This window comes from Onychomys torridus, chromosome 17 (genome assembly GCF_903995425.1).
Source record: "Onychomys torridus chromosome 17, mOncTor1.1, whole genome shotgun sequence".
Classification (NCBI taxonomy): Eukaryota; Metazoa; Chordata; class Mammalia; order Rodentia; family Cricetidae; genus Onychomys; species Onychomys torridus.
This window is the reverse complement of record NC_050459.1, coordinates 61,140,502-61,212,590: the sequence shown is the minus strand read 5'-3', so window position 1 is coordinate 61,212,590 and position 72,089 is coordinate 61,140,502. Positions and strand designations below refer to the sequence as shown.

The window sequence follows — 72,089 nt, the reverse complement described above, 5'->3', positions numbered from 1 at the left end:
CTTTAGGTATATGCCCAAGAATAGTATAGCTGGGTCTTGAGATGGATAGATTACCAATTTTCTGAGGAACTGCCATATTGATTTCCACAGTGGCTGTACAAGTGTGCACTCCCATAAGCAATGGAAGAGTGTTGCCCTTGCTCCATATCCTCACCAGTATGAGCTATCACTTATGTGATTGATGTTAGGCATTCTGAAAAGTGTAAGATGGAATCTCAGAGTAATTTTGATTTCCATTTTCGTGGTGGCTCAGAATGTTGAACATTAAGTGTTTCTCAACCATTTGAGAGTCCTCTGTTGAGAATTCTCTGTTTTTATCTGTAACCCATTTTTAACTGGATAATTTGTTTTTTAAATTTAATTTCTTGAATTCTTTATATATTCTGTATATTAAACCTCTATTGGATATGGAGTTGGTAAAAATATTTTCTCATTTCTTTAACTACCATTTTGTCCTACTGAAGATATCCTTTGCCTTATAGGAGGTTTTCTGTTTCATAAAGTCCTATTTATTAACTGTTGATCTTAGTGCCTGCACTATTGGTGTTCTGTTCAGAAAGTTGTCTTCTGTGCCAGTGCATTCAAGACCATTTCCTATGTTTTCTTCTATCAATTTCAGTTTTTCTGGCTTTATGTTTAGGTCATTGATCCACTTCAACTTGAGTTTGGTGCAGGGTCATAAATATGGATCTATTTGAATTCTTCTACCTGCAGACATCCAATTTAACCAGTACCATTCATTGAAGATGTGTTATTTTCTGTTTTTTTCTTTTTCTTTCTTTTTTTTGGAGACAGGGTTTCCTTGTGTAGTTTTGGTGCCTATCCTGGATCTTTCCCTGTAGACCAGGCTGGCCTTGAACTCACAAAGATCTGCCTGACTCTGCCTCCTGAGAGCTGGGATTAAAGCCATGCACCACCCCTACCCAGCAAGATGCATTAATTTTTTTCCATCTTGTAGATAACTTTATTTATTTTGCTGCATTAGTGTTCTTAGCAGACCAGAACCAATGGCACAAATAAATGGATTATAACACACACATACACACACACACACATACAGACAAACACACACACACATACACACACACAAACACACACACACACACACACACATATATATATATATATAATTTATGAGAGTGGCTTGTATGATTCAGACATAAAGTCTAGGTCTCTAAAATCAGTAGTAGAAATTGTGTTGGTTAATCTTGATTAGACTTCACAACAACAAAGAGACACACATCTGTCCAGATGTGTGAAGACAGTTCCTGGAAAGATTTCCTGAGGGGAAAAGTCCCTCTCCTAGAGCTGGTGACACCTTTACACACCAGTCAAGATAAAAAGAGATACAAGGGAAGTGGTGCTTCATGCTTGTTTGCATTTCATTGCTTTCCTGATAACTACTTTCTATCACACCATTTCACCTTTGCCGCCATCAAAATGTAGCTTTGTGGCCTTCCTATGCTAATGGAAGTTGTCACCAACCGGTATTTCTGAGTTTTCAATGAAGATACTTTTGCCTTTGTCTTCAGTTCCCACCATTTCAATTTCTGTTCCCATGTTACATATCCTCTGTTATTTCAAATTTTATTTTTTTATACAGATATTTGTGTTTTAATTTTACATATCAGCCATGTGTTCCCCCTGTCCTCCCCCTCCCACCCCAGCCCCTCCCCCCATTCCCATCTCCTCCAGGGCCAAGACTCCCCTGGGGATTCAGCTCAACCTGGTAGATTCAGTACAGGCAGATCCAGTCCCCTCCTTCCAGGATGAGCAAAGTGTCCCTGTATAAGCCCCAGGTTCCAAACAGCCAGCTCATGCACTAAGGACAGGTCCTGGTCCCACTGCCTGGGTGTCTCCCAAACTGTTCAAGCTATTCAGTTATCTCATTTATCCAGAAGGCCTGATCCAGTTGGGGACTCCGCTTTTGGTTCATGATTCATGTGTTTCCATTAGTTTGGCTATTTGTCCCTGTGCCTTTTCCAATCTTGGTCTCAACAATTCTCGCTCATACAATCCCTTCTCTTTCTCGCCAATTGGACTCCTGGAGCTCCATCTGGGGCCTGGCCAAGGATGTCTGTATCCACTTCCATCAGTTATTGGATGAGAGTTCTAGCATGACAGTTAGGGTGTCCAATCACCAGAGTAGGTCAGTTTGGGCTTTCTCTCGACCATTGCCAGCAGTCTACAGTGGATGTATCATTGTGGATTTCTGGGGACCTCTCTAGCACTTTGCTTCTTCCTGTTCTCATGTGGTCTTCATTTATCATGGCCTATTATTCCTTGTTCTCCCTTTCTGTTCTTGATCCAGCTGGGATCTCCTGCTGTCCTAAGCTCTCTTTCCCCCGAACCTTGCCCTTCATTGCCCCCACTCACGTCCAGGTTGTTCATGTAGATCTCATCCATTTCTCTGTCATTGGGCAATCCCTGTGTCTTTCTTAGGGTCCTGTTTTCTAGGTAGCCTCCCTGGAGTTGTGAGTAGCAGTCTAGTCATCTTTGTAGTCTGTGTCTTTTTATAGGTGAATTAAGCCCATTGATATTAAGGGATATTAATGACCAGTGATTGTTCATTCCTGTTATTATTTTTATTTTTTGGTGGTAGTGTGTGTGTACTTCTCTTCTTTGGGGTTTACTGCTGTGGTGTTATCTATTGCCTGTGTTTTCATGGGTGTATCTGACTTCCTTAGGTTGGAATTTTCCTTCTAGTGCTTTCTGTAGGGCTGGGTTTGTGGATAAGTATTGTTTAAATCTGGTTTTGTCATGGAAGATCTTGTTCACTCCATCTATGATGATTGAAAGTTTTGCTGGGTATATTAGTCTAGGCTGGCATCCATGGTCTCTTAGTGTCTGCATTATATCTGTCTAGATCCGTCTGGCTTTCAAAGTCTCCATTGAGAAATCGGGTGTTATTCTGATGGGTTTTCCTTTATAAGTCACTTGGCCTTTTTCCTTTGCTGCTCTTAATATTCTTTCTTTATTCTGTACATTTAGTTGTTTATTATGTGGCGAGGGGACTTTTTTGGGGGGTCTAGTCTATTTGGTGTTCTATAGGCTTCTTGTATCTTCATAGGTATTTCCTTCTTTAAGTTGTGAAAGTTTTCTTTTTTTCTGTGAAGCTGCGTTACTTTGTCTAAACACCCGTGGTCTAATAAAGAGCTAAACAGCTAATAGCAAGGCAGGAGAAAGGATGGGTAGGGCTGGTGTGGGAGCCCATTTTCAGATTTCTAGTGGCTTTACCCAGCAGGTTTGCTTAGAGAGGATAATTGAACCACAGGCCTGAGTGCAGGTGTCTGAGATGGTCTGCACTTGGCTGTGCTGGGGAGGGGGAGGAGTCTTTTGCTTCACCCCTTGGCATTCCTATAAATACCCTAAGGCAGGGACAGTTAGGGGCCATTGGAATAGGTTCCAGGCCCTCTTGGGGCTACCCTGTATCTTCTATCTGTTTATCTCAGCATTCTAAATCCTTCTACCTAATATTTCCTACTGCTCTCACTCAAGAGCACACTGGGGAAATGTGGGGTGGTGGGTAGCCCCCACAGGCTGGCAGACAGAGAGAATAAATGGATAATCCTAGGAAAGAAGCTGGATGGTGGTGGTGGGGTGGCGGCGGCTGTGGCATACGCCTTTAATCCCAGCAGTTGGAAGGCAGAGCCAGATGGATCTCTGTGAGTTTGAGGCCAGCCTGGGCTACCAAGTGAGTTCCAGGAAAGGCGCAAAGCTACACAGAGAGACCCTGTCTCGACAAACCAAAAAAAAAAAAAAACCAAACCAAACCAAAACAAAACAAAACAAAACAAAAAACCCAAAGAGCAAGAGAACAAGGCCAGGAGGATGCTAGGGACCAACTACCCAGCCACACAGCCAGCCATAGAATAAGGGTGAAAATAAGAATACAGAAGAAAAGGAAAAAGCCCAGAGGCAAAAGGTAGATAAGATAATTCAAAGTTAAGAAAAAGTGGCAAGCAACAATCCATGCTAAGGCAGGGCATTTATAATTAAGAATAAGCCTCTGTATATGATTTATTTGGGAGCTGGGTGGTGGGTCCCCCAAGAAAGCAAAAACACCAACCACATCCATAGGTGTGTTGCTTTACTTCCAGGTCTTCAATTCTATTCCCTTGATCAATGTGTCTATTTTTTTTTTTAAAGATTTGTTTATTTATTATATATAGTATTCTGTCTGCATGTGTCCCTGCCTGCCAGAAGAGGGCACCAGATCTCATTACAGATGGTTGTGAGCCACCATGTGGGTGCTGGGAATTGAACTCAGGACCTCTGGAAGAGCAGCCAGGGCTCTTAACCTCTGAGCCATCTCTCCAGCCCCCAATGTGTCTATTTTAATGGAGTAAAAACCTGCATGATATTAGCATAAAACAGCTTCTTTTAGTTCTTTCCCAGGATTTTTTTTTTCCATATCAGATTGACTTTTGTTCTTTCAAGGTCTGCTAAGAATTGTGGTAGAATTTTGATTGGGATTGTGTTGAATGTATAGATTGCTTTTGGTAAGGTGATCATTTTTATTATGTTAATTCTACAGGTCCATGAGCCTGAAAGAACTTTACATCTTCTGGTATCTTCAATTTCTTTCTTCAAACACTTGAAATTTTGTCATAGAAATCTTTCATTTGATTTTTTTCAAGTTACTCTAACATATTTTATATTGTGTGGGGCTAATGTAAAAGTTTTTTCCCCTTTTTTTCTTAGTCCATTTATCATTTGTATATAGGTGGTCTCCTGATTTTTTTTTTTTTTTTGAGTTAATCTTGTATCCAGCCACTTTGCTGAAAGTGTTTATTAGCTGTAGATGTTTGAAGGTAGAATTTTTAGGGTCAATTATATAAACTATCATATCACATTCAAATGATGATATTTCAACTTCTTTCCCTATTTGTATTCCCTTAATCTCCTTCAGTTGTCTTATTGCTCTAGCTGAACCTTCAGGTACTGTATTGAATAGGTATGGATGGAGTGATTTCACTCTTGTTCCTAATTTCAGTGGAACTGGTTTGAGTTTCTCTCTATTTAACTTGGTGTTGAGTATAGGCTTTCTGCAAATTGCACTTATTATGTCTAGTATGTCCCTTTTATCCCTAATCTCTACAATACTTTTATCATGAAAGGTTGAATGTTGTCAAAAGCTTTTTCAGCATCTAATGAGATGGTCCTTTTTTTTCCCTTTCAGTTGATTTATATGGTGGATTACACTTACTAACATTCAGTGTTAGTTGAACCATCCCAGTATCTCTGTGATGAAGTCTGCTTCATCCTGGTGGATGATCTTTTTGATGAGTTCTTGAATTCTGCTTACAAGTATTTTAAAAATATTTTTCACATCTGTCTTCATAAGGAAAATTGGCCTGTAATTCTCTTTCTTTGTTGACTCTTTATGTGCCTTGGGTATCAGGGTGACTGTGCCCTCATAAAATGAATTGGGTAATATAGTTTTTTTTTTTAACTCTTAACTCTTTTGGGGGCCTACCTCCCAGCTCCCAAATAAATCACATGGCATCTTATTCTTTCTTATGAATGCTGAGTCTTAGCTTGGCTTGTTTCTTGCCACTTTTTCTTAGATTAAATCATCCTGTCTTTTTTTGTCTCTGGGCTTTTACCTTTCTTTACGTCTTACTCCATGGTCTGCTGTGTAGATGCATGGCAGCCCCTAGCGTCCTCCTTTCCTATTTTCACTCCCCATTTTGTTCATCTCTCTTTTTCTCCTATTTATTCTCTCTGCCAGTCAGCCTGCCTATTTCTCTCTCCTGCCTACCTATTGTCCATTCAGCTCTTTATTAGACCACTCAGGTGTTTTAGACGGGCAAAATCATACAGCTTCACCGTGTTAAACAAATGCAACATAAAGGAATGCACCACATCTTTGCACCATCAAACAAATGTTCCACAGCATAAACAAATGTAACACATCTTAAACTAATATCCCACAACAGGGTAATGTTTGTTTTGTTTCTATATTGTGGAACACTTTGAGGAATATTGGTGTTAACTATTCATTGAAGGTCTGGTCAAATTTTGAGCTCAAATCTTCTGGTCTTGGGTTTTTTTTTATTTTTTGTTTGAAAGACTTGTAATTACTTCTCTTTCACTAGGGGTTATAAGTCTATTTAAATTTTTTATCTGACCTTGATTTAGCTATGGAGAAAATTATCCATTTCTTTTAGAATTTTCAATTTGGTGGAGTATAGATTTTTAAAATATGTTTTTTTATCATTCTCTGGATTTCCTCATTATCTCTTGTTATATCCCCCTTTTCATTTTTGATTTTATTAATTTGGATATTCTTTCTGTGTCTTTTAGTTGGTTTGGATAAGGGTTTGTTTATTTTGTTTATTTTCCCCAAGAACCAACTCTTCCCTTCATTGATTCTTTGTATTCTCTTTCTTTCTATTTTATTGTTTTAAGCCCTCAATTCTTTAATTTCTTTCTGTCTACTTTTTGGGGTATGCTAGTTTCTTTTTGTTCTAGACTTTTCAGGTGTGCTATTAAGTTGCTAGTATGAGATCTCTCAATTTTTTCATGTAGTCTTTTTTATGCTATGTACTTTCTTCTTAGTACCACTTTCATTCCTCATTGTGCCTCATAAATTTGAATTGTTGTGTATTCACCTACATGAATTTTAGAATGTCTTTAATTTCTTATTTCTGTCTTGATCCATTTTTCTTTATGTAGAGAGTTGTTCAGTTTCCATGAGTTTGTATGCTTTTTGTTTTTTCTGTTGTTGATATGTTGGGGGGCATTTCAATTTTCTTATATCTACTAAATCTTTCATTGTCTCCAAGTATTTGCTCAATTTTGGAGAAAGTTTCATGTGGTTCTGAGAAGAGCATATATACTTTTGTGTTCGGGTTGCATGCTCTGTGGATATCAGTTAGGTTCATTTGATTTACAACATTGGTTAGCTCCAACATGTCTGTTTGTTTTTTGCTTTTTAAAAATTTTGTTTTGTTTTGTTTTTCATTTTTTTGAGGACCTGTTCATCAGTGAGAGTGAGATAATAATGTCTGCCACTATCAGTGTGTGAGGGTGAGTGTGTGATTTAAGCTGCAAAAGTGTTTCTTTTATAAAGGCTGGTGACCTTGTGTTTGGGACACAGATGTTAAGAATTGAAATGTTATCTTGGTAGATTTTTCATTTGATGAAAATATAGTATCCATCCCCATCTCTTTGAATTAATTTTTTGTTTGAAGTCTATTTGGTTAGATATTAAAATGGCTATACTATCTTATTAAGAAATTTTCTACTCACTCTACATACCAGGTGTGTTTCTTGTATAAAGTAGAAGGATAGATCCTGTTTTTGTATCCATCCTGTTAATCTGTGTCTTTTTATTGGTTAATTGAGGACCCTGATACTGAGAGATGTAGGGGGAAGTTTCTCAGTTGTACCCAGCCCCATGATCCAGAAAAATCTCTCCCACTGGGGGTTCCACAGCCACTTATAAAATAATTATACAGAAGCTTATATTAATTACAAACTTTATGGCCTATGGCTCCAACTTATATTAGCTAGTTCTTTCAACTTAAATTAACCCATTTCTGTTAATTTGTGTGTTGCCACGTGGCCATGGCATTACTGGTCTGCTAGCATCTTGTTGCTCCTTTGGTGGCAGGCTGGCATCTCTCCTCACTCCACCCTTCTTTGTAGGTGAATTTCTAAATGGCTTTATTAAATAAAAAACATGGAGCCAGATATAAAAGCCTTAGAGATCAGGGAAATAGTGAGAGCCATCAGCCAACCTTACCTCATTGGCTCTGTAGTTCCCAAAAGTGAGTTACTTCCTATTTACCCTTGCCTTTATTGCCTTGCTGTTCTGCCCTCTCATTGGCTCTTAGCCCAGCTTCCTCACTTCCTTGTCACTGCCTGTCTATACCGACCTTCAGGTCTCTATGGTTGGTACTGGGATTAAAGGCATATGTCACCACACTTGGCTCTGTTCCCTAGTATGGCCTTGAACACACAGAGACCTGCCTGATAAGTGATCAGATTAAAGGTGTGTGCTATCACTGCCTGACTTTTGTGTTAATGACTTGTTATTTCCTCTGATCTCCAAGCAAACTTTATTTATTAACATACAAATAAAATATCACATTTTATCACAAATAAAATATCACCACATTTCCCCTTTTTGTCTAATAAAAAATTAATAAAAAGGTTATAACTAATATAAGAAAAACTATGTAAAATAAGTACAATAACTATATACAAACAATAAATATATCAACAATGTCTACTGCATTTGTGTTTGACAAATTTAGAGAAAATATTCCATTATCTATCCTATTTTGGTGAGTCCAAAGTGTACCCAATTCACTTTCTATTCTAACTTGTATTATCAACAGAAAATTATCCTATGATGTCTTTCAAACTTTTACATTTTATACCTCCTTAGTGAGTTTCTTTTTGAATTTATTAACAAGAAAAACTGTAACTACTACTACTATCTAATCTTCAACTCCCTTAGAGACCCAAGAAGGAAATAATACTACCTAGTAAAACAGGAAATGTAAACAAGCAACTTCCAAAAAAATGTGAGTTGACAGAAATAGCCAGTTGCCTGGACAGTCACCTGAGGATTCTCTGCATGTTGGGGCATCATCTTCAGCCTATAGGCTTAGCATATCTGACAGACTCAATTATGAAATAGAATGTACACAAGGCCTACTGCTCAACCTCACATTTAGTGCTAGAATTCCATGTACCAGATAAACTTGAATTCTGCCAGTGTCCTGTCATGATTTAGGATTTTTAAATTCTGGAAATTGCTGATGTTTTTGGAATTTGGTTGCCCATTCTCTCGGCTTTTGGGTGGCTTCATCTCCTTTATTAAATGCCAATGTACCATTGAGAGGTTAGACTCCATCAATCTAGTTACTCTTTCAAGAATAACTGTTTCAGCTAGTGTTCCACTGCACACCAGAAGCCATTGGCCCATGGCCTGTCAGCTGCCTTTGAAGATTGCAAAGTTACTGTATTGGTAGTGCCATATTGTCCTAGCCTCAGAGGAAGCCTGTTGCTAAAGCTGCAATCACACTTGTTTTGGCAAGAATTGGTAGTCCTATGTTTCGTGTCTTGTTTGTCCTGTTTGGATAGCATTCTGTCAGCAGTTGATTTAAGGGCACTTTGTTGTCCAGTGGCTAACTTTTACCACAATGAAAGTTAACTCCACATGCAGTTTTCTTCAATGCCTATATTTTCTCTGAAGCAGATTGCTGCTGCCAGGAGCTGACATGTCTCATAGTCATAACAAAAGAAAAAAATTCTAGGTTATTAAAACATTTTTAAATGCCATATTCTGTAGATCTCTGAAGGGTTTGAAGATGACCTGTCTATCTAAAATATATCTCTGCTTAACCTTGAAAACACCTAATGTGACTACAAGTTTAATTGTAATGACTAACTAACTACTAATTCTCATTTTTCTATATCTTAATAGTTGATAATAATAACTTTCAAGGATTAGCAAGTTGCATACATTGTTAAATGAACTGTATAGGTACAATATCCTGAACAAAATCAGAAATACACATACAGCATTTTCTAACAATATCAATCTCTATATGATTTGTATACAATCTATAAAAATCCAATCCAATGTAAAGTATTTAAAACTGGTAGTTGTCGTTTAAAAGTAGATTCAATAATCTACCTTTTTATCTATATCATATCTATATCCTCTCTTTTCTTTTCTTTTTTTTTTCAAACAAGAACCTTAAATCTAATCTCCTTTGTTTAGTCCTTTTACTGACCATTAACAACAACAACTTGTAACCAATCATGCCAAGCAATGAAATTTATCCCAAAGCCAAAACCCACTGAAAGACCAAAAACCACCTGCCCCGCTTGGGAATGTGGGTGTTGTGTTCTTAAAATTAAAATTACTTCCTGCTATCTGTGGGTGAAGGCATCTTTAGGGGATCTGAAAAAGAAAAATTTTGGGTTAATTGTCAAGTCCTAGGAAAGGTAGCTGTATCATTTGTTGTCCAGTTTCTGCATAATGCCAAAGTGCAGGGCTTATCTCAAGTCATTGTTCAAGTAGTCTGTGAAGCTGGATCATCTCAGCTAGCCATCTCAAAATTGTTCTGAGCAGTTTGCAGTGCAAAGATGATCTTTGGGTGATGTTTGTCAGCTTAGGGGTGTTAATATTGTCCACATGGAATTGTTGTTGTGGGGTCCTATCATCTTTCTGGAGACTTCAAATTCACTGTTAGGTCTGGTCATGATTCCCTGCAGAAAACTGATAAAGACTCAAACACAAAAACATGTATAGGCAGCTAAATGAAGCCCTTTTTTCTAGAATTAGTTAGTACTCTATAATGACAGTTTAATATATATATATAAATCTTATAAATTTTGATATAAAATTCATACCTTGAGAAAATTTAAAGAATCAAAATAGAACCAAAGAATTGAGATTAGTGACAATAGAATAGTCCCTTAATTTTTTCATTTTCTTCTGTACCACATCAGAAGATGGCTTTTTCTTCTGACATGATACAGAGATTTTGCATTTTCCTTTTAACAACTTTTGTATAATATTAGAGGGACCAGCCTTAACGTTATACATCCCAGAGGCTCAAGTGAGAGAACTACTAATGATGAGGACTATTTTTGGGAAATAGAATCTCAGCACACCAAATTCTATAGTCCACTTGCTTTAATTCCTCTGGCATAACATCCTATCTACACAGCTTCAGTTCTGTTCTCATGCCTAGCTCCTTTCTTGCCTGATTTCCCTCTATGTTTTTCTACTGCTCCCTCTAAGTTCTATCTTAATTCTCTCATCTTAATTCTGCCTCATCTAGTTCCTTTTCATCTTATTCTTACCCACCTAATACTTCCCCATGTGACTCTTCCTCATCTTCCATCTCGTCTACATGTACTGTCTGGTCAAAATCCTCCTTACACCTCTCTGTTCTCTGTTTCTCTGTTCTCCATGTTCCTCCTAAGTCTCCCAGGAATCCAGTTATAAACCCAAGCAATAGCAAGCCCCTGGTGGAGCAAGGTCACCAGGCTTGAATTCTACAGGATCATAAAGGCAGGTAAGAATTTTCCTCAGGCAGTGACCACCAGGCTTTCTTTTAATAATCCAAAATGGTAGTGGTAAAAGAGAAGGTCAACTGAGTGCTAATGACCCGTTAGTATATGAAAGGGGGATCTATGCACTCAGTCTACATTCCGAGAAGTGGTTAGGTAAGAAGTTAGGGGTCTATTAGTAAAGTTGTATAAGAAAGGTGTGTCTCACCCTAAATTGCACAAGAAATAAAGCTATCTGCCTGACCTAGGAGACAGGTGTTGTTTCATATGGCTTTGGATGCTTGCTAGGTATCTTAGCTAAATACACTGTTAGGAGTTCTTGGAAGCACACAAGAAAATCATTTTAAGAACCAGCTAATATATATATACAAAAGCTAAAATATCACCAAGACTTCTTAAGCCATGGCTTGACCTTTGGAGAAGTCCTTGACTTTTCCAAGTAGTAGCTTTTGTGATAGTAGCTGAATTCCATTATGTTTCCCTGTGCCTTGCAGCAAACAACATGGTTGGGTTTAGAGAAGGAGAGAGCCATTCTCCAACTCCAAAGCCAGCTTTAATTTTCAATTGAACTGAGACTACAAAAAGGCCATTTGTGTTAAGTGTCTGTAGAGAAGAGTAGGAACAAACATTTAGGAAGACTTATGCAATTTTATATGTGACACACCAATAGGCCAATTTACTCTTTTTCTTGGGACATTTTTTCTAGATAATTTGTCCTTTTTCTTCAGTTGTCTCATTTGTCCAGTGTTCTTCAGATTCCTTAGCCTTCATTCTCCTGAAAGACAAAACCAAAAACCCTTCCCCAAGCCTAACTTTGGGGAGGTTTCCTTTTGGCAAGTTATATCTGATTAAAGAAAAGGCATGTGTTAATGGTATAAGTTAGTTTAAATTGGATGGTCATGCTGGTTGATGAATTATCACCTCTTCTAATTAAGTGGTCTCTCTTGTTCAAATCGAACCTTTATCAATTTTGATGGTATCCATAGCTTATCTTCTCCTGTAGAAACAAAAGCAAAACCTTGTCCTCAACATAATACATATCCTGGTTTCCATTCTGAGGTCAGCACGTCCTTAAAGTATATAGGCTGATTTAATTCTGTAGGTTTTTTTTTTCTATTAATTTTGTATTCTATTTTCTATTCCAGTGTCTCTGCAGCTGTTGTACCTTTCTCATTAGCACTGAGAAAATTCAAAGTTAATAGAGCATTATATAATCTATTTCTGGGGGTTTTGTTACCCCTTTCTGTTTATTTAGCATATCTTGGTGGCTTGTAGGCTTGTGTTTGAACAGTACAAGATGCTCTGTCTACAGCACTGCTGTATCACAAGGCAGCTTCACCTTCAGTTTTCCTTCTGAATTTATAGAGACCATATCTGCAAAAACCTGATTACTGTTCCCATAGGATTGTCACTTTCTCTCTAAATGAAAACCTCCTGCAAAGTTACAGCTTTAATCATCTACAGGTATAGGTTGTTTTCATTTTCTTTTCTATAATCAGACATGATAATTTATGCTGACCAAGCAAAGAGGCAGTGTAGTTATGCATGTGATTAAGTGCTAAAGTCTGTGACATCACTAGCTTCCGGTATAATGCCAATATCAGGTATAATTTCCCACTTTTTGAGTGGATTTCAAGTCCACTTAGACAGTTCCCGCATCTATGGCTGAAGGAATATTGTGGAAGAGGGGAACAAAAATGTGATAAAAGCCAGAAAACCAGGAAGTCTAGTTGGAAACTGTCTCTCCTAGAACTGGCTGCATAAACAAGATGACAAGATCAGTGGATGTGTTAACATAGAAGGAAAGAATTTCATGAAGTCCACCCCTAGACAAAGAACTGTAAGCAACTAATGCCTGCTGGGAGAAGAAGAATTTACCTCTCCCAGAGCAGAGTGGTCAGCTCTGAAACCATTTACACAACTGGTCATTTGAAGCCATTTACAGAATAACTGACTCATCAGGCTGAGTCATACACACACACACACACACACACACACACACACACACACACACACACGTAGGCCCAGATCAGGCACAAAGAGTATCAGAACATTCACTCCTTGATTTGAAAGAGTTTTTCAGAGGATGGGCAGTTCTGTTTTTTGTTGTTGTTGTTTTTGTTTTTTGTTTTGTTTTGTTTTGTTTTTTTAAACCAGAACAGTACACACAAGGAGCTTGAAATGGCTGTGTTACTATTAAGCTGTTTTGGTGTCCTCAGTGGGACAATGAAAAACTGAAGGGAATTAAGAAACAGTGAAATTTAAATATGAAGGGCAGAGAAACATTTTGATTGATTGATACCAGTGCTTGAGTAAGATAATGAGATGTTTAACACAAGAATTAATGGAATTACAAAGATTCCAAGAAGGTATCAACTGAGGAGATCTGTTATGCTTGTGGATAAAAATGTATGTAGTAAGTATTACAAAGTTTTGAGTACCTAATTCACTTGAGTCTAGAAGCCTGATCTGGAGGAATAGGAGCCTGTTCTAGAGGGAAAGAATCTTGGTCTAGACTGCAGCAGTTCTTAACTTGTGGGTTATGACCCTTTCACAGGAGTCCATACCAGATCTTTACATCATGATTCATAACAGTATCTGCATTACAATTATGAAGTAGCAATAAAAATAATTTTATGGTTGGAGGTCACCACATCATGAGGAATTGTACTAAAGGGTCACCACATTAGGAAGGTTGAGAACCACTGCTTTAGAGGCATAGGTAGAGCCTTCTAATTAAGAGGGTCATCAAATTAAGCTTTTCTGTGTTCCACATGTAATATTCTCCCATGAGGGGACTTAGGAAATTCCATCTCAGCTTGTGCTAAATTTGTATTTTCTCGTGTTCCTTAAAAATATTATTTGTGGCTGTTCCTGAAGGTTTTTCCACAGAAGCTAATCATTCAATAATTACCAATTCAGCTCTTCTCAAACAGACTCAAATGAGTAGTGTTGGTAACATCTGTCAACTCATTAGGAGCCAAGGAATTCCATAACCATGTGGAATATTTCAGTTGGCTATAGATGTACATCTCATTGGTTCCAATGTCTAAAATTACTGTTTTAACTCAAAGTTTTAAATATCATGTTCTTTTTCTCCATTACTGCAAATGTGATTTAATTATCCTTCATGACTTGGCTAACAAATGGAAACTTGTAGGAAGATAAGGCCTACGAGACCAAGAGATGAGCCAATCAGGAGTCTGCCTGAGGGCCTAGCAACAGGAGCTGTCAGAGGTCCTGATCACGCCTAGCTAATGAGAGGATCAGGACACAGCCTGGGTGCTGGGAGGAGAGTAGTTAAGGCTCTCCCCATTGCTGAATATGCTGAGTTTGCTGTTTGCCTTTTACCTTATTCCAGGTGTCTGTGCTGTGAATGCAGCACCTTCTCACCCCCTCCCCCAAGGGAGCCAGTAGGATCCAGCAGCAGAAACTAACTTTTGTTACATCCTCAGTTGTAGTGGAAAGTTTCTCTGATCCCACCTGGCCCTGCAGCCCCTCAGCTGCTTATAAAACAATCATTCACAGGCTTAATATTATTTACATATTTACATATTTATTTATTTATTTATTTATTTATTATATCTTCAAAGAACCCATTTCTATTCATCTATGTTTTGCCACGTGTTCTGTGGCTTTACCTGTCTGCTGGCATGTTGTTCCTTGGGTGGCAGGCTGGCATCTATCCAGATTCTGTCTTTATCTTTCCTGTCTCTCTCCTTGGATTTCCTGCCTGCCTCTAAGCTGCCTTGCCACAGGCCAAAGCAGCTTATTTATTAACCAGTGGGAACAACATGTATTCACAACATACAGAAAGACATCCCACAGCACTCAGTTCATTGAAAAGATGTAAAGATTTGTACTGTAATCACATTTTTAATCTTTATTTTTTAAAAATATGTAAGTTTTAAATATTGTAATAAGTATTTATTAATGAATCCATTTTCTATGGCTATATAATTACTAGATGCTTTATTGCATGTGGTTGTGCTATAATTACAGCTACATCTCAGTAGTTCTAAACCCATGGCAGTGTGAAGCACAAAGTTCTCAGAAACAACTACTCAGTCAGTATGATGGACATAGCAGATCAACAGCAAACAGACAAATACATGCGGATGGCAGGCTGCCTTAGTTGGCCTCTGGAGACAAACAATCCATTGGTTCTGAAACAATAGGCTTTTGACACTGCAAACCTACCACATAAGGAGCCTTATGCAAAGTAGGCAGCATCAAAGAGATGGTCAGCTGTTTTCTCAAAGGAGAACAGTATCAACATACCCTCCATCCTTGGCCAGGCCCAGCCTGGTTATACCTAGGACTACACCTTGTGTCAGATGCTTAGAAGGGTTTCAAGCCACTTTCCATAGTGCCAAACCAAAGCATCAGATATTTCAATACCAGAAACAACAAATTCAGCCAAGTCGCTAGTCAGATTACCATTACAGACAAATGGTTATCAGGCAGCCTCATAGCCAATGATTCAGTGGGCCTATGGAGGACATGGAGCCTTTCAATTGTACCCAGATGCTGTGCCACAAAGAATTAGGAATCTGAGTTTTAAAGGGAGGGGAGCATCTCCTTTACTATGCTCAGGCAACTAAAACTAGAGAAAAAAATTCGATACCTCCAGCCAAGGAAATCCTGTGGCAAATATTCACAAGACTAGTTCTGTCAACACCTCATGATTTCATAGAATGATTGGATGATGGAAAACAACTCAGGAATGTAAACAGTGTGAAATTTCTCCCACTTCCAGTTCTCTTCAAATACAAATAAATATAAAGAAAATTGTTTGGAAGCTCCCTCTTGTATAGGAAACTGTCGTGCTTCTAATAATGAGCAAATCATATAGAAAGAAATATTTATTAGAATTTATTTTAAAATATTTAATAATCATTATTCTTTAAACATTACATAATGAGTTCCAGGTCAGCTGGAGCTTTCTAATAAGATCCTGTCTCAAAAAACAAAGCAAAATTTTATTCAATTATGTGTGTGTGTTCTTGTATGTGTGTTCTTGAGACATGTCTTTGATGTTTTTCTGTCAGCTTAGTAGCTGCACATGCATCTACAGATATTTTAATTATTGTTTGTGGCCCCATAGCCCAGCAGTCAGTGCCCCTCCTGCCACCCAGGCCTTGGCCTGGAGGGGTTTCTGGTCCCAAGGCCCCAGCTTATTCAGACCTTCATAACTTGCCAAGGCTTTCCAGTTTGGTGTTGGTTTTTTTTTTTTTTTTTATTTAAATTCTGGAGCCACCCAGTCATTATCATCTTCATATATCTACAATCTTCTTTACTAAGGCCACTTCCATATTTACATGTTCTTTTATGTACTGCTTCCTTTTTCTAATACTGTGAGACACAGGAACATTAACAAATATATTAATGTTCTGTTGTGAGAATTTACTCCCCATTTGAGAGGTACAAAGCAATGTGTATCTCATCCTTATAAGTCCCAATGCCAATGCAAAGTGCAATTTTACCAAAGTCCACCATGGAAAACCAATGAGTTTATTGAGCTTACTTATTGAACATGGTTGAGGGGATACAGGAGTTTGGATACTGTGGTGGTTTGATTCAAAATGGCCCCCACAGTCTCACAGGGAGTGGCACTATTAAGATATGTGGCCTTATTGGAGTAGTTGTGTCCATGTTGAAGAAAGCATGTCACAGACACTTTCTGCTGCCTTCTGATCTGGATGTAGAACTCTCAGCTCTTTCTATAGCTCCATGTCTGCCTGCACACTGGCATGCTTCCCTCCATAATGATAATGGAATAAAACTTTTGAAATTATAAGCCAACCCCAATGAAATGTTTTCCTTTATAAGAGTTGTCATAAATCCTGGTGTCTCTTCACAGCAATAAAAACTCTAAGATAGATACCGAAAAGCAGTCACACAGGCATGTCTACACCCAGTATGTACCATGGCTTTCTCATAGTTGCATATGTGGAGCTCATTCTTCTGACAAGGGACAGGAGAAAAACCAAATTAATTAAGGGACTATTCTATTTCTAATCTCAATTCTTTGATTCTATTCTGATTCTTTAAATACATGTCTTTGTGTTCGAGTCTCTTATCAGTTTTCTGTAGGGAATCATGGCCAGGACTAACATCAACTGAAATCTCCAGGAAGAATATGGGGCCCCACAACGATAATCCCACGTGGACAATAGTAATATCACTAACCTGACAAACATCATCTACAGATCAGCTTTGGACTACAAGTGCTTAGAGCAATTCTGAGATGGCTAGCTGAGATGATCCAGTTTCAAAGACTACTTGAATAAGGACTTGAGATAAATCCTGAACTTTGGCATTATGGATAACAAAGAATATAGTTACCTTTCCTAGAATTTGACAATTAATCCCAAATTTTTCTTTTCAGAATAAAGATACCTTTGTCCATACCCAGCAGGAAGCAATTTTAAGAATATGATGTCCACATTCCCAAAGGGGTGGTGTGGGATGGGTGGTATTTTTGGTCTTTTAATGGGTTTTGGGTCTGGGATAGTTTTCATTGTTTAGGAGGGTTGGTTACAAGTTGTTTAGGGTTAGGAAAAGGGCTGGGCAAAGGAGATTAGATTTAAGGTGCTTGTTTTTAAAAAAGAGAGAAAAAAGACAATTACTAGTTTTAAATACTTTACATTGGATTGGATTGTTTTATATTGTATACAAATTATATATATATTTAGAATATGCCATACACATATTTCTAATCTTGCTTGAGATATTGTACTTACACCATTCATTTAACAATGTAATGCAATTTGCTAATCCTTGAATGTTATTATTACCAACTATTAGGATATATAGAAATGAAAGTTAGTAGTTAGATATTACAATCGAACTTGTAGTCATATTAGGTGTGTTTTCAAGATCAAACAGATATGTTTTAGATAGAAGGTCATCTTCAAACCCTTCAGAGATCTACAGAATATGGCATTTAAAATGTTTTAATAACTTAGGAATTTTTCTTTTTTACTATGACTATGAGACATGTCAGCTCCTGGCAGTACCAATCTACTTCAGAGAAAATATGAGCATTGAAGAAACTGCATATGGAGTTAACTTTCATTGTGGCAAAAGTTAGCCACTGGACAACAAAGTATCCTCGAATCAACTGCTGACAAACAGGACAGACAGGATATGAAACCAAGGACTACCGATTCTTGCCAAAACCAGTGTGGTTGTGGCTTTAACAAAAGGCATCTTCTGAAGCCAGGACAATATGGCACCATCCCTGAAGTGAGTGGCCTTTGCAATCTGGAAAAGGTACCATGCCCTTTTCTTTGAAGGCAGCTGAAGAGGGAGTGGGCCAATGGCTTCTGATGTGCAATGGAACAGCAGATGTAACAGTTATTCTTGAAGAATAACTAAGCTCATCCCTCTCAATAGTAGACTGGCATTTAAAAGAGGGATGTGTAGAATGGGATGCTGAGATGAAGCCACATATACACAGCCAAGAAAGATGGACAGCTGAATTAAAAAAAAATCAACAATTTTCAGAATTTAAAATCCTGAATCATGACATGACACTAATGGAATTCAGGTGTTTCTGGTACATGGATTGCTCTCACCAATGTGAGGTCAAACTGTTGTTCACAAATGAGTCTGTCAGATAAGCTAAGCCTATAGGCTGAAGATGATGCCCCAACACTGTGGAGAAACCTCAGGTGACTGTCTAGGCAGCTGGCTGTTACTGTCAACTCACTTTTTTTTTTGGAAGCTTCTTGCATGCACTTCCTGTTTTTATTTTTCATTAGGTAGTATTATTTCCTTCTTGGGTCTCTGAAGAAGTTGAAGATCAGTTAGTTATAGTTTTCCTTGTTAAGAATTTTAGAAAAGAAACTCACTAGAGGTGTAAGTGTATAGATTTGAAAGACGTTATAAGACAGTTCTGTTAGTAATATAAGTTAGGATAGAAAATGAATCAGGTACAATTTGGACTTACCAAAATAGGATAGATAATGGAATTATTTTCTCTGAATTTGTCAAATGTAAATGGACTAGACATTATTTAGGTATTTATTGCTTGTATATATGGTATATAGTTATTGTACTTTTGTATATAGTTTTTCTTATATTAGTTATAACTTTTTTCCTTTTTTCTTTTTATTAAAATAGAAAAGGGGAAATATAGTGATATTTTATTTGTATTGAAATGTGATTTTATTTGTATGTTGATAAAGTTGCCTTGGGGTCAGAGCAAGCCATAGGAGAAGCTGGGCGGTGGTGATGCACACCTTTAATCCCAGCACTTGGGAGGCAGAGCTAGGCAGATCTCTGTGTGTTCCAGGACACAGCCAGCATCGAGACACAGACCTTTAATCTCAATACCAATCATAGAAGACCTGGAGGTCTGTACATACAGGCAGTGATGAGGAGGTCATGTGGTTGGGTTTACAACCAATGAGAAAGCAGAACAGAAAGTCTATAAAAAAGACAGGACACACAGAAGTAGGTCTCTTGCGGAGAGGAAGGACAGCAGGAGCAGTGAAGGGTAAGGTTTTCCGCTCTTGCTCTGACCTCGTGGTTTTTAACTCTGCAGTTGGCTCTGTGTTGTTATTTAACAAGCCGGTTACATCTACAGATCATCTTCCCTCTACTACTCCACTGCCCATGTATTCCAGCATTACATTACATTTCTCAGTGTGGATAAGTGGTAAGCCTGATAACACTCAGGTAAATTCTCACTTTTAAGGTAACTTTTTCATAGGTGCAGATGCAGAATCTACCCCCTTGCAAGTCTTTCCCAGGATATGTTCCTCTATTCCTCCACAAAACCATAAGGTCACATGTCATTAGGGTCAAATTGCTTACAGTTGCCTGGTAAAGAAGCTGTATGTTAAGAAGGAGGGGATACCCCCTTCTATGATGGAATACCAACAGTCAGCAAATCTGGTGGTGGTCATCCTTTGTAAGCAGGCACAGCTGATCATAGGCAGGTGCCAATTGTTTGTCTTAAGATAGCACTGAGCAACAACAGTTAAATAAAAGAAAGCTGAATAGAAGCTATGTATAGGATAATGTAATAAATTCATATTTCCTAGGGACAATCTGTTAAACTTAACCTTAGAGAAAACACAAGACAGTCTACATATAATACAAGGCATCACTACTATAACCATGCTTTTGATTTTTAATGGGTGCATATAGACAATACAAAGAAACAGCAAATACCTAACAAAACCTTATCAAATTGATAAATTGTTGTGTATGCATCCAGTACAACACAATTAAGAAATCCCTCTTAAAACTATGATGCGCCAGCTTACTATAGAGAGACCTTTACACAGAGGGTCTCTCTATCCTTTCCATGGATGAGAATCCTATTAGCAGTTTGCCATAGACATGTGCCCAATAACAGTACACAAAAGGTGAATAAATATTTACATCCTAGCATCCTAATCCCGAACAGGCCTGGTTAACATACTACTTATCTTTGAGGTATTTAGGAGGCAGCCCCTCCAGTCCCCTGCCCCCCCCCCCCCCCCCGCCCACTTAGCTAAATTCTTTGTGTACTTACTATCTCCTAAGCATTGGTAAATCCTTTATATCACCAATTCCACTCTTCTGTATTACAGCTTAGTAGTGGAGTGCTACTCAGTACATGAGATGCCATTTATAACCTCCACAAAATTAACTCCAAATGGATCTTTTGTTTTGTTTTTTTGAGACAAGGTTTTCCTGTGTAGCTTTGGAACCTGTCCTGGAACTTACTCTGTAGACCAGGCTGGTCTTGAATTCACAGAGATCTGCCTGCCTCTGCCTCCCGAGTGCTGGGATTAAAGGCGTGCGCCACCACTGCCCGGCCTCCAAATAGATCTTACTCTTAAATCCAACGGAAAGTGCAGAGCTTCTAGAAGAAACCAGGCCTCTCGGAATTTGGCAACCTGCCTAGGCCGTGGGAGGTTTCTCTAAGGCTGTGATGTTTAGAAAGAGAAATAGAACTTCTCTAAAACCAGGAATATGCTTGGGAGAGCTGGTAAAGGTCTGTGGCCAGGGTTTTTGGGGAGGGGTGGCTTCAGATGCTGCTCTTTCTGCACATGGGGCTGTGGTTATCAGTCCCAGGGCCACTGTGAACTTTGTTTATAATGTTCTTGAGATACCCTCTTGTGCAGCATTGTCTGAGTAGCCTCCTTCTGAATTTGTATGCTTCCTTTTAAAACTGAAAGCCGTTATTAACAAGAAACTTGCTGTTTAATTTGGCATAAATCTCTAGTCAATATGAGATAGGTCTGTGCTTTGGGTGGAAGCTGTGGCTGGGAACCACTGTGCTGTGTCCTTCAGCTCACCCAGTCCCCAAGGCAACTACTCCTGTCATTCGGCCTCACTAGCCAATCAGGATCTCCAGCAGACTGCCAGTCAAGTGGGCGGGTTCTTCCCGTTACCAGACTTTAGGCTCAGCCCCTCTGCTGAGGAAGTAGGAAGTAGGCGCAAGTGCTCCGCAGTGGCTGCGCCGCAGGGAGTTGTGGGGAGAGCGTGGGCAAGTCTGACAGCCCCACCATGGTGAGCAAGGGGCTGCTGTCCCCAGACCGGGAGGAGGGACCAGCCTTAGTGTGCGATGGGTCGTTGTCTGCAGACTGGGAGGAGAAGCCGGCTGAGCCAGGGAGCCAGTGCGCTTGGTCCTACCCCGAAGCTGGGTGTGAGCCAGCGGCCAGACGCAGAGTTTGGCATGGTTCTGCCTGGTCTGCCTGCTCCTTGTGACTCCCTGGGCCGGGGTGGCAGCCTCTGAATAACTTCACTCCGCGCGGGCTGAGTCTCTGCGGCATTGGGAGTGGAACTGTGCTTTAAAAGAGCCTGTTGTTGATGTCACTGTGAAATGCTAGCGCCTGTAGTGCTTGTATTGTCTCTATGGAAGGCAGATTTGCCAAACGAGGAGAGTCGCGGACTCTCTAGTAGCTCTCAGAAATTCTGCACCGTTAACATTTAGGTTTGGGATCTGTCTGAAGTTAATTTTATGGAGTTTGTAAACGGTATCTCCTGTTAGAGTCACACTTCATTGCTAAACTGTAATGTAGAAGAGTAGAATTGATGGTATTAGGATTTACCAATTCTTAGGAGACATTAAGTCATACAAAGTAGAATTTAGGTAAGGAAGGGCTGCCTCCCAAATACACCAAAGATAAGTAGTGTGTTATCCATGCCTATTAGATTAGTTGGTAAGATGTATCTGTTTGTTCCCCAGGATTAGCTATAAATCTACATTCCTATAATAATGTTTGAGACAGGGTCTGTAATTTGTTATCATATGCCCATAGTCTTTCAGGGTTCCTCCTATCTGCTTCCTATTTTGCCTTAAAGTCGTTGGATTATTGTCATGCACTGTTGCAGCTGGCTTTACAATTCCTAAAACTTGGCTTATTGCTATTTGAGATGTCACTAAGAAAGGAACGTTGTCTCTGTGTAGGCAGTCTACACAGCAAGTTTTATTAACTTTGTGTAATGGTTAATATTGTCAGCTTGACAAGATCTATAGTCAGCTAAGAGACACTCCTTCAGGCACACCTGGAGGGCTCATCTAGATCATGTTATTCCCTGGGGTGTGCTATGAGAGATTAGCTTGTTAAATTCATTGAGATGAGAAGACTCATCTACCAGAAGTGATAGTATCATTCCATTCCATGGTATTGGTACTGGATTATGTAGTAAGGACCAAGATTTATCACTCTCAGGTTCCTGGCTGTGATCAACCACCATAACCTGCTACCGTGGTTACTTTGTATAAAGCTTCTTCCACCATGGTAATTTTCTGTAAGGCTGCATCTTCATTTTTTGGTTTTGTTTTGTTTTTCGAGACAAGGTTTCTCTGTGTAGTTTTGATGCCTCTCCTGGATCTCACTCTGTAGACCAGGCAGGCCTTGAACTCACAGGGATCTGCCTGACTCTTCCTCCCAAGGGCTGAGATCAAAGGTGTGTACCACCACTGCCAGGCTCTAAAGCTTCTTTTTATTCATTAAAAAACATTTTTTTTGAGTGTCCACATGTTCATGCAATGACAGTAAAGTTGAATAAGATAGCACCCAAGCCAAGTATGGTTGTAACCCTGTGATCACAGAACTTAGTAGGCAGAGGAATGAATTGAAGGGTTTTAATTTCATTCAAGGAATGAATATACAATGGGGTATGGAGGCAGATCTGCAGGAATCTGCAGGTGAGACCATGTGATGGGCTCAGACAAATGTCCCTCAGCGACTTCTCCTAGACTCTAGAGCAAGCCTGTAGGCTGCTGGACAGTCCCACCTTCTAGGCTCAAGGTGTCTTCTTCCATGAGGCCTGTGAACCTCAAGATCTAAGAATTGTGAACTGGGAGTCCCAGTTGTTTTGAATTCCAAGCTCACATTTCTGCAGTGGCAAGAACTCATAATGTGTTGGGGTCAGGGATGGGGAGGAGACTATAACGGGCTGCTGATTGGGTGAGGCTAGCATCATTTTGCCTCTTCCTTGCCCATATCTCAGGGTCCTTGTCACTTGACTGAAGGCAAATCAAGCTAGTTTGAGGCACAAACAGTAATTACAAGGCTGGAACAGGAGCAGTTTATCAGGCACCACCCAGTATACCATCTTCAAGATATCATGACTAGATGGCCCAGACAGTAGAGTCTCCAGGGTACTGATTCTGGGACTGAGAGACCTGCCTGCCAGCAGCTCCAGTGCCCTGGGGCCACTCAGGTGATCTCCTGTCTCCTTTTGTCCTTTCCCATCTTCAGGTCTCCTGTGTACTGGGTCTCCTCTCCCCATCCTCTTTCATCTCCTAAAATTCAGTAAAGTGTCAGGTAAAAAGTAGAATCAGCAGGTAGTAGGATGAAATAAGAGACTACCCTTGTTTGCTTGTCTGGCTAGAACCCAGACTGGTGTGGAATTTGCTGGGATTCTTCTGCCTCAGTGTCTTAGCTGGCCATTTTACTTCATAACATCTTCCACACTTCATGAGTTTGAACCCTGGATCTCAAGCTAGCAGTGATATTTTGTAGTTGTGCAACCTTTAGGAAATGCAGCCTCCTTTGAGAAATAGATTGCTGTGGAGTACTCAAGTTTTATATCCATTGGGAATTTCAGTTTGCTCTCTGATTTCTGACTTGGACTCAATCTGGAGCTAGACTCCCAGTACTGTTCCCAAATCTTTCCCTCCCTATTGGAGTATTCCTCCTTGGAACTACAAGCTACAATGTACCTTTCATTCCTCATATCACATATTGTTAGTTATTTAGTGGCTGCAAAAAGGAAAGTAATTCAAACAACTCTCTCATGTTCTACTGTAGGACAGAAGTATATTTTTGTGTCACTAATTTTGAATCTAAGTATCAGGACACATAGACAAACCTCATATAGTCAGCCAAGTCAGTGCCAAGTACCAGCTTATACTCAACTATTTATCTTTTTGGTTCCAAGTTACACAGAGAAACCCTATCTCGAAAAACCAAAAAAAGTATAGAAATGAAATTTGAATAAAAAAGAGCTAGAGAGATCACTCAGCTATTAAGATCACTAGGTATTGTTATAGAGGATCCAGATTCCATTTCTAGAGCACACATGGTAGTGAACCATTTGCTGTAATTCCAGACCCAGGCATCTCCTGCCGCCTCCTGGCTTCTGTAAGTAATGTGCAAAGATGTATACAGGCAAAATACCCATATAACTAAAATTAAAATAAAGGTTAAAAAGAAAAGAAAAGAATGGAATTCTCTACAGTAATGTCACATCCCTGAGCAGACAGCAGCAGTGTCTAGTTAAAATGAACTTTTGGTCCTGCATGGAAGCTGCTGTGGTCTCCTCTGAGCCAGCCTGCTCAGAGCCAAAAGCAGCCTTGTTCTGAGGATACAATAGCTCAGCAGAGCTATCCAAATATGAGGCGCAACCACAATGCTGATAGGTGACTTTCTCTTGATGTTTTCTATATTTGTGTTCTCTGTCCTTTGTTTTCTTAAGAGTCATAGCACTGACACATCTACCTTTTCGCTTCAACACCATTATTGACATGTAGTATAGGGTCCAAAGCAATCACTTTCACAGTATCATTTACTTGATCTTCAGCTAAGACCAGAGGCATTTCTTCCCATCATTTTTATAATTTATATGTGTTCCTGCATGACTTTGAGGTAAGAATGCCTCTTTTTGAGACAGGGTTTCTCTGTGTAGCTTTGGAGCCTGTCCTGGAACTGACTCCATAGCCCAGGCTGGCCTCAAACTCAGAGATCCACCTGGCTCTGCCTCCTGAGTGCTGGGATTAAAGGCATACACCACCACCACCCAGCTAAGAATGCCTCTTAGTGTATCTGCTTATCATTGTGACCACATTCAGGAGTTGATTTGTTAACTGATCATGCTTAGTAATAGGCAGAACTCTACAGTAACATGTCCAGACTCCCTATGTAAAATCCCCATGCTTCCCTTGTTTAGGAAAAGCATTGCTTTGGAAATGACTCCCGTGTTCTCCTTGCCTCCTTCAGGTAAGAAATCTTTCCCAGTTCTTCTGTCTGTGCTTCTGTGGTGATTATTTTTGGAAGTCAAACTGACTACTCTGGAATTAACTAAACCCGAAGAACTGGATACACTTGTGAGGGATTTTTTTTTCTTAATTGAAGCTTTGCAGCTTTTGAAGTGGGAAGACCCATCATTAATCTGAATCTTTTGAGGTGATAAGATCCACTTTTAATATGTGGTATATCTTCTTTGGTGCCAGCCAACATATATAAAGAATATTGAAAAAGGAAGCTTTTTCTCCTTGCCCTAGTACAAGGCCACTGCGGGTTTAGTAATGTTCTTGAGATACCCTATATTCCTCCTTTGAGACATTGTTTGATTAGCCTCCTCCTGAGTTTGCCCCATCGTATGATAGTTTCTACTGACTTCATAGATCTCTTCCATTTTGTTCCATTTACCCCCTGAAAGTAGTATACATGGTGCTATTCTTCTTTTTTATATTTTTATTTTATAATTAATTTAATTTTACATATCAGTCACGGATTCCCCTGTCTTCCCTCCTCCCAATGCTATTCTTCTTAAGAGACTTACTTGACATGAGAAATAGCTTGTGCAGGACTTTCCCAACCCAGCTTTAATTTTTTCTACCTTCTATTTTTACTATCTTTCTGATGTTCTAGGACCTCCACTTCAGGACCCTGTCACTAAAGAATGACCTGATGATTCTGGTCACTGATATACTTAATAAACAATTCTGGGAATATCTTTGCTGTAGAAATCTCCCATCTGCCTAAGTGGCTAGACCTGTAGTCTCCTATTTCTATTTAAATTATTCAAAGTGTAACCTGGAGCCTGAACCTAAAAGAAAAAAAAAAAACTTAAAAATGACAGTGGATGTGGAATGCAAAATTTGTTCTAGGTTGGGTCTTCTTGGATCATTAGCCAGAGATAAATGCATGCTATCATTAAAGAGATTTTTCTTTATTAATCTCTTAAGTGTATAGAGTTCTTTCTCCCTGGGAAGGCATATTAATTTTAGAACAGCTGTACTTCAAGCCTTTTAGAAAATTGTTTATGAGTAAGCTTTCTTATGTTGACTCCAGTGTCCCTGATCCCAGTCTTTTGTTCTCTGGGGCAATAACTTGCTCTTCTCTATATTACAACTCTTAACTTCTTTTCTTTTTTTTTTTTGACATTTTTTTCTTTTTTTTTTCTTTATTATGATGTGTTTTAAATTTTATACATCAGCCATGGGTTCCCCTGTTCCACCCTCCCGCCCCCACCCCCACCCTCCCCCCAGCACCTCCCCTCCATTCCCATGTCCTCTAGGATCAAGGCACCCCTGGGGATTCATTTAAACCTGGTGGATTCAGTATAGGCAGGTCCTGTCACCTCCTTCCAGGCTGAGCAAAGTGTCCCTGTGTAAGCCCAAGGTTTCAAACAGCCAGCTCATGCACTACGGACAGATCCTGGTCCCACAGACTGGGTGCCTCCCAAGCAGATCAAGCTATTCAGTTGTCTCACTTATCCAGAGGGCCTGATCCAGCTGGGGGCTCCATAGCCTTTGGTTCATAATTCATGTGCTTCCATTCATTTGGCTATTTGTCCCTGTGCTTTTTGCAATCTTGGATTCAACAATTCACGCTCTTGCAGACCTTCCTCTTTCTCGACAGTTGGACACCTGGAGCTCCATCTGGGGCCTGGCTGAAGATCTCTGCATCCACTTCCATCAGTTATTGGACGAGAGTGTTCCAGCATGACAGTTAGGGTGTTTAGCCATCTGATCACCGGACTAGGTCAGATCAGGCTTTCTCTTGACCATTGCCAGCAGTCTACAGAGGATGTATCATTGTGGATTTTTGGGGACCTCTCCAGCACTCTGCCTATTCCTGTTCTCATGTGGTCATCATTTATCATGGTCTGTTATTCCTCGTTCTCCCTTTCTGTTCTTGATCCAGCTGGGATCTCCTGCTCCCCTAAGCTTTCTTTCCCTCAAATCTTGCCCTTCATTACTCCCACTGTCGTCCAGGTTGTTCATGTAGATCTCATCCATTTCTCTGTCATTGGGTGATCCCTGTGTCTTTCCTAGGGTCCTGTTTTCTAGGTAGCCTCCCTGGAGTTGTGTAGCAGTCTAGTCATCTTTGTTTTACATCTAGTATCCTCCTATGAGTGAGTACATACCATGTTTGTCCTTCTGAGTCTTGGTTACCTCACTCAGGATGATTTTTTCTAGATCCATCCATTTGCCTGCAAACCTCATTAGGTCATTGTTTTTCTCTGCTGAGTAGTACTCCATTGTGTATATGTGCCATATTTTCTTTATCCATTCTTCAGTTGAAGGGCATCTAGGTTGTTTCCAGGTTCTGGCTATTACAAACAAAGCTGATACGAACATAGCTGAGCAAATGCCCTTGTGGTATGATTGAGCATTCCTTGGGTATATGCCCAAGAGTGCTATAGCTGGGTCTTGGGGAGATGGGTTCCCAATTTTCTAAGGAAGTGCCATATTGATTTCCAAAGTGGCTGTACAAGCTTGCATTCCCACCAGCAGTGGAGGAGAGTTCCCCTTGCTCCACATCCTCTCCAGCATAAGCTGTCTTCTGTGCTTTTGATCTTAGCCATTCTGACAGGTGTAAGGTAGTATCTCAGAGTCATTTTGATTTGCATTTCCCAGATAATTAGGGATGTTGAACAATTCCTTAAATGTCTTTCAGCCATTTGAACTTCCTCTGTGGAGAATTCTCTGTTTAGTTCTATAGGCCATTTCTTAATTGGATTGTTGGGCATTTTGATGTCTGATTTCTTGAGTTCTTTATGTATTCTGGATATCAGCCCTCTGTCAGATGTGGGGTTGGTGAAGACCTTTTCCCATTCTGTAGGCTGTCGCTTTGTCTTGTTGACCGTGTCCTTTGCTCTACAAAAGCTTCTCAGTTTCAGCAGGTCCCATTGATTGATTGTTTCTCTCAGTGTGTGTGCTACTGGTGTTATATTTAGAAAGTGATCTCCAGTGCCAATGCGTTCAAGAGTACTTCCTACTTTCTCTACTATCAGGTTCAGAGTAGCTGGATTTATGTTGAGGTCTTTGATCCACTTGGATTTAAGTTTTGTGCACGGTGACAGATATGGATCTATTTGCAGCCTTCTACACATTGACATCCAGTTATGCCAGCACCATTTGATGAAGATGCTTTCTTTTTTCCATTGTACATTTTTGGCTTCTTTGTCAAAAATTTTATGTTCATAGGTGTGCGGGTTAATGTCAGGGTCTTCAATTCGATTCCATTGGTCCACATGTCGGTTTTTATGCCAGTACCAAGCTGTGTTTATTACAGTAGCTCTATAGTAGAGCTTGAGGTTGGGGATTGTGATGCCTCCAGAGGTTGTTTTATTGTACAGGATTCTTTTGGCTATCCTGGGCTTTTTGTTTTTCCATATGAAGTTGAGTATTATTCTTTCCAGATCTGTGAAGAATTGTGTTGGTAATTTGATGGGAATTGCGTTGAATCTGTAGATTGCTCTTGGTAAGATCACCATTTTTATTATGTTAATCCTGCCTATCCATGAGCATGGGAGATCTTTCCATTTTCTGACATCTTCTTCAATTTCTTTTTTCAGGGACTTAAAGTTCTTGTCATATAGGTCCTTCACATGCTTAGTTAGCATAACCCCAAGGTATTTTATATCATTTGTGGCTATTGTAAAGGGTGATGTATCTCTGATTTCCTTCTGAGCCTGTTTGTCTACTGTGTATAGGAGGGCTACTGATTTTTTTGAGTTGATCTTGTATCCTGCTATGTTGCTGAAGGTTTTTATTAGCTGTATCAGTTCCTTGGTTGAATTTTTGGGGTCACTCATGTATACTAACATGTCATCTGCAAATAGGGAGAGCTTGACTTCTTCCTTTCCAATATGTATCCCCTTAATCTCCTTATGTTGTCTTATAGCTCTGGCTAGAACTTCAAGTACTATATTGAATAAGTATGGGGAGAGGGGACAGCCTTGCCTTGTTCCTGATCTTAGTGGTTATTGCTTTGAGTTTCTCTCCATTTAATTTGATGTTGACTGTTGGCTTGCTGCAGATTGCCTTTATTATGTTTAGGTATGTTCCTTGTATACCTGATCACTCGAAGACCTTTACATGAAGGGGTGTTGGATTTTGTCAAATGCCTTTTCTGCATCTAGTGAGATGATCATGTGGTTTTTTTCTTTGAGTTTGTTTATATGGTGTATTACATTGACGGACTTTCTTATGTTGAACCACCCTTGCATCCCTGGGATGAAGCCTACTTGATCATGGTGAATAATTGTTTTGATGTGTTCTTGGAGTCTGTTTGCCAGAATTTTATTGAGTATTTTTGCATCAATGTTCATGAGGGAGATCGGTCTATAGTTCTCTTTCTTTGTTGCATCTTTGTTTGGTTTAGGAATCAGGGTAATTGTAGCCTCATAGAAGGAGTTTGGTAATATACCTTCTGCTTCTATTGTGTGGAACAATTTAAAGAGTATTGGTATTATGTCTTCTTTGAAGATCTGGTAGAATTCTGCAGTGAAACCATCAGGTCCAGGGCTTTTTTTAGTTGGGAGACTTTTAATGACTGATTCTATTTCCTTAGGGGTTATTGGACTATTTAAATGGTTTATCTGGTCTTGATTTAACTTAGGTATGTGGTGCCTATCCAGAAAATTATCCATTTCTTTTAGATTTTCCAGTTTTGTGGAGTAGAGGTTTTTGAAGTATGACCTGATGATTCTCTGGATTTCCTCATTGTCTGTTGTTATGTCCCCCTTTTCATTTCTGATTTTGTTAATTTGGATGCTGTCTCTGTCTTTTGGTTAGTCTGGATAAAGGCTTGTCTATCTTGTTGACCTTCTCAAAGAACCAACTCTTTGTTTTATTAATCCTTTGTATTGTTCTCTTTATTTCTATTTTATTGATTTCAGCTCTCAATTTGATAATTTCCTGGCATCTGTTCCTCCTGGGAGACTTTGCTTCTTCCTGTTCAAGGGCTTTCAGGTGTGTTGTCAAGTCACTAGCGTGAGATTTCTCCAGCTTCTTTATGTGGGCATTCAGTGCTATGAATTTCCCTCTTAGCACTGCTTTCATAGTATCCTATAAGTTTGGGTATGTGGTGTATTCATTTTCATTGATCTCTAGGAAGTCTTTAATTTCTTTCTTTATTTCTTCCTTAACCCATTGGTGATTCAGTTGAGCATTATTCAGTTTCCATGAGATTGTAGGATTTCTGTTGTTGAAATCTAACTTTAAACCATGGTGGTCTGATAGAACACAGGAGGTTATTCCAGTTGTTTTGTATCTGTTGAGATTTTCTTTGTGGCCAAGTATGTGGTTGATTTTAGAGAAGGTTCCATGGGGTGCTGAGAAGAAGGTATATTCTTTTTTGCTTGGGTGGAATGTTCTGTAGATATCGATTAAGTCCATTTGAGCCATAACATCAGTTAAGTACATTATGGCTCTGTTAAGTTTCAATTTGGCCGATCTGTCCAGAGGTGAAGTATTGAAGTCTCCCACTATTAATGTGTGGGGTTTTGTATGTGAATTAAGCTTTAGTAATGTTTCTTTTACACATGTGGGTACCCTTGTGTTTGGGGCATAAATGTTCAGAATTGAGACTTCATCTTGGTGGATCTTTCCTGCGATGAGTATGTAATGTCCTTCATCATCTCTTTTGATTGATTTTAGTTTGAAGTCTATTTTGCTGGATATTAGGATGGCTACAACAGCTTGCTTCTTAAGACCATTTGATTGGAAAGTCTTTTCCCAGCCTTTTATTCTTAGGAGGTGTCTGTCTTTGAATTTGAGGTGTGTTTCTTGTATGCAGCAGAAAGATGGGTCCTGTTTTCCTATCCATTCTGAATTAAGTCCATTGATATTAATGACCAGTGATTGTTCCTGTTGTTATTTTTATTTTTTGGTGGTAATGTGTGTGTGTGTACTTCTCTTCTTTGGGGTTTACTGCTGTGGTGTTATCTATTGCCTGTGTTTTCATGGGTGTATCTGACTTCCTTAGGTTGGAATTTTCCTTCTAGTGCTTTCTGTAGGGCTGGGTTTGTGGATAAGTATTGTTTAAATCTGGTTTTGTCTTGGAAGGTCTTGTTCACTCCATCTGTGACGATTGAAAGTTTTGCTGGGTATATTAGTCTAGGCTGGCATCCATGGTCTCTTAGTGTCTGCATTATATCTGTCTAGATCCTTCTGGCTTTCAAAGTCTCCATTGAGAAATTGGGTGTTATTCTGATGGGTTTTCCTTTATAAGTCACTTGGCCTTTTTCCTTTGCTGCCCTTAATATTCTTTTTTTATTCTGTATGTTTAGTTGTTTAATTATTATGTGGCAAGGGGGCTTTTTTGGGGGGTTCTAGTCTGTTTGGTGTTTTATAGGCTTCTTGTATCTTTATAGGCATTTCCTTCTTTAAGTTGGGAAAGTTTTCTTCTATGATCTTGTTAAATATATTTTCTGTGTCTTTGAGTTGGTATTCTTCTCCTTCCTCTATCCCTATTATTCATAGGTTTGGTCTTTTCATGGTGTCCCAAATTTCTTGGACATTTTGGGTCATGACTTTGTTTGTTTTAGTGTTTTCTTTGACTGATAAATCTATTTCTTCTACCGTATCTTCAACACCAGAGATCCTCTCTTCCATCTCTTGCATTCTGTTGGTTATACTTGCCTCTGAAGTTCCTGTTTGTTTACTCAGATTTCCTATTTCCAGCATTCCATTTGCTAGTGTCTTCTTCATTTTTTCTATTTCCCTCTTCAGGTCTTGGACTGTTTCCCTCGTCTGTTTTGTTGCTTTTTCATGATTTTCTTTCAGGTACTTAATGTTTTCTTCTGCTTTAATTGTCCTTTCCTCTAGTTTTTTATAGCGTTCTTCCCATTTTTTGTTTGTCTGTTCCTCTACTTTATTTTTGATTTCTTCTATATAAGGCTCTAGCCTCTTCATGATGTTACTTATAAGGTTGTTTTCTTCTTCTTCTTCCATTCTGTGATGTTCAGGTCTAGCTTTTGGAGAACAGCTAGGTTCTGGTGATGCTGTATTGCTCTTTATTTTGTTGTATGTACTTCTGCCTTGATATCTGCCCGTTTCCTCTTGTGTTCGTTCTTGGTCTTATCAGTGTACTTGGTCCAGAGAGAGTTGACAGATTTAGGGAGCCTCTCTCTGGTCCAGATGGAAGCTCTGGGCCAGATGGGAGCGCTGGTCCAGATGAGAGTGCTGGCTGGATAGGAGCTGGGGCCTGGACTCTGGGTCTCGGGAAGTCCCTGGGGTCTCCTTATTTTGTCCAGATGGGAGCTCCTCTTGTCCAGATGGGAGTTTCTCTTGTCTCTGGTTCAGATGGGAGTTCCAGGGCAGGATGGAAGCTTGGGGCTGGTCTCTGATTCTCAGGAAGTGGCTGGGGTCTTCAGCAGATGGGTGTGGGGGCAGGGTGTGGAGACTGCAGTGTCTGCCTGCAGTCTTGGAAAAGGGGAGCCTTCCCGCAGGGCTCGCCGATTGGCAGGATTCTGGGGCCAAGTTGGTCAGGTCCTCCTGGAGTGGCCTGTGTCCAGCGGTGGGACCCAGGGGTAGTTGCCTCTCTGGCTATAACCCCCGGCACTCACCTCTGGTCCAGATGGGAGTTCTGGGGCGGACAGGAGCTGGGGGTTGGTCTCTGAGTCTCAGGAAGTGGCTAGGGTCTCTGGTCCAGATCTCAAATTGTTTTAATAAAATGCTAATTGGCTAGTATCCAGGCAAAAAGCATAGGCAGGACAGCCAAACTGAGAATCCTTGCTAGTTCCTCAGGTGATCCAGTTTCCTCAGGCTGGAAGCTTCTGAGTCCTCCTCCACATGAATCTCAGCTGAACTGTGTTGCTCCAAAGCCTGAACGCTTAACCAATAAAATGCTTAACTAACTACATGCTTTATTCCAACTTCTAAAAAAAAAGAAAAAAAGACTGTACCTCCTCAGATTTTTCAAATTACCCGTTTGAGTCATGTAGTCAACTGTTCATTGCATTCACAGAAAAAGGATTTTATTTAGAATATGGTTTCTGCCTTCAGACCAGAATAGGGGGAATAGTTTATTGTGTACATCATAGGAGGAAATGTTAGGAAATGAGCTGCTGGGGTCACCAATATGGAAAAGGACTTGATTGTGGCAGGAAAGTGATTTTGTAATTTTCCAGCATATATTAACTCATGCTTTGTGAATGAAGACAGACTATGTTTGTGGGTTGTAGCTGAAAGTTTTCCCATGTCCTGCCCAGTCCATAGCCGCTCAGACCCAAGTAAACACACAGAGGCTTATATTAAAACTGCTCAGCCATTAGTTCAGGCCTACCACTGACTAGCTCTCACACTTAAACTCAGCCCATTTCTGTTCATCTATATGTTGCCATATGTTCTATGGCTTTACTTGTGTGCCATTACATGCTGCTCCCTGGAGGGCAGGCTGGTGTCTCCTGACTCAGCCTTCCTCTTCCCAGAATTCTCCTTGTCTACATATCATACCTATGTTTCCTGCCTGGCTACTGGTCAATCAGCATTTTATTAAACCAGTGTACAAAAGCATTATCCCACAGCATTTTCCCTTTTCTGTTTAATTAAAAAGGAAAGTTTTAACTTTAACATAGTAAAATTATATCTGACAAAACAGTTATCAAGCAAGAATTACAGTTACAATATCTAGTCTATTTATATTTGGAAAATTGAAAGAAAATATTCTATTTATCCCATATTTGTGAGTTTAAGATTTCATATCTAACTTACCTTTTATCATAACTATGGAAATTTTTAACTATCTAGTCTTCAGCTACATCAAAGACCTCAGAAGGGTGTAATGTTACCTAAGTAAGCAGGAAGTGCATTGTAAGCAACTTCCAAAAATCTAGAATGACAGAGACAGCTGGACAGTCACCTAAAGTTCCTCTGTAACTTTGAGGCATCTATCTTCAGCCATATAGGCCTAGAATCTTAGTCTCTTTCCTGTGTCCTGTAAAATGTCTGGCAGTTTCTTCTGTGAAGCAGGAACCTGAAGGGCCATCTCATCTTGCAAAGTTTAGTGGTCAGCTTCCTATGGCTCCTGCATGTCCAGTCGATACAACATTTTTGTCAAGCAGTCCAGGCAAGAACAGTTTCTTGCCCAAATGGCTATTTTTGCAAAGAAGAAGAAAAACTCCATATGGAGTGTCTTCAACTCCCATCTTTCTCTTTGAAGTAAACTGGTGCTGCCAGGAATAGACATTTCTCACTGTCCAGAAAGTCTAAGTTTTTAAAACATTTTAAATGTCATATTCTGTATGTCTTTGAAGTATTTGAAGATTACCTATTTATCTGAAATATATCTATTTATACCTAGAAAACTAAACTAACATGACTATAAGATTGATTATCATAGATGATTAACTATTAACCTGTATTTCTTAATTTTCCATTACAATTTAAATGAGTTACATAAACGTAATACCTTAAACAAGAGTAGAAATATATATAAAGTATAACAAAATGTTTCTTGGCCAAATGGCTACTTTATCAAAGAAGAAGATAAACTCCATATGGAGTGTGTTCAACTCTCATTTTTCTCTTTGAAGTAAATTGGTGCTGCCAGGAGTAGACATGTCTCACTATCCAGAAAGACTAAGGGTTTTTTAAAATTATATTTTCTTTTTTTTCTTTTAGTAATTGTAACCATTTTTAAGTTCACAATTCAGTGGCATGAATTACATTCAAGATATTAATTACACTCATGTTATTCATTAATTACAATCGTGATATTAATTACATTGTGGTGTCCATTGAGTACATTCATAGTATTCATTCAATAACTATATTTATGATATTCATTAATTACATTAATTGTATTGATTTATTACATTCATGGTATGTCCTGATACTACTGTTCATTTGTGGGACTTTTCAATCACATAAAACAGAAATTCTGTACTTAGGAAATCATTGTTCTATATTTCTTTCTTCTTCATCTTGAGTTAACGTCTAATCTTTCTGTCTCTATGAATTTGTATATTCTATATATTTCATGTAATACTAAACTAACATTATTATAAGTTTGATTATCATAGATGAGTAACTATTAACCTGTGTTTCATAATTATCCTTACAATTTAAATGAGTTACATAAACAATACCTTAAACAAGAGTAGAAATATATCTAAGGTATAACAAAATTAAATTTAAATTTGTATCAATAAACTAAAATCTATAGCAATTTAAAACAAGTTGCTCTTTAAAAGTAGATTCAATAATCTACCCTTTCATTCTATGATATCTATATCCTACATTTCTGTCATATCCCCCTTTCTTCTTTTAGAAAGAGATTGACTATGACCAATAACAATTTGCAACCAATAATCTAAGCAAAGACAGACATCCATAATCCATTTTTTGGGAATGTGGGCATGGTTTTCTAGGCTACTTCCTGCTGATAAAGGGTGCTGTATTCTTATGGGGATCCTGAGAAAATTAAGAATTATGGTCAAGTAAATCCTGACTGGACTTGACCTGACTGGACTGTGATGCTATATTCTCCGAGCCAGTTGCCTTGAAGTTGTTTTTGGATGCTGGATCATCTGGGCCATGTTATCATCAGAGACCTTTCAGGTGGTCTTGGCTGGTCAAACCATGTTAGCCTGGAAGCAATCCACAGGTTCTCATCTTTGTGGAAACAAAAGCAGAACCTCTTTTCCAAAACAATGTATCCTTAGACACAAATTTTGAAGTCCAGATACATTTAAAACATACATATTGACTTAACACAGCAGCTTTTACATTCAAATGTCTCTCTGCAGTTAAAAATCCCAAAGACAATATAATCCAGAATCTTTATGTGGCTTATTTTTTTATATTACTTTTACTTTTTCTTTAAATACTTTATTTTTTAAAACTTTCTGTTTCTTTATATAACTGTCTATATTCCTTTTCTTTTCTCTTCCAAGCTTATGTACATTTTTATACACATTGTAAACAGTTTAAAGTCTTATTCCATGTGAATCTGCCCTATTGTGAATCTGTAATCCTTCTCTGGCTAGGAGAGATTTTAAATTGCTAAACTGCATTTTGGGGACTGAAGCAGCAACCTTGGCTGCTGACTCCACCCTTTTCAACATGGCAGAGCTAATTCACCTCTAGCTTTGGGAGCCCTGCTGTCTGCTGACTGTGAGAGGCAGTGGGTCTATGCTTCTATCAAAGTAGCATGCAGCCCAGAAATCTGCCCTGCAGAGTAAGTGTGGCTTGGAGACACCTCTGTGTACTGCAGCGGGAATCCGCCATGCTGTAGGTCAAGCCCATGTGCTATGAACCTGCCATACTATAGCTCAAGTCCACATGCCATGGTGTCTTTGTACCCCAGCTTTCCTGAGAGACACAACTAGGAAGCTGCTCTTGGCTGTATTTTAGAACCCTTTTTAAAAGCTTCTTCAGGTTTTAGGTGGAAATTCTTGCCACCATGTGTGGGTGCCATTTGTAGCTGAAAGTTTTTCTGTGTCCTGCCCAGTCCACAGCTGCTCAGACCCAAGTAAACACACAGAGGCTTATATTAATTAAAACTGCTTGGCCATTAATTCAGGCTTACTACTGATTAGCTCTTACACTTAAACTCAGCCCATTTCTGTTAATCTTTATCTTGCCACATGATCTAGGGCTTTACCTTTGTGCTATTACATGCTGCTCCCTGGAGGGCAGGCTGGTGTCTCCTGACTCAGCCTTCCTCTTCCCAGAATTCTCCTTGTCTGCTTATCCCACGTATACATCCTGCCTGGCTACTGGCCAATCAGCATTTTATTAAACCAGTGTACAAAAACATTATCTCACAGAAGTAGATGTACAAATTGGAAAGGTTAGCTTGAGACAATGACTACTGAATTTCCAATTAGGCAATTCTCCTATGCAGATATGTTCAGTTCTCCTTGACACAGTTATGTCAACTCAGAGGGTTGAGAAACATGCCATTCACTATAACTCTGTTTGTCAGGTTACAGTTTTAGTAGCCTGCATGTGCATATGGGCAAGATCAGTTATTTCTTATTAATGGAATTTCCTCTATTAGGGAAGGGCCTACACTTTTCAAAGTTAATATAGCTAAGATTTTTTTAAATCTTAAAAATAAATTCTTTTTTATTATTTTAAATACTCAATTATTGGTATCACTTTTTAAATATCATTTTCCTTATGCATTAATGCTCTAATTTCTATTTATTTTTCCAGTGTTTCTTGGTCATAAGAATTTCCATTCCCTTTTTCTCAAGTGCTACTGATTTATTTAATTTTTCTGTTTAGAGCAATGCCTTCTCTAGTCTAGTCTTGCCTCATACTATGTAAGTGAGAATTTTTTTTGAACACCTAATCCTGCCTCTGCTGCCCAGTGCTGGAAAGACAGTCCTTCAACTCTTTCCAGGCTGGGCTCTGACTGGCAAGTGAGAAGAAAAAATAGACTAGCTAATGAGCATCCTCCAATTTCTCTTGCTTTTATGGGGACTTACAATGAAGAGGGACTTATGCAAGACTTGAGTTCATTGACCAACTTTGAAGCTGGTGTACTAACAGTGCAGAAGGGGATGGGCAGGAAAGAGGGTGATAGCTTTCCTGTTGTGACAGTAGTTGACATTAGCAATGTAGAGTCAGGTAATCAATTTTAGATGATTGGTAAATATCCTGAGTGGCCATTTCTTGGGGTTACAGAGCAGAACAATCAATCTCGATAAAGGACCAAACTTATTGTGAATCCAAATTACTGTAGTTAAACTAGTTCAACCAAAATAGAAGATCTGGGTAAAATGGTGTGTGTGTGGTCCTGCCTAAGAAGACTGTTATTTTCCTGGTTTAAGATACTCAGCCTGAGAGAAAGTTATGCATAATCCTTGGTGTGCTCTCATACACATCCCTGGTTTCTGGAGCACATGACCATAAAGACTGTTTCAACTTTTGAAAATATTTTTTGAGATTATAACTACATCATATTCACAGTCTCTTTGCTGCCTCCAAGACTTATCATGACCCCTCATTGTTCTATATTTCATGGCCTGTTTTTCTTTAACAAAAGTGACACAGTCACAACAGTTACTGTTTGAGTGTGACCTGTGTTTGTCTGCAGGACTTTCCATCTATGAAACGAAGGGTTGGCTGCCCTGGACATTGAGTGTGTAATGGAATGTTCACTCACAGGACCCTCTGCTTTGGAAGAATAACAGAAAGTGTTCTGGGAGACTGGAAGAATTTCTACTAAAATACAAATTTCCCCGCCTAGGGACCTGTCTGTCCCTAGTGTGGAAGGGCAGAGCTGGGAATGCCTGTTCTGTCTGAGTAATTTAGTCATTTAGTCTCTGCTCACCCAATAGGGGAGCTGCTAATGTCCTGAGGCCTAGCTGAGTGGCCCTAGCTCATGAGCGATTCTGGAAGGCTTAACAATCAGAAGCACCAGTGGAGGTAGCTTACAGGTTCTTTACAGGATTCTTTTCTATTTCTGCTGTAGAGATCTGTGAGGGAGATCACAATGTATGCCATGGTGAGCATAGGGGCCACTGTTCCCAGACCAGGAAGAGCAGGTCTACTGAAATGTCAGAGCTGCTTGGACTGGGATGGATCTTGAGTTAGACTGTGGTTCTTTTGGTCTATGGGGTGACCTGGTCAGTGGTCCTTGGCCTCTGAGCTTTCCTGAGTGTTAATTCCCTAAGAATGGAGGCTCTAGCACCCTGGCTATGGGAGGCTGTAATTCTCATAATATCATTGGCGAGTGTATACACACAGACATGGTATTTGGTGTGCAGTGGGAAGAGAGATTGAAAAACTGAGTGTTGCAATCCACATTCAGGTTTGTCTTGTAAATGTTACAGATAGTTTTAAAATTGGTAGAAAGGAGGTGATGAGGAAATCATCCTTCAACAATACATGATTAGAATGCTTTTAACATTCTGCTACTGCCATCCACCATGTCGTGATTCAGTGATGTTTAGTTCCAGGGAACAAAAAGATTTTCTGAGCTGCAAAGGTTTCTCAGCTATGTGTGGTATTAGGCAGGTGGATAGAGGAGATTCTGCATCTTGTGCCAGAATCCATGTTGTGGGAAGCAGATTTTAAATTATTTTTTGATGTTATTTTGTCATTGAGTTTGTTTGCCTGAAATCACCAGGGGGTATGAGGGGCTGTAGAGCCATGGCAGGATTTCAGGAGATCACCTCTGTTGGCAGAGAAAGCTCTAGAGCATGGGGCCTTTATGGAAGAAGTATCAGTAGCTTGAGAGCCAGAAACAACAGTTTAAGGGTCACTTTTGAGTTAATTTTTGGAGAGTTGTAAAGTCTGTGTTTATTTAATTTCTATACACAGAGTTATGTAGTTTGGTAACATTGGTCAAGATCACAGTTTTCCTGTCTGAGTTTCCTATGCTCTTTTGATTAAAGCTTGGCGCTCTCTCTCTCTCTCTCTCTCTCTCTCTCTCTATATATATATATATATATATATATATATATATATATATATTGTTCTTGGCTTTTTCTCTGGATCCTCTTTATTCCATCACAGATATTGTACACATTCTTGACTATTGTACATTTGTGTTAAGTATAGAATAACTTTGTATCAATGTGTGTACTTTTAAAAATAATCCATTGAGCATTCAGAGTGTTTCCACTTTGCATGTAGCTTTGGTATCAGCTTTTCTGTTCTAAATTGTTAGGAATTTTCTTCAGATTGTATTCAATTCATGCTGTAAATTGACCGTGTGTAGCATCTTAATATTGATGTGTCATGTTCCCAAGATTTATTTATTTATTTATTTATTTGGGTTTCATTGTAGTGGATAAAAAGGCCTGCTGGACAGGTCACTCAGCACATGTTCTTCATAGGGATGTCCTGAGTTCAAATCCTAACACCCATTTCAGGAGGTTCATAAACTCTTGCTACATACACTACATACAGTGTTTCTTTAAAAATCTGTATCTTGCATTTATTTTTAAAAGTTAGGAGTCCCACCAAACTTGAAGGTAAACAACCATAATATATTTGTCAAGGACCTAGTACAGACCAATGAGTTTCTGTGATTGCTACTTCAGTTTCTGGGAACTCCTATGAGCCCTACTTCCTTGATTCTCTAGGGCTGTATTCTCCTAATGTCCTTGAACCCACTGGATTCTACAATGTTCCACTCCTCCCACTCTCCTCAGGGTTCTCCAAGCTCCAGCTAATGTGTGGTTATGGATGTCTGCTCCCAAAGGAAGCCTCACTAATTTGATTGGGCTAAGCACCAACCTATGAGTATAGTAGAACATTTCTCTCAATTCATTGACTTTTTTTTCAAGCAGTAGTGGTTAGTTCTACCCTAGGTCTCTGAGTCATTCAGTTTCTAGTTTCTGCCCATTCAGGCAGTGTTTGGCATGGGCTTCCTCTAGTGGCTTGGGCCTCAAGTTAGTCCAGTCCTTGGTTGGTAACTCTCACAAGCTCTGAACCACCATTGTGCCAGCATATCTTGCTGGCAGGACAGGTGTAGGTCAAAGATTTTTTGGCTGGGTTGGTATCCCAGTCCCACTGCTGGGAGCCTTGCATGGCTAATATGGCCAATTCAGGCTTCTGTATCCTCAGTTACTAGTAGTCCTCACTCAGGTCACCCTCATAGATTCCAGGAAGTTTTCACTGCACTAGATTTCCACATTGCCCCATAAATGCTTCCCTTTTTGAGTTTTCTCTCTGTGTACTCTTCCCCCACTTCCCTACCTCCCCTACCTGATCCTTACTATTCCCATCCTCTCCTGCACTCATTCGGTCTACAAAATTTCTATTTCCCCTCCAAGGGAGATGCATGTGTTACCCCTGGAGCCTTCCTTGTTACTTAGCCTTTCTGGGTCTGTGGATTGTAGCATGATTATTCTTTATCTAACAACTAATGCCCACTTATAAGTGAGGACATATCATGTTTGTCTATCTGGGTCTGGGTTGCCTCACTCAGGGTGATACAGAACTCAATAAACTAGACATCAAAAAACCAAACAATCCAATTAAAAATGGGTTACAGATCTAAACAAACACTATTCCCAGCAGAGGAATCTCAGATGTGTGAGAAACACTTAAAGATATGTTCAACATCCTTAGGTATGTGTGGGAATGTGTGGGGGCCCACAGAGGCTCCCTAGTAAGGCCTTACTCAAGGTCAGAAAGTCTGAGCTGACTTTGTCCAGCAGGGCTGCATAATAGGATGATTTGGCCAAAGGCCTGGCAACCAGGTATTTTGAAGGACCTATACTTATTGGTACTTTATACCTAGACCTTAAAAGGGGGAGGTCTTTTGCTCCTCCCCTTTACTGATGTATAAAAAGCCCATCATGAATAAACTTGGGGCAACTGGGTATTGACCCAGGTCCCTCCAAAGCTATTCTGCATCTCTGTCTTTCTCTCTGTATGCGTCTGTATGTCTTCCTATTATTTCTCAATTCCTCACTCTTCCCTCCAAGAACCCTTCAACAGGTCCCCAATAGAAATGCAAATCAAAACTACTTTGAAATTCCATCTTAACACCTGTCAGAATGGCTAAGATCAATAACACAAGTGGCAGCTCATGCAGGTGAGGATATGGAGCAAGTGAAACTCCTACATTGCTGGACACTGGAAATTAATATTGGAGTTCCTAAAAAAACTGGGAATTGATTTACCTCAAGACACAGGTATACCACTGTTGGACATATACCCAAAGGACACTCTACCCTACCACAAAGTACACTTGTTCAACTATGTTCTTAGCAACTTTATTCATAATAGCCAGAAGCTGGAAAGAACCTAGATACCCTTCAAGTGAAAAACAGATAAAGAAAATGTGGTATATTTACACAATGGAGTATTACTCAGCTGTTAAAAAGTGATATCATAAAATTTGCAGGCCATGGATAGAACTAGAAAAGTTCATCCTGAGAGAGACAACCCAGACCCAGAATGACAAGCATTATATGTACTCACAAAGAAGTGGATATTAATTTAGTTATTAAGTAAAAGATAATCACACTACAATCCACAGACAGAGAGGCTATGTAACAATTAAGGCTTTTGGGGGCCACCTGAACTAAATGTATTTTCATAGGGTGACCATAGCTGCATAGTGAACTGGGACAGAATGTAACTGATTGAAAAAAACACTCATAGGATGATATATATGAACACTTTTCTCTCATTGGTGGCTTTCTTTATGGTGCTTTTGGAATTTTCAGTAGGAAGAGCCTTTCTAGAGGAAGTTCCTCATTGGGGATGTGATTTGACTATCTGTAGCTTCAGCTCATTTCCTGTTTTTTTGTGTCTACTTTCATGTTGAAATTGATCAATGCACTTTCTTCTCTAGCTGTCATAAACTCACCACCATTATAGACTGTATCCCTGAATAATATAATATACAGCAGAAGCAATTGCTTTTCATTGCTATGCTGTTTGGTTGCTTTTTTTTTTTTTTTTAAGTATTTTGTAATTTTTTTTTTTTTTAAATGAAGACAAGGTTTCTTTATATAGCGCTGGCTGTCCTGAAAATAGTTCTTGAGACCAGGATAGCCTTGAACTTAGATCTGCCTGACTCTGCCTTTCATGTGCTGATAGTAAAGGTGTGGGTGAACATGCCCAGGTTTTTTATTTTTATATTATTGACTGGTGAACCTGGAATATTTTTTTGTACATATCAAATATATGCTGTTATGCGGAGCTTCACCAACATCTTGAATTCTAAACTTTGTAGAGTGTATCATTTTTCTCCTTTGATTGCATATATTCAGTACTGTCTGAGGTTCTTGAGTCATTTGATTGTAGATGTGTGGCATTCCTACAATCTTTAGTTGTATGTTTTGAATTTTTTGAATAAATATGAATATTTTGCCTATATGCATGGATATACATACATGTGTTTCTGGTGCTTCCAGTACTTAAAGCATGGACTCAGAACCTCTGAACATGGGGTTATGGATAGTTGTGAGCCTCCATGTAAGTACCGGCAACTGAACCCATCTTCTCTACAAGACAGCAGGTGCTCTTAACTGCTGAGTCATCTCTCCTGCCCTATTTTTTGTTGTTTTTTAAAAAAAATTTATACAATGTGTGTGTGTGACACACACACACACACACACACACACACACACACACACACACACAAAGATTTATGAGTTCTGCCTGTATGTATGTCTACAGGCCAGAAGAAGGCATAGGATTTCATTACAGATGGTTGTGAGCTACCATATGGTTGCTGGGAATTGAACTCAGGACCTCTGGAAGAGCAGCCAGTGCTCTTAACTGCTGAGCCATCTCTCCAGCCCCTTGTGTTTTTTTTTTTTTTAATCTGAATTTACAATGCTTACATCTCCCCCTGTCCATCTCTAATGGGTTAAACATGTATTCTCTTTTAGTAAGATCTTAGTTAACACTTCAGGTTTCTGAGAGATGAATAGAAAACTGGAATGAATGCATATGTCACTGAAGTAGGAACTTCAACGAGACCTCATTTTTGTTTGGTTGTTATTTATTTATTTTTTGTGGGGGCAGGGTCCATATATGTACCTTTGGCTCTCCTGGAACTCATTTCATAGACCAGGCTGGCCTCCAACACAATGAAGTTCACTTACTTCTGCTTCCTGAGTGCTGGGATTAAAGGCATGAGAGAATACACTCTTCTTGCCCATCTTTTTTGTAGTTAGTAATTGTTCATACAATTTCTCTGATGTGTACTGAGTCCTGTTGATTTTTTTCTTATATCTCTCTGTATGTCTGTTAATAGTCATTTCTCTTGGAAGGGCAAATTCCATTCAAAGGGCCAGGAAATTACATTTCTGAACTTCCTTTTCAGCTAAATTAAAAAACATCTTGGTGATTAGAACTTCTCTGTCATGGAATAAGTGTGGGAAGCACTGTAATTATACAAATATATTGTCAAAGAAGTATACATTTACATTGTGATCAATATCTCACTTTCTTTTGTATACATCAATGGGATATATTAGAATTCAGTGACCTATGATGATGTGCATGTAAACTTCACTCAGGACGAGTGGGCTTTGCTGGATCCTTCCCAGAAGAGTCTCTACAAAAATGTGATGCTGGAGACCTACAGGAATCTCACTGCTATAGGTAAGACCATGAATTTTTCCTTTCAACTTTTAAAAAAGGAGAAAACTGTTTCTTTGTTATTGATGTTCTACTATAATTTTGATTGATAAAGGTGAAGAATGTGGTGAATAAATCAGGCATAATTCTTAGGTTCACTGAATATAATAACTTAAATTTTGCATAATCTCCAATAATATACATTTTCTGGTATTATATTTTAGGCTACAAATGTGATGACCATAATATTAAAGAAGATTTTCAAAGATCTAGAAGACTTGGAAGGTAATTTTCATGCGCAAGCTGATACAAATGCCCCACAAAAGTATTTTAATTTGTAGTGGAAGTTTTTTTAAACTTAAAAAGAATTTATTTATTCTTTGTGTCTTTCACATCATACCTGTCTTCCCTGCCCCAAATAAAACAAAATAAAATTTGAGAGAAAAAGGGAGAAAAAAGGAAAAAGGGGAAGATTTCCTCATGGAAGCTGTAGTATGACACAGTTAGTCATGCAGTGAACCCTTTGTCTGTACATTTTTATATGTAGGCATTTATCATAAAGAACACTTGGTCTGGTTCTAGGCCCCTGGTCTTTGCTGTATCACCCATGTTGGGCCCTCTATGGGACTCTTCCTGGATATCTCATTGCTGCTCTGTGTCTTGGAGATCTTGCAGCTCTGGGTCCCCAGGACTGATCTCCTCCTCCTGTGCTTCAGGAGATCAAAGATGGGGTGGATATTGGGGTAGACCAGCTCATAACCCTGGTTCTAGTCCTGGGTACTTGCAGGGTTGCTCATCCCACCAGCTGTCCCTTGTATTCACTACTCTCCATCTCCCTGGCTAGTTCACCCCTTGCAGTGATGAGCAAGGGGCAGGACCAGTTCTCTGGTTTTCATGTCCTCAGGGTCCATTCTTCCTCACCTATACCTTCAGGGCCAGCTCTACTGTGTTGCCCAGGTAAGGTGTAGGGGCCACTCTCCTGAGTGCTGCAGCTGATGAGGGGCTCAACCTAAACCTCTGCCAACAGGTTTGGCTCTATTGTACTTCTCAAGCAAGGCACAAGGCCTGTTCTCCCACCTGCCTCAGGTGTTGATGGGAGGAGAAGACATCTCTCACCCACTAATGGCACCACTAGACACATGAGTAGCTTGCTGTGGAAGTTTTAAGGAAAAGCAACAGTGTAAATGAGCACAGCTTTAAGTATATTGATGATTACTAAATTGTCACAATGCCATGTACCTCAATGTCAGGTATTTGATCTATTTTTGCAAGGCATTCCTCTAAGAAAGAAGACAAGAAAACAATACCTTAACAGATACTACCACTTGAATCATAGCCCCATGATAGCTAGGCTGTAAAACTGTTAATCCATTTAGTTCCATACTACTCAGATATAACAAAAGCCATATCCATTGATTAGGTGATAAGTACATTTCTAAAGCCCTCTAACACAGAAATAGTTTGTAATAAAGCTAGTGTTATATACTTGTGATGAGTTACCAAAGTTTAGTAAGAGGGGGGTTTATAAGAGTTAAGAAGATTGTTGTAGAAAAACCTTAATACCTGTACCATATGTCTTTGAGGAACAACAACAACAACAAAAAAAAAACCAAAAAAAACACTGTAAATGCAATATGGAAACCTTTTATGGGGTTGGGGATTTAGCTCAATGGTAGAGCGCTTGCCTAGCAAGCGCAAGGCCCTGGGTTCGGTCCTCAGCTTTGGAAAAAAAAAAGGAAATCTTTTATTAGGTATTCTTTCATTAATGTTATATCATATGTCACTCTGAAAACACGCCATGTGTGCATAAAGGATATGGAAAGAAGCAATGTACCTTTCTTTCCCAGAACAAGTAGAAGATATGTAGTAGTTCCCACTTTGAGTAGACTTTCTGAATGTGATAAAAGTTTATAATTAGTTGTTTTCCCAACTTCTATATATCAACAAACTCCTATCAGATAAAAGCCCTGCTGATACAAAAAGTGTGGAAATTCTTCTGTTTGTCCTGGTTCACATTGCAAATGTAGTGTGATTCAACATATAGGAAAATGTTATGAATGTAATCAGTGCGGTTATCAGCTCTGAATTCTTCCAGTTTTCTCTAATTATATGAAAAAGTTCATATAATTAAAAGGATGCTATAAATGTGTGCCCATGTACTAAGGGCTCTAACCATTACAGATATCTAAGACCCCCATAATGATTAGGAACCCTATGAATGTAAACAAGTAAAACCTTAAGATCTGACTCTTATTTACCCTTAGACCAAACTGTAAAATTAAGTCATACAGATAAAAACATTTATCAGCATAATGGATTTACATGTGCCAATTATCTTCACAGGCTTGAAAGAAGTCATACTGGAGAGAAGCCCTATGAATGTGGTCAATGTGGGAAAGCCTTCTCACGACAGAGTAATCTCCAAGTACATAAAAGAACACACACTGGAGAAAAACCCTATAAATGTAATCAGTGTGGGAAAGCCTTTGCATGCCACAGTTATCTTCAAAAGCATGAAAGAATTCATACTGGAGAGAAACCCCATGAATGTAAGCAATGTAGTAAAGCTTTTGCAGATTACAGTAATCTTAAAATACATGAAAGAACACATACTGGAGTGAAACCCTATGAATGTAATCAATGTGGTAAAACCTTTTCACAACAGAGTCATCTCCAAATACACAAAGGTTCACATACTGGAGAGAAACCCTATAAATGTAATCAATGTGGAAAAGCCTTTGCATATCATCGTTCTCTTCAAAGGCATGAAAGAGTTCATACTGGAGAGAAACCCTATGAATGTAATCAATGTGGTAAAGCTATTGCATATTACAGTAATCTTAAAATACATGAAAGAACACATACTGGAGTGAAACCCTATGCGTGTAATCAATGTGGCAAAACCTTTTCACAACAGAAACATCTCCAAATACATAAAAGTTCACATACTGGAGAGAAACCCTATAAATGTAACCAATGTGGGAAAGCCTTTGCATGCCATAGTTATCTTCAAAAGCATGAAAGAGTTCATACTGGAGAGAAACCCTATGAATGTAATCAATGTGGTAAAGCTTTTGCATATTACAGTAATCTTAAAATACATGAAAGAACACATACTGGAGTGAAACCCTATGAATGTAATCAATGTGGTAAAATGTTTTCACAACTGAATAATCTCCAAATACATAAAAGTTCACATACTGGAGAGAAACCCTATAAATGTAATCAATGTGGGAAAAGCTTTGCATGTCATCGTTCTCTACAAAAGCATGAAAGAGTTCATACTGGAGAGAAACCTTATGAATGTAAGCAATGTGGTAAAGCTTTTGCAGATTACAGTAATCTTAAAATACATGAGAGAACTCATACAGGTGTGAAACCCTATGAATGTAAACAATGTGGTAAAACCTTTTCACAACAGAAATATCTTCAAATACATAAAAGTTCACATACTGGAGAGAAACCCTATAAATGTAATCAATGTGGTAAAGCCTTTGCACATCATAGTGTTCTTCGGAATCATGAAAAAAACCATATTGGAGATAAACCATATGAATGTAATCAGTGTGGTAAAACCTTCTCTAAACAATATAATCTCCGAATACATAGAAGAACACATACTGGAGAGAAACCCTATAAATGTTATCAATGTGGGAAAGCCTTTGCATGTTGTAGTGGTCTTCAAAGGCATAGAAAAATTCATATGGAAGAGAAATCCTATGAAGGTAATCAATATGGTAAAACATTTTCACAACAGAAGCATCTCCAAATGCATAAGAGCTCACATACTAAAGAGATCCTATAAATGTAAACAATGTGTCACAATTATCTTCAGAGGCATGAAAAAAATTATATTGGAGAGTAACTGTATGAATGTAATCAGTTTCATAAAGTCATTGTACTTCACTGTAATCCTTGATACTATCAACGAGTTCATCCAAGAGTAAAACCTGTATTGTGTAATCAACTTGTTAAAGTCTTTGTATATTATAATAATCTTTGATGACATGAAAGAACTCCTACTGAAGGGGAATCTGTGAGTATAAAGAATTTGGTAAGATCTTTAGCCAACAAACTTACATTTAGTTACACAAGACTATTGTGGTGAAAAAAAAAAAGCTGACACATGTCAACAATCTGTTCAAGCATTATAATGTCTCTCTTTATTTTGTTTGCACCTACAAACTCATGGACAATAGCTCTGTGGACTAAATTAGGAAGACAACCTTTTAGATATCATACTTCTCTTCAATTACATGGAGTAACTCATCCAGAGTAAAACCTTATGGAAGTGTACTAGTGCCTTTTACTCTTTCTGTGTGGTTTGAATGTAATTGGTTCCCATAAGCTCATAGGGAACTTTGTTGGAGGAAGTGTGTTAATGTGGAGGGAAGCTTTGAGACCTCTTTTTCAAGGTTCACTCAGTGTGATAGTCAGTCCACTTCCGGTTACCTTCTGGTCAAGATATAGCCAGCACCATGTCTGTCTGCACACTACCATGATCTCCACCATGATGATAATAGCCTGAACCTCTGAACTGTAAGCAAACACCTCAATTCAGCGTTTTCCTTCATAAGCATTGCCCATGGTCATGATGTCTTTTCACAGTAATAGAAACCCTAATTAAGATACTGATAAAAACAGTATTTGAGGCAATTTATAAAAGAGCTTAACCAGGCGTGGTGGTGCACACCTTTAATCTCAGCACTCAGGAGGTAGAGGCAGGCAGATCTCTGTGAGTTCGAGGCCAGCTTGACCTACAGAGCAAGTTTCAAGACAGGCTCCAAAGCAACACAGAGAAACTCTGTCTCAGAAAAAACAAAAATAAAAAAGAGCTTAATTTGGCTTATGGTTATGATCTTCATGAGAGGCAGGGCAAAGCTCAGAGTTCACGTCCTTGACCTGAAATGAGGAGCAGAGAATGGGAACTTGAAGTGGTATGAAGATTTAAAATATCAAAACTCACAATGAGTGACATGTTCCCTCTAAAGGGCAGCATTCCTAAATTTTTCCAATGGTACCAACAACTGAGAATTATTGATTTTTTTTGAAGGCTACATGCTTGTTTTCTTTTACATGAACTACTTCATGATGAAGAAAAACTCTATGTAACCTTTTAGATGCCTCAACCTGTGGATTACAGTTATGAATGTTTACACAAGAAAAACAGTCATAAGTGAAAATATGTTTAACAATTTGTTTTATGTGGCTGGGTGGTGGTGGTGCATGCCTTTAATCCTAGCACTCAGGAGGCAGAGCCAGGTGGAGACAGAGTGAGATCCAGGACAGGCACCAAAACTACACAGAGAAACCCTGTCTCAAAAAAAATTTTTTTTTATGTGATGGAAGTGTGTCTTTGGGTATATGCATGTTCTTGATAGTACCCAAGAAAGTTAGACCCTGTAATCTTCCTGAATTTCTAAAAACAATTACAGAAAGTTCTGGGGGAAAAAAAAAAACACCTCACCTAGTTCCTTGGCATGAGCTTGTCTTAACTGGCCCTGTCTCTAGCCCTCTAAATATTTTTAAAGCCTTTATATGTCATCTTAACATAAGGAAATAGGGAAGAACTCATACATTAGGAAAACCCTACTCATGTGATTTAGACATCACAGTTGTCTTCAGTTTCAAAGAAAAAAACTCTTTTTTCATCATAGGCCTGAAGGAAGTAAATTATTTAATATGTGCACTCAAGTCTGATGGTGGAGATCACAGTATTATGGCTTGTGTTTTGAAGCTTTTGGAGTAGATATTGATGAATTCTATGTATGTGACAAGTCCAGTTACTGAAGTTTATTTGGTGGTTCATACATTCAGTTTTTGGCTTCTGCTCATCTATTGTGCTTTCAGTTGGTAATAGGTGTTCTCTGCTGATATGGAATGCCTGTCATCTAATGCCTATAGATGGAATGCCCATCATCTAATGCCCATAGATTTTTTTTTTTTTTTTTTTAAGTATTGGGCAGTGTATGATAATACTTTTCAAGTAAAGGTGTCTGTGAAAGGGTGTTGGATTGTTGTTACTTGTTTTGTTTTTCATATTTTCACAAATTTTCTTCAGACATTGTTTGTGGTCCAGTCTGGCCTGGATATCAGTAAACAGTCAAGGCTACATTTGTACAGCTGTTTCTCATGTGTCAGCCTTCTGAGTACAAGTCCAACAGTAGAAGATGTGCCTCCAATGTGTCCTGTTTTGTCAGGACTGTTAATATTCAAACTGTTAATATTCAAATGCTTAATAGAAGAGAATCTCAGAAACATTAAAATGCCTCATCTGTGTATTCAAAGTAGCATTTTCATCTATCTGGTAGAGATATAATAAAGTAGAATAATCAGCAATCAACTGGGTATCTCATAGTTTGATGTGCTATAGATATGTATATATTATTTGATGTTCCTACTTTATGATCCAATTTTTATCCATTTGGCACTCCCTCTTGAAGTATTGCCTCCTAAGGGAGTTATCTAGAGATGCCAGATAATGTCAGGGAATTGAGATTTATTTTAGAAAAAGTGTGTGTGTGTGTGTGTGTGTGTGTGTGTGTGTTGATCATGGGTTTGTAGTGCATAGCAGACATGTTGAGACCTGAAGAAAACTTGAGAAAATTCTTTTGGTCCTCTTTGTATGGTGATGAAATCAGATTACCAGCCTTGCATACCACAGACATTTTTTACCCTAATGAAGCATCTCACTGGTACTTGACTATGATTAGTAGAGACATTATATCAATAAAACATTATCTATTAAAATTATAAACATTGTCATTTAAAGATAGATGAACACAGGGTAATTTGAATAATGAATCCTATTTGCAAATGAATATGATATTTATACTGCCATTTTTGGATTGTATTAGTTTCTTCTGAGAAGTAAACACTTGTTCATAACACTTTCTCAGAACCACAAATTAATTCCAGGGAATTGTCTCAGTGAGTAAAGTTGGTTGTTACTAAGCCTGATTACCTGAGTTCAGTCTCTTGGAGACCCATACTACTCCTACAAGTTTTTCTTTTATTTCTATACTGGGCTGTGACATATGCACACTCAAACACCAGCATATAGAAAAATAATTAAAAAACCCAAATAAGGCCAATGAGGTCACTTGCAGCCACACTTGACTCCCTGCATTTGATCACTAGAACTCACATAGATGAAGTAGTAATTACACCTGTAAGTTGTCCTGTATCACATGCACACTGTGGCATAAGTGTATACACACTGTTAAAACAGTTTTAAAAGTTGAAATCAGGAAAGTGAAGAAAATAACCTAAATATTGAGAACAAATAAAATGACTTACCAGTTAAAATTAATACATTGTAGAATTTTAAGTAGAATTACTGTTCATCAAAACAATGATGGTTCCTGTTTAAAATTTGCATTATATTTTTTATTCTCTGATTCAAACATAGGTCATTAAAACAACATATCCCAGCTGAGCATAGTGGTTCATGTAACTGCAGCACTTGGGAGACAAAGTCTGGAGGATCTTTCTGAATTTTAGGCAGGTGTGGTTGAGATAGTGAATTCTAGGACAGCTGTTGCTACATAGAGAGATCCTTTCTCAAAACAAAACAAAAAAAAGATTATGGAACTTTTCTTATATAATCTGGATGAACTTACCTTTATTCTACAAATCCTTTTGTTTTCTTTACTGACATCAAGAGAAATGTATTAATAATGACAATAAGAAACAACGAGGAGAGTCCATCCACAGAGTGCTAGATATCCATTGACTCATTCAATGACCATGTAGCCGGGGCTTTCATTACCTTCAAGTGATAAATAAAAGGAGTAATGGGGCCTGTTCATCTGCTGCATTATAATGACATAGAGTTGACTCAATAGTAATGATCCTGTTAGGTACCCAAGTTTGGTTCTAGCACCCATGTCAGATTGCTCAGATCTACCTGTAATTCCAGGTTCACAAGATATGATGCACTGTTTGGGCCTCCTTGGGCACCAGGTATGCAAATGGTGTAGAGACAGAGACATGTGACTTCATATTGAAGAAAAGGTTTACTTCACATGTGTTATTTTTAAATTAAAGTTAATTTAATTTAGGTGTATAAGTTTTGCCAGTGTGTAAAACAATTGAATTCCAAGTACCAGTGGAGACAAGAATGGAATGTCAAATCTCCAATGGCTGAAATGGTAGACAGTTGTGAGCTGTCTTTTGGGTGCTGGGAATAAAAGCCAGGCCCTGTGGACAAAAAGCCACTGTTATTAAATGCTGAGCCATCTATTCATACCCATATACATGTCATTCATAGCAGTAAGATATAAATGCTGTTTTCAGTTCATCTCTACCTCAGCCCTAATGACCCATAAGAAATATATGATTGATAACATTAGAAACTAACTTAGATTTAATGCTTCAAGAAAATTTTAAGCCTAAACCTTCACAAAATGAGGGAAGTTTGCAAAGAGTGTTCAGGAGAGACTTGGAAAGCAGTAGTCTTAAAAGTGTCTGACCATTTGACCAAAGCCACAAGACTGGGTTTATCTCAAATGTGGTAAATAAGCAGCAGTGGGAACCCACAAGGACACAGGCCTGATGTCTCATGCTGGACTTTATGCTCCCTGTAAGGAGAGAAAATGAATTTGCAGGCATGAAGACCAACTTGTCTGAAAGGGATGGTTAACTGTTTCACTGATGCCTATGAAGAGACTAGAAAACCAAAACAAAAACATTGTTTTTAGGGCATGGTAGGGCAAAAGTGGACAGCAAAAATGGACTAAAGGATTTCTTGGAGAAAACATCTTGGAGATTTCAGGTAGGAAGCTGGGGCAAGCCATTAAGACCCAGCATAGCCTTCATCTCCAGCCTGCCGCTGTAAAACCTGACTGCTGGCAACAGCTTTTCTAGCACCTGGTATTCTATTTTTTTGGTTCTGGTAGGGCCTATGCTTTCCCAAGACTGATTCTAGGCTGATGCAAATTTACATGAACCTTCCAAGCCTAAACATTTGAAAGTGCCAGATGTTTTGCTAATATTGGAGGCACATGGCTAAGAAAATGCTTCACTTTCCTCTGGCAGCCATTAAATCTATCAGGTAAAGCAATGTGACAAAAATGAAACAAAATTAACACAAACCATGGAAGTCTGGTGTCACTTCCTTAGTATAAATGGGGTAATCCTCTAAGGGTTCAGTGGCAGCAGGAAATTTATGGATGTGTTCATTTTGTTTTATTTCACTTTAATGAGGAAGTCACATGGCATTTGCATTTTTAAAGAAACCGTTAGTAAACATGATGGCCAAGACACATTGCTGATTTCATTGTGATGTAATCACCAGCAAGATGGGAACAAGCCACATGTGCAGGGAACCATGGAGTTGACTTGGCCTAGCTGCCTTGAGAGGGATGCATCATAGGTTAGAGTCTGTGGCTCCTGGGGCATCATGGGGCTTCCAGTTCCCACTCAGGCAGTAAAGCATTGAGGCTGCTTTGTGTTTTTCTGAATGTTCCCATAGTAGTCACTAAGGAAGTGTGACAATTGCTCTTGAACATTCATCTTGTGTACCCTGTACCCTGTATCCTGACAACTATTGTATTGATCAATCGACAAATGTATTAATCCTGGCAATTGCCACTATATTCTGTTTATAAAAGTATAAAAATCTGATTGTTCTCAATAAAATTGTCACAGCCTCAATTGTGTTGTGGCCCTTCCAGTCACCATATCAGGCCATGTTGGCCCAGTAAGTAAGCACAGGCACTTATAAACATGGTTCCTTTTTTTTGAAATCAAGATTATCTCAGTTCCAGTGGAAGGTGAGCCCATCTCCCATCAGGCAAAAGTCTCTGGAGGATCCACACATCTCAGCTTAAATGTACACTGTCACTCTTTTTTTTTTTTTTTTAAAAGTCATGTTAGTTTGGTTAGCTTGTATATAGGAGGGGATAATATCTATAACCTAGGCAGATAGGCTCAAAATAGCAAAAGGAACAGAGGAAAGAATTTCATGATCCCAATCAGAGACAGTGAAGTTAATATTTCTTACACATGAATTACATTGTCATCCAGGGGGTTTTCCTCCTCAAGTCCCAGGTACAACATGTTTCCTGGCACCAATTTATCCCAGCATACTTGCTGTGGGCTGAGATTAGATAGATCTGTAACCCTTCATGTGTGCTGGCATTTAAAATGTTTAGAAACAAACTTTTTCAAATAATTCATCTTAAATTAAAACCTGGAAGACTTTTGGGACCCTTCTACTCAGAAAGCCATGCAAACATCATTATCTAAGACAGACTTAATTACACAGAGACTGCCTTTGTCCCATCCACTAGAATTGATTCAAGGTTTCCCCAAATCTGTGGGTGCTGGGTGGGGAGGGAAACAATAAATAATATCATGCACACAGAGGAAAGATAGGGACTTAAATGTCAGCTTGTAGACTTTGTGTTGTTCAATGTCTCCTTGGGTAGGGCAAGTTATATTAAGGGAGCCTGTAGTACAGCTAGAGGATTTGGCTCCCTTCTGTTTAGGGAAAATATTTCCTTTCTTTAGTTTCTTTCTCTGACTCTCTTTTTCTTTAGAGCTCTCTCTAACTAGCCTGTTTTCCTGTCTTGGTTTACGTTGTGCTGAACACCCTTTCAAAGAATTTTCTTGCACACAAGTTTCAGGTCAAACACATCTCCATCCCAAAATAACCTTACTCCACATCATTTCTTACATTTTATCTGTGCACAGAGTGTTCCTTGTCGCCCTGGTAATTCCCTTAGACCTGCCCTTACTGTGATGTCTAGAAACTTCCATCCTCTGGATTCTTTTGTTGACCTAGAGAGTTCCAGAGGCACAGGACCACTACAGAAGATGGTGGGAAGTATCTACCCAGAGAGGCAATCTCAGGTGTTTCCTCAGGTAAGCTAAGTTCCCAGACTAACCTCTAAATTGTTTGAAGTGTCTGGACATGGCTAACTTTTTTCTTGATTAGGAGTATGAGTGTGCATTTGAAAAGGGAACTTAGCTTACCTGAGGAACCACCTGAGTAGCTGCACTTGATTTTATCCTAAGGAAAGTGGTGACTGTTTTGTCCCCAGTATCTGGGGTTGGCCCTCACAATCTTACTCACTGAGTGAATCTGAAAGGAATTGGTGCATAGGACATGAAGGAGGAAGGGAAGCAAGAGTTTCTCTTCAAGGAGAGTAGGGTCACTGCTCCAGGCCATCAAATTTCTAGAATATGGAAGTGGGCCTGGGAATAAACAAGACTTTGCTGAGTGGGAGAGATAAAGAGAATTGAATTCTGTATCTTAAAAACAAGTTTGATAATATTGATAGAAAACATTCATATTGATATTTCTTTAAGCACAAGTGTGGATATATTTGTTGAACCACAATAGGAAGTGTGGGCTGCAGAGGCATAACAGGGTTTCTGATCACTCCATGTCCAGAGAAAATCGTAGAGAGTGGAGTCTCTCTGCTTCGCATAACAGTTTAAGAGTTTAGGGTTCACTTTTAAGTCAGTTTTGGGGCAGTTCTGAAGTCTTTGTGTACATAATTTCTATCCCTCTGGAATAGTAGGCAGGCGGATAACATCTTTCAAGATTACATACTTCCTGGCTGAATTTGCTTTGGTCCTTTGTTTAAAATGTGACTACAGTTTTATGCTGTTATTTTTAGCTTTTTCTCTCTGCCAGTTTATTGTTTCACAAATATATCACCCTTTATTGATGTAATTTTCTGTTAAACACAGAAGTCAGATTCTGTCAATGTGTGTATTATTTCTTCTTAATTCTATTGAGCATTCTTAGCTTTTCACCTTTCCATATACCTTTAGAAACAGCATTTCATTCATAAATGGTTGCAAGTTTCCTTTGGGTGTGCTGAATTTATGCTGCAAATTGAACATGCCAAACATCTTAATATTGATTCATCATGTTCACAAGGATCATAAAATGAGTCACCATTTATTTACTTCTTTTACTGTTTTGTTCATATGTGAAATACTTCTAGTTTATTATATGAAATGTTCTTTGGGGCTAGACAGGTGGCTCAGCACATACTCTTTCTTCTTGGGGATGGCCTGTGTTTAGATCCTAATGCCCATCTTGGGAGGCTCATATGTACTTTCAACTCCAGATCCAGAGATCTGACAAAGCTCTTCTCTCTCTCTCCTCTCCTCTTCTCTCTCTCTCTCTCTCTCTCTCTCTCTCTCTCTCTCTCTCTCTCTCTCACACACACACACACACACACACACACACACACACACACAACATTCTTGCATACACAAAAACACACAGAAAAATGGGATTAAACTATTTGAAACAATTGGAGCAAAACAAGTTGCTTTAGGTGTATAGTACAAATCATACAATTAAGCCGGGTGGTGGTGGTGGTGGTGGCGGCGGCGGCGGCGGCGGCGGCGGCGCACGCCTTTAATCCCAGCACTCGGGAGGCAGAGGCAGGTGGATCTCTGTGAGTTCGAGGCCAGCCTGGTCTACAAAGCGAGTTCTAGGAAAGGTGCAAAGCTACACAGAGAAATCCTGTCTCGGGGGAAAAAAATCATACAATTAAAAAAAATCTGTTATCTTGCTTTTCAATTTAAAAGGTTTGCATTACCTTGCCTTACTATGATCCAGAATTACTTCCAAAGGGTTGGGAATTTAGCTTAGTGGTAGAGTGCTTGCCTAGCAACCGCAAGGCCCTGGGTTCAATCCTCAGCTCAAAAACAAAAACAAGAGACCAGAATTACTTCCAATCATTAATCAGAGGAAACATAAAATAGTTTCTAACTGATCACAAAAGGCTTCATTTCCTGTATCTTTAGAGAATGAAATAGTTTTATTAGTTAAAACTATTATCTTCAATGTTGAAACATCAGAGTTACTTCAAGTAAGTCCCCTGAATTCTGGAAGAGCCTCAAAAAGACACCATTTTCTGGGCTGGAGAGATGTCTCAGAGGTTAAAGCACCGACTATTCTTCCAGAGGTCCTGAGTTCAATTCCTAGAACCCACATGGTGTCTCACAACCATCAGTAATGAGATCTGGCACCCTCTTCTGTGTAAACACACAAAAAATAAATCTTAAAAAAAAAGACACCATTTTCTATTATTGGCAAAGCAGAGTATTAGAGTCCCACTGGCTCATGGTTTGTGTTTATTGTTGTCTTATTAGAATCTTGTACTTCTTGCTTTGAAGGATCATGGTATATTTTTAGGTTTGTGTCTTTCATCAGTAATGCTGTCTATGTTGCATGTTTTAATTATACATCTAATTCATTACATGTTTTAATGAATTATACATCTAACTCATTAATTTTTCAGAAATGATGGACTTTCAGGTTTGTTTTTTTTTGTTTTTCGAGACAGGGTTTCTCTGTGTAGCTTTGGAGCCTGTCCTAGACTAGCTCTGTAGACCAGGCTGGTCTCAAACTCATAGAGATCCACCTGCCTCTGCCTCCTGAGTCCTGGGATTAGAGGAGTGTGCCACCTCTACCCAGCTCATGTATTTTTATATTCTAAAAATTGGCTATAATACTTTATTAGTCCCTGGAAATTTGTTGATTTGGAGGAGTTTCTGTAGAGTTTGTTTTTATTTCCTCAAACTCAATGGTTCCCCTTTCCCCATTTCTGGGTTTTTCAACTTTTGTTATAATTGCTTGGGGTTTTGCTATTTAAGTGATTCTAATGGATAATACATTGATTGTTAAATTGTTAAATATTCCTTTTTTCTTTTTCATTTTTTATTTCAAAGTTTCTTTTCATTTTACATACCAACCACAATTCCCCCTCCCTCCTCTATTCCTGCTCACCCCTTATCTTCCCATCACCCCACCCCATCCACTCCTCTCAGCTTCTTTATTAACCAATGGTAGCAACACATGTTCACAGTATACAGAAAGATGATCCCACAGCTCTTCTCCTTTTCTGTCCAATCAAAAAGGAAGGTTTTCATTTTAATATAGTAAAATTACATATAACAAAACTTATCAAGCAAGGATTACAGTTACAATATCTAGTCTATTTGTATTTGGCAAAATTAAAGAAAATACTCTATCATCTATTCAATTTTTGTGAGTCTAAATTTTCATATCTAATTTACATTTTACCATGACCAAGGAAAACTATAACTATCTAGTCTTCAACTCCATCAAAGACACCAGAAGAATATTATCTGAGTAAACAGGAAGTGCATTGAAAGCAACTTCCAATATTCTAGAAATGACAAGAGACATTTGGTTGCCTTGACAGTCACCAAAAGTTCTTTTGTAACATTAGGGCATCCATCTTCAGCCTATGGGCCTAGAGTAGCTGGCAGACTTTTTAGTGAAGCAGAAAATTTGAAGAACTGTCCTGCCTATTTTGACAAAGTTTGTCAGTCACTTTCCTCTGTACCCTGTAGAATGTCTGTCAGTATTTTCTGTGAAGCAGTAACCTGAAGGACAATCTCACCATGTTTTGGTGAAGTTCAGTGGTCACTTTCCTATGGGTCCTGTATGTCTGGTTTATACAACATACTATCAAGCAGTCCAGGCAAGAACAGTTTCTTGCCCAAATGATTAGCCTTTTCCATATTGTAAGCAAATTCCATAATAAGTTTCTTTGATGCCCATCATCTTCTTTGAAGTAATTGGACATGTCTCACTGTCCAGAAAAGTCTAAGTTCTTAAACATTTTAAATGCCATATGCTGTAGGTCTTTGAAATGCTTGAAGATTACCTGTCTATCTGAAATATAACTCTGTATACCTAGAGAAGCTAACACGACTATAAGTTTGACTATTCAGATGACTATTAAATTAGATTTTTTAAATTATGTATTACATTTTTTGGGGTTTCTTTGAGACAGGGTTTTTCTGTGTAGCTTTGGAGCCTTTCTTGGAACTCACTCTGTAGCCCAGGCTGGCCTCAAACTCACAAAGATTCACCTGCCTCTGCTTCCTGAGTGCTGGGATTAAAGGCAAGCACCACCACCAACCCAGCTATATTATACTTTTTAATGAGCTGCATGAACATAATACCCTAAACAAGAGTAGAAATATACATACAGTATAATAAAATTAACTTTAAATTTGTATTAATAAACCAAAATCTATACTAATGTAAAATACATAAGATTAATAGTTTTTAGATGAAAATAGATTCAATAATCTACCCTTTCCCCCCTCTATCATTTCTATATCATATCCCCCTTTCTTCACTTAAAAAGAGATCGACTATGACCAATAACAATTTTTAACCAAACACCCTAAACAAAGACAAACCACCATAATTCATTTTCTGATAATGTGAGCATAGTTTTCTTGGCTATTTCCTACTGATTGGGAATTTTTGGGGGACCCTGAGAAGAATTAGGATTATGGTCAAGTCCTGACTGGATCATCTCATCCAGTTTTCCTTGAAGCTGTTCTTGATGTTGAATCCCATTAGAGACCTCTCAGAGGATCTTTCTTGATGCACCATATTAACCCAGAAGGAATTCACAGCTTCTCATCTTCTGTGGAAACAAAAGTGGAACCCTCTTTTCCAAAGCAATATATCCTTAGACCCAAAATTTGAAGTCAAGATAACTTTAGAATATATATGTTGAATTAATCTAGCAACATTTATAATCAAATGTGTCTTAGCAGCTGCTTTTCCTTTCTCAGCCTTCAAACAGTTAAAAGACAACATAATAACATATAAGTATGCAGACTCTCTGTGTATATTTCATCTTATATGGCCTTTTTATTTTATATTATTTTTATTGTCTCTTTAAAGACTTTGTTTTATTTTTTAAACCATTTATTTCTTTCTATAATTGCCTATACCGATTTTCGTTATTTTTCCCAAGGCTACATAGATTTTTTTTAAACACACCATGACCTATTAGAGGCCTTTCTGCCTGAATCTGGTTTATCCTTTTCTGATCAGAAGACTTTTTAAACTGCTAAGTTGTGTGTCTAGGACTGAAGTGGTAACTTTGCTGCTGGCCCTTCCCAAGTCAGCTTCTCAACATGACAGAGGTACATTTATTGATAGCTCTGGGAGCTATGTTCACCACCAACTCTGGGAAGCAGTGGGTCTGTGCCTCCATCAAGCAGCATGCAGCTCAGAAACCTTATAGCAAAAGCTAAATCTGCCATACAGCATGCTATGAGGCTTGGAAATACCTCTGTGTACCATGGCAGAAATCTGCCATGTTGTGCTCAAGCTCAAATGTAACAGCATCTCTGTACCATGGTCCAAATGAGAGATATGAACTAGGAAGCTGCTCTTGGCTCCATTTCTGTGATTCAGAATCTTTTAAAAGGTTTTTCAGGTCTATGTGTATCAATGCCTGATGATGGACAACAAGGTTGTTTCCAGGTTCTGGCTATCACTAATTATGCTGCTATGAACATAGTTGAGCAAATGTCCTTGTGGTATGAATGTACAACCTTTGAGTATATGCCCAAGAGTGGTATTGCTAGATCATGAGGTAGATGGATTCGCAGTTTTCTGAGAAACCACCATACTGATTTCCAAAGTGGCTGTACAAGTTTGCATTTGTTTGAGTCTTAGATGGTCATTTAATAAAAAGCAGCAACAACAACAACAACAAAAACCCATAGCCAGACATCAGAGTGAAAAGCTGAAAGATCAGAGAAGCAGAACAGCCAGCTACTAGTTCTTACCTCTATGAAATCCTCAGTCTAATGAGAGGAAGTTACTGTTTTCTCATGCCTTATATATCTTTCTCTGCCCTACATATTACTTCCTGGGATTAAAGGCACGTGTGCTTCCCAAGTAAAGGCATGGGATTAAATGTATTTGTCACCACTGCCTGACCACTATATCTAATCTAGTGGCTAGCTTTGTCCTCTGATCCTCAGGCGAGTTTATTGGGTACATAATATATCACCACACTTCTCCATTTTTGTCTAAAATAATAAAAGGTTACAACTAATATAAGAAAAATTATATACAATATGTGTAATAAGTATATACGATGCATACTGTCAAGAATTACATTAACAATATCCAGTCTAATATTTGACAGATTCAGAGAAAATATTCCATTATTTATCCTATTTTGCTGAGTTCAAAATGCTGTACATACTTCATGTTCTATCCTATCTTGTATTACCAACTGAAAACTATCTTTTGATGTCTTTCAAATTTATACACTTTATACATCTTTAGTGAGTTTCCTTTCTGAATTTGTTAACAAGGAAAACTATAACTCCTTCAGAGACCCAAGAAGAAATAATATTACTTTAGTAATCAGGAAGTGCAAGCAAGCAACTTCCAAAAAATGTGAGAAATGACAAACACAGCTGGCTGCATAGACAGTCACTCAAGGTTCCTCTGCAATGTTGGGGCATCCATCTTTGGCCTACAGGCCTAGCATATATGACAGACTCATCTGTGAAGCAGGATTTTTCTAAAGGGCCTTCCTACCTTATCTTGGCAAGGTTCTGGAGTCCTTTCTTTTGTGACCCACTTGTCCCTTTAGACAGTGTAGTGTCAGCAATCAAGGCATGCACATTTTCTTGCCCAGTGGCTAACTTTTGCCACAAACAAAGTAAACAACATATGGAGTTTCTTCAATGCCCATGATATTCTCTGAAGTAGATTGGTGCTGCCAGGAGCAAATAGGTCTCATTGTCATAAAAAGAAGAGTCCATGTTATTAAAATATCTTAAATGCTGGGCTGGAGAGATGGCTCAGAGGCTGAGAGCATGGACTGCTCTTCCAGAGGTCTTGAGTTCAATTCCCAGCAACCACATGGTGGCTCACGGCCATCTGTGATGAGACCTGGCGCCCTCTTCTGTATGTATAATAAATAAATAAACCTTAAAAATATCTTAAATGACATATTCTGTAGATCTCTGAAGTGTTTGATGAACTGTTTATCTAAAATATATTTCTGTTTGACCTTGAAAATATAACTAATATGACTGCAACTTTGATTGTAATAACTAACTAGTAACTTGCATTTCTTTATATCTTCATTAGTTGGTAATAATAACTTTCAAGGAAAACTATAACTATTTAGTCTTCAACTCCTTCAGAGACCCAAGAAGAAATAATATTATCTTAGTAAGCAGGAAGTGCAAGCAAGTGACTTCCAAAAAATGTGAGAAATGACAGAAACAGCTGGCTGCAGACACAGTCACACAAGGTTCCTCTGCAATGTTGGGGCATCCATCTTTGGCAATTTGCATTACATTGTTAAAATAACTGTATAGGTACAATACCTTGAACAAGAGTAGAAATGTATGTACAGTATGTTCTAAGAAAAATAATCTTAAATTTGTATCAATGTACAAGATTTGTATACAATACACAAAAATCCAATCCAATGTAAAATATTTAAAACAATTAGTTGCTTTACCAAAGTAGTTTCAATATTCTACCTTTTTACCTTATCATATCCATATTCTCTCTTTTTTCTTTTCAGAGTAGATTACACAATATAATCCAGTGCTCACAGTGCACTTACTGTGGATTGCTCACACCTATAACTAAGCAATCACAGTGCATGGTGAGTTTATGCCTATGACCCAGCACTCTCTCTGAATGTATTCTAGAAGATTCAGGCCTACAGTATAGAACTCATGATGCATGTATTGCAGAAGGCTCATGCTGTATCTCATGGTGCAATTACATGGAGATGTGCACATTTAACTCAGCATTCACAGTAGAAGACTCAAACTTGTAACCCAGAACTCATGGTGCATGTACTAGGGGGAGGATCCAGCCTGTAACTCATTATTCATTATGCATATATTATGGGAGAGTGATATCTGTATACTAGTATTCATCATGCATATACTATGGGAGTCTGAAATGTGAAATCCTATTACTCAAGTTACATACTGTGGGAGGTTCTTGCCTATAGCCCAGCACTCATGGTGCATGTACTATGGCATCCTATCTCTATATGGCTGCATTCATGGTACATTTACTATAGTGGGCTCATCCCTGTAACCCAGCCTTCACAGTATATGGACTGTGAGTGGCTGACATCTGTATAATAAGTACTCATGATGCATTTACTCTAGGAGGCCTGTAAATTTGCACTCATGGTGCATGTATTTTGTAATACTAATGCCTACAGCCTGGAACTCATGGTGCATATACTGCAAGAAGTACTAGCCTATAACAGATAACTCATGATTCATATATTTTGGGAGGATAACATCTGAATACCAGTACTCATGATGCATGTACTGTGGGAGGCTCAAGCCTATAGCCCAGAACTCATTGTACTTACACTGTGGGAAGTTCATGACTATAACCCAGTATTCACAGAACATGTAGTATGGTGGGCTTATGGATGTAATCTGGCATTCATGGTGCATGTACTTTGGGAGGCTCCAGACTGTATCCCAACATTCATGGTGAATGTATTTGTGAGGACTGATGGTTGTAAAACAGCATTCATGGTGCATGTATTTGTGGGGGCTCATCGTTGTAAACCAGCACACATACTGCATGCATTCTGGACACTTAGGTCTGTAACCAAGCACTTATAGTGCCCCTAGTGAGGGCAACTCACACACGTATCCTAGCGCTCACAGTGCATGTACTTTGGGAGGCTCGTCCCTAATGACACAGCATTCCTTATGAATGTCCTATGTGAAATTGAAACCAGTATCCCAGCATTCACTGTGCATGTAATATGGGAGGTTCATGCCTATAACCAAGTATTCACAGTGGATGTGCTATAATGGCTATTTGCTGCAGCACAGTACCCATGGTGTATATATAGAGGTTGTCTGACACTTCCTAGCAATCAAGGTGCATATACTATGGAAGGCTCATGCCTATAATCCTATACTCACGGTGCATGTACTGTGGGATATTTATCCCAATGCTACTGCACTCACTGTGAGTGTACTGTGTGAGATTCAAACCAGTAACCCAACATTCATGATTCATATACTGTGGGAGTTTCATGCCTATAACTCAACATAAATAGTGTATGTACTATGGTAGGCTCTTTGCTGTAACCCAGGGCTCATGGTGCATGTACAACAGTTGTCTGACCCCTGTAATTCTCCAGGCATAGAATCTCTTGTACATAATATACCATTTGAAAATAGGGATGAATCAAGTTCTTTTTCTATTTGTCCTTTAATTTTATTATCTTGCCTTATTACTTTAGTGATAGTGAGTGCTTTAAGTACTATGTTGGAAAGGAATGGGGATAGTAGACATCCTGGTCTCATTCCCAATTTTAAATGGATTGCTTAGAGGTTTTTGCCTTTTGGGGTGATATAATAGCCTCGGTTATGATGTGTCATGTTCCCTCAGGTACTGTACTTTCCAGGTTTTTGTCATTCACATGTATTGAATATCGCCAAAGGCCTTTTACACCTCATGAAAAAAATCATGTGATTTTCTTTTCATATCTATTTGCATGATTTACTATACTTTTTGAGTTACATATGTTAAAGATACTCCAAATCTCTGGACAACTGTAACTTTATTTTGATTGATTTTCATTGTCTTACCAGACAAGGCCTTTATTTTGTCTTTGTTTTGTAATGGTATGTATTTCAAATTAAAATGTAATTATGCTCCTTCCCACATTGATTTTCTTCCTGCCAAGCCCTAGATTCTAATTCCTCAATATAATTCTTTCAAACAATATACAGACATGCATCAAAAAGACTATCTGTCATGACCAAGTAGACATTAAGTAGACTTTGTCCCTGAAATTCAGGGATAATTCAATTTAAGCAAGCCAATAAATGTAACAAACCACATAAATGGACTAAAAGAAAAAAAATCACATCATCATTTCAATAGATGAAGGAAAAGCATTTGAGAGCATCCAACATGGCTTAATGAAAAATACACTAGTCAATGTACAGATAGAGAAAAAAATACCTCAACATACTAAAGGTATTTTGAGAAATGCAGCCAACATCATTCTAAACAACGAGAAGCTTGAAGAAATCCAGTTGATGTCAGAAATGAGACACAATGTCTGTTATACCCACTATTTATAATGTTGTAAGCTCTAAGTAGTGGCTGGTGTTATTCGACAAGAGAAGGACACTAAAGGAATATGAATACAGAAATAAGTCAAAATATCCCTATTTGTGGATAACATGGGGTATCCCAAAATTTCCACAGAAAACTTCTTGAAACAATAAGCTAATTCAACAATGTAACAGGATACAGAATCATCTCGCACAAATCCATAGCTTTTCTATATACAAACAACATGCAAAGAAAGAGATGGTGAACAAAATCCCATTTACAATAACCTCAAAGAAAATTAAATAAGAATGAATCTACTCAAGGAAGTGAAGGACATCTGTAATGATAGAGAAAGACACGAGAAAAAGAAATGTATTTGAACTTCACAGATTGATAGATTTAATAATATGAAATTGACCATTTTATATAAAGCTATTTAGTGCAATTCCAGCTAAAATTCCCATATAATTCATCACAGAAATATACAACTCTATCTTAAAATTCATATAGAACCACAAAAGACCCCGGGCAGGCAAAAAATACCCTGAACAAAATCAACAGTTCTGGAGAGATTAACTTTCTGTATCTCAACATATATTGCAAACCAACAGTGAGAAAAGCAATATGCTATCAGCAGAAAAACAGACATGAAAAACAGTGGAAGTAAATTTACACCCAAACATGAGTACATGAAGCAACACCTATTTAACATCTGATAAAGATGCATAACCTGAAGAAAAGAAAGTATCCTCAACAAATGGTCCTGGGAAAATTGGATGTCCACATTTGAGAGACTAAACATGTTTTTTTTTAATATTAATGTTAAAATACTTAATAGAAGATGATATGACAAATATAAAGCAACAATTTCATCTACCTGGTAGAGATGTAATAAAGTAAGATATTCAGCATTCCACTGTAAATCTCATAACATAGCTTGATATGCTATGGATGTGTATATATTATTTGATATTTCTGTATCTTCGTCATCCAAATTTTATCCATTTAACACTTCATCTTGAAGTATTGCCTCCTAAGAGAATTATCTAGAGATGCCATACAATGTAAGGGCAATGACATCTATTTTTTAAAAGAACAGTTCTCGTCTCTGTCTGTCTGTCTCTCTGTGTAATGTGATTATAGGTGTGTAGGCCATGACATATGTGGGTACAAGAAGAAAAATTTGGGGGGATTGTTTTGGCCCTTTTGCATGATGATCAATGTCAGATTTCTAGCCTTGAACACCATAGACATTTTTCCCAATGAGATGTCTCACTGGTGCTCAAATAAGATTAGTAGAAACATTACATCAGTAAAATATTGTCTCCTATTCAGATTGTAAAATATTGTTATCTAAGGATGGAGGAACACAAAACAATTTTAATAATAAATCATATTTGCAAATGAAAATGATATTTATACTCTATTTATGGAATATGCTAATTTATTCTGAGGACAAAACACTTGTTCATAACATTTTCTCAGAAATGCAAATGAATGCCTAAGAATAGTCTCAGTGGGTAAAGTTGGTTGATGCTAAGATTGATGACCTGAGTTCAATCTCTGGGAGACATATATTACTCTTACAATTTTTCTCTTATGTCTACAGGTAGGCTGTGGCATATGCACACCCACATACCAGCATGTACATAAATAATTTTTAATCTTAAATAAGGCCAGTGAGGTCACTGGCAGCCAAACTTTTACTTCCTGGGTCTAATCTCTAGAACTCACATATAGGATGTAGTAATTAATACCTGTAAATTGTCCTCTGAGTATCATATGCACACCATAGCACAAATGTATGTGCACAGTTAAAAACAGTTTAAAAGATTGAAGTTATCAAAGAAAGGAAAATAAATAACCAAAATGTTGAGAACATATGAAATGATTTACCAGTTGAAATTAATACATTGTAGAATTTTGAGAAGAGTTACATTGTTCATAAAAACAATGACAGTTCCTGTTTAAATTTTACATTGTATTTTCATGCTTTGATTCAAAGATAGATCACTTAAAAATCATATCTCAGGTGAGCTTAGTGGTTCATGCTTGTAATCCCAGCACTTGGGAGACAGAACCATGCAGATCTCTTTGAGTTTGAGGCCAATACAGTACATAGTGAGTTTTAGGGCAGGCATGGCTACTTAGAGTAATCCCGTATTAACCACCCCTCCCCCCCAAAAAAAAACCAACCAATATCTCAAATTATGGAACTTTTCATAATATAACCTGGCTGGACTCATCAGTACTTAACAAAACCTTTTGTTATCTGTACTCACATCAAGAGAATCATGTTAAAAATGACAATAAGAAATGTGGAGAGTCCATTCACAGAAGGCTAGAAATCCACTAAATCAGACTTTCATCACATTCAAGTCATAGACCACAGAAGGTGGCATATTTATCTTTGCATTATAATGAAATATCGGCAGCAGAGGGTAGGCTTGGTAATACTGCTACTATTGGGTCCTCAAGTTTGGTTACTAGCACCCACATCAGACAGCTCAGTAATTCCAGACCCAGGAGATAGGATGCACTCTTTTGGCCTCTTTTGGCACCACATATGCAAATGGTATAAAGATACATACATACACACACACACACACACACACACACACACACATATGTATATATGATTAAATATAATGTATGACTCCATATTGTAAACAAAGTTTTTTCATGTATTTATTATTCTTTTTAATTAAAATTAATTTGATTTCAGTGTATAAGTTTTGTTAGTGTGTATTCCAATTGAATGGACGAAAATCCAGTGCTTTTAGCTGCTGAGCCAACTATGTAGCTCCTGTCTCCAGGTTCCAGTTCTGCTTGATTGAGTTCCTGTCCTGACTTCCTTCAGTGATGAAGAGCAATGCTGAAGTGTAAGCCAAATAAACCCTTTCCTTCCCAACTTGCTTTTTGATCATGGTGTTTTTGTCACAGCAGTAGAAACCCTAACAAAGACAATGATAGTAGACTAAACCTCTGAAACCTTAAGAAAGCCCCAATTAAATGCTTTCATTTATAACAATTTCTGTGGTCATGGTGCTTCTGCATAGCAACAGAACACTGTCTAAAACACAAATGAAAAATATATTTCCCTTTTAGTGTTTGTTTTTTTGAGATGGGTCTTACTATAGAACTGACTATTTAGACCAGTCTGGCCTTGAGCTCATGGTGATCAGCCTGCCTTTGTCTCCCAGGTTTGGGGATTAATGGCATGTGCTAACATGCTGGATAAATTTGTTTTTGAAAATGATGGATTGTATGGTAATGAGTGGGTGAAAACTGTAAAGACTTTAAGAGGTATTTTCTCATTTCTCCAATGCTCTTTCCCTCTGTTATTCAGTTTTGTTCTTTGTGTGTGTGTGTGTGTGTGTGTGTGTGTGTGTGTGTGTGTGTGTGTGTGTTGATTTACTACAAGCTTTCCCCAAACTGACAGAGATCTTTCTGCCTCTGCATCCTGTGTGCTGTGATTTAAGACATGCATCACCATGACTGGCTTGAAAAAAAATGAGTTTTATTCTGCAACTGTCTATTAAAATTTTTTTCAGTTATTATTTAATGTATATGGATGTTTTCCCTGTAATTTTGTCTCTATACCCAGTTCATACCTGGTGGTGAGGGGAACAGAAAGTGAGTGTCAGATCTCCTGGAGATCTGGATTTACAGACTGTTGGAAGCACCATATCTATACCGAAACGAATTCTGCATGCTCTGGAAGTCTTTAGTGCTATTAACTGCTGAGCTATTTTTTCAGCTCATGTTTTCTATTCTTGACTACATTTTTTTTGTCCAAGGCTGGTTAGGTCACTAGGGGATCAGACTCCTGTTCATCATTAAAGAATGGAATCTCCTTCAAGTAGAAGAATTAGCCTAAGGCAGGGATGAATTCTCTAACTGGTTACCTAATACATGGTTAGGTGGTTAACCCTGAAACTATATATATACAACCAAAAAAAAATTTACTAAACAAAATATAGTCATATATTTGCATACACTTATTCATATAAGTATATTGTATAGAGAGACTTGACAAAAAAGCAGGTGTGAGTAGGGAAGTTAAGTAGGGATGAAGGGATGGCAAGGAAGGTGAAAAGTGTGACATGGGAATGGAGGGGAGGGGCTGGGGGAAAGTGGGGGTGGGGGTGGGAGGGGGGAGGACAGGGGAACCCATGGCTGATGTATAAAATTAAAACTAATAATAATAATAATAATAATAATAAAATAACCTTATTAAAGCTAATAGAAGGAGTCGGGAAAAAAAGTGTTGTTTTTGAAAATGAATAAAAAATAAACTCTAAGTGAAAATGAGAGGGCCTAGGTCAATAATTCTCAGCCTGTGAGTTTCACTCCTGTAGGTATTTAACAACTCTTCCACGGTGTTTGCACATCTGATATCCTACACATCAGGTATTTACATTATGATTCCTAAAAGTAGCAAAATTAGAGTTAATGAAGTAGCAATGAAATAATTTTATGGCTGGGGTCACTAAAACATGAGAAACTGTATTAAAGGATCACAGCATTAGGAAGGTTGAGAACCAATGTCCTAGAAAAACAGCTCAGTGTTTAGGGCCATTGCAGAGGACCCAGGTTCCATCCCCAGCATTCATATGTTCACTAAGAAGCTGCTGTTTAACTCTAGTCCTAGGGAATCTAATGCCCTCTTCTGGCCTCTACAGGTACTGTGCACAGACATATAAAGGTAACCAGCCATACACATAAAAGGTTAAAAAAAAATGGAATTCTCTACTCAATGTGACAACCCTGAGAAAGTCAGCTGCTGGGGCTAGTTAAAATGAGCTTTTTCTGGTCGTGCATGGAAGCAGCTGTGGCATTCCTCTGAGTCAGGCTGTACAAAAGCTAAAATAACCTTGTTTAAGGTCAGAATAGCTCAGCATACCTATCCATCTAAGAAAGAACAACATCGATATTTTCTGTATTTCCCCTGTCTTTTGCATTTGTAGGAATTGTGGCATTGATAGATCTATCTTTCAGATTATATATCATGATTAACAGCATTAGCTACTAAGCAATCAGCTTTCAAATTATCATTTACTTGATTTTCCACTAAGAACAAGATAAACATGCCAGAAGTATTTCTGCCTATCATTTTTATATTTTACATAGCTTTCTGCATGACTTTGTGCTAAGAATGCCACACATATCTCTGCTTTTACATTATGATCATGTTTAGAAGTGGGCTTGTTAACTGATCATGCTTAGGAATCTTTGGAAACTATTCCCATGCTCTCCTTGCTTCCTAGAGATAAGCAACATTTCTCTGCAATTCTATATTGGCTTTTATGGTTGGTATTCTTGGTTGTCAACTTAACTACATCTGGAATTAACTAAAACCAGTGCAGTTTATCACACCTGTGAGGGATGTATCTTAGTGAATCATGTGAAATAGTAAAATCCACCATTAATCTGGTTCTTTTGAGGTGGGAAGATCCATCTTTAATCTGGGCTACACATGTAGGTAGCCTGTATACAGAACATGGAAGAAGGAAGCTTTTATTCTTTGCCTGTTTGCCCTAGCTCTCTCTAGCAAATGTATTCCTTTAATGGTGATACAGTACATTTTTGGGGAATTCCTGTTTATACTGAAGACCAGCTGAGACATGAAGCCTTTTGGACTGAACAATTACTGGGTTCTTGGTTAAGTAAGGGAAGATAGCATGGACAGCTTTTGGAGGCTTCTAAATTTGCAAATCTCTGCAGAACCGGGACTGGTTTTTGTCTAAGGTTGAAGGCCAATGTCCCTTCAGCACACTGTCTCCTTAAGGAAGCTACTCTTGTAAACTCAAGACTCACTAGCTAATCTTGCCTCCTAGTGGACACAGCAATCTACAGGGTTGGAGGGCTCTTCTAGGCTCCAAGTTGCAGGCTTGCTCCATTACTCAGGTAGGAGCATGTGCTGCACTGTGAGACCACTGCCAGGATCTATTAGAAGAGTGTAGTTGAGCTTGGAAGAACCAACATGGTGAGCTAGGGGTTGCTTTCCAAAGATAATGAGGAGTGGCCAGCTGAGTTGTTGGAGCAGATATGCTGGATCTTCCCCAGGGCTGAATGTGAAACTAGGAGCCAGACAAATATTCAATTGGGACCCAAGTGGCCCTTGCATCTCTCTGAGCCAGGGCACCAGCCTCTGAATGACTTTATTCTGAAGACTGAGCTGCCTAGAGCATGGGGAACAGAGCCTGTGCATATCTTCCTTGTTTGTGATCACTGTGCAATGTGCTTTGAATATAGCTCTGTAAGGCAGGTTGCCAAAATCAGAAGTGTAGTTCCTCTAGTGTCTTCCAGAAGTTATGTACTTTTATTCAACAATGAAGTTTAGGATATATTGGAGATAATTTTGTCAAGATCCAGTCTGGGTCCTCCCTATCTAGACTTGATGTGACAAATACCCACAATCAGTTGAGGTGCATCTGAAAATAGAAACAGACAAGCTGAAAAACTTAGTCAGTTACCCCCATCCTATAAAGAGATCAAGATGTAGAAAAACACAATTCTCTGAGTTATTTTTCTACAAGGGGCACCCTTTATCCCACAGTTTATATTTAAGTCGTGCCTGGGTACAGAAAACTGTTTACACTTGCTTCTTAAGGCATAGAGATAGAAGAGATCTCAAAGGATAAAAAC

General features: G+C 38.5%; 1 protein-coding gene and 1 pseudogene across 1 annotated transcript; both read left to right on the top strand.

Annotated features, from left to right (window-relative positions):
• The first annotated feature begins 21,478 nt into the window (after positions 1-21,478).
• On the top strand, positions 21,479-44,819 carry LOC118568908 (zinc finger protein 120-like). The gene is made up of 3 exons (XM_036166454.1): positions 21,479-21,561; positions 44,428-44,554; positions 44,755-44,819. Exons 1-3 carry the CDS (start codon positions 21,559-21,561, stop codon positions 44,817-44,819), a joined length of 195 nt encoding a protein of 64 aa, XP_036022347.1. The 5' UTR covers positions 21,479-21,558.
• A 944-nt stretch (positions 44,820-45,763) lies between these two features.
• On the top strand, positions 45,764-47,700 carry LOC118597783 (annotated as a pseudogene).
• Positions 47,701-72,089: the final 24,389 nt, after the last annotated feature.

What these genes read in the sequence shown, in the direction of transcription:
- LOC118568908 (XM_036166454.1), top strand. An exon ending in CAGGAATCTCACTGCTATAG is followed by an intron (nt 44,555 to 44,754) that starts GTAAGACCATGA and finishes ATTATATTTTAG; the next exon opens with GCTACAAATGTGATGACCAT.